We start from the raw sequence: 72,089 nt of genomic DNA on the forward strand, positions 1-72,089 counted from the left end.
TGATCACATAAGGAAATACGTAATATGAAGGAAAATGCGATTGCAATTAGGAAAAAGCTGCTTTAAGTAAAAAGCATAAATATATTTATATAATAGCAAAGGAAGCTGGTCTACATGTTATCGAATCAAACTCGAAATCATTTCGCGTTAGGGCACCGAAACAACGTCCTACCAACTGCAACATTAAAAGAGGCTATTTCTATTATCTCCAATTACTTTGTTAAAATTTACCAAGGCTATCTTTAAAAGAGATATTCTTTTTAAAATCACTGAATGAAAAATACAAATGTGTAATGAAATGAATGAATGAAATGTAAGTGATTGAGATTAGACGAAGTTACGGGATTGATTGAAGAAATAAACTTCGTAACAAAGTTTTCTTCAAGTGAGAAACTACTTTGTTTGATCCTCTTACGTCGATACAAGTTAGTTTTAGTTACTCACAAACTCATCACTATCCATTTACGTATTAGTTTACACTCACAATTTGCTTTACAGGCGAAGACAGCGAATGTACTTTTAAAGGTGGCAGTTACTGATTTGATTTTCACTTGAAATCCATATTTTTATTTATATAATATGTGCCTTTGTGATTGTTTTTAAGTATTATTCTTTTTTCGTTCAACCATAATTTTGTATAGTATTAACTGTGCATAGTAATACATGTAGCTCCATCTATTATCGCATATTCGTACTAAAAATAAATCTTAATCATCGTAATGTAGGTATCTAGCAATGACAACGTAACGAACTACAAAATAAATAATGAAAATAGATAAATATTACTATTCTATGATATGTTATAATATGCTTCATTCTTAAATAATGCATATGTATATGACCCTTTACCCCAAGGTTGTCTGGAAGAAATCACTTACCTAGCGAATAGCGATAAGACCGCCATTGTGCATATTTTTATTTTTTAACTTTTATTTTTAAATATACCTATGTATGTTAACTTGTATGCACAATAAAGTATATTTCTTCTTCTTCTTCTATGATTGCAGAAAAAATGCGTTATTAATTTATTATAAGTAACAGTTGGTTAGTAACCGTTGACCGTGCGTTTAAAGATTGTATTCGCATGCCTGCACTTATGCAAAATATCTTTTCACACGGATTTGACACGTAACAAAATATTTAAATACATACCATAAATACGCTTGGCTTGTTTCAAATAATTAATTAATTAAAAATAAAAAACCAAAGCATGCTAGCGTTTTTTCTTATTATCGAATCTTGTCGATTGATCCATTGATCCGTAATCGATTTGATTAAACTTGTTTGCCAAACATCTGTAAACTTGTTTGTCATTCAGATTTTAATTTTTAGGTCGTTGATCTCGTAGAACATTTGGGATTATCGTGTTGTGTCTAGCTGAATATTTAAGTTGTATTTTATACTGAATATCACAATTAAATAAACAAGTATTTACCTTGAATAAAGTAAATATGTCTAGCCAACACTCGTTGTGTTGTGATGATTGTTTACGAAATTATATTTCGAGTAAATAATAGCTTCTTAACAAACGAATGGATGAAGACTTAATAATATGCACGTATTTGTCATCATTAGGATTATAATTATTGCCATTTATTTATTATTAATAAATATAAAATAAAATAAAAAAGCCTTTTATTTCTTGCGTCATTTCATTACAGATTTTTTGACTAAAATTATTGCATTAAAATTGTTGATAAAATGTAATAACATTATCAGACTGAAAATAAATAAACTATAAGATAATGACAAATTAATAATAAACTATTGATATAAAAAAAAATGTTTTTTTTTATATTAATAAATATAATATTATTTTATATTTACTGTAAAAAAAACGTACCGCTTTATTTTGTATATAGCTGTCGTTACAAACTATACGTTTTTTTGATGAGTTTGAATTATATTATTAAAAAAAGATTCGAGTTTAATATCCTACATAGGTATTTTGCTCTTAATTGAAGATAAATACATACACAGGCACTATAGAAAAGTCAGCGTCCAGTGGTAAAGGTACAGACTTAAATCTGCCATTAACGTTTTCTTTTAATTTAGTGAGTCTCCATCTTAAAATTGAATTGAGACTAAATCAATTTCATTGTTTGTTTTTCGCAAATTACAAAAGTTAACTGATTAAATTATCTTATTAACATCAAGCGAAGTTTTTCTAATTATCGTATTGTTTTTATAATCAGAATTCAAACTATTCTAACTAATATTCTATAATTAAGATCTAAGTGTAATTGTGTAATCATCAAAACAGCGAAGTCTAACTACCGCCATCTATTAGCTAATATAGGAAATAAAAATAATAGGCAATTCTGTTATATCAGTGAAAACAAGAGACTAGTTAGTTAATGAATTTGTTATACTGGAAAATTTAAAAAAGAAACGTAAGCTATTACATCCATGTCTATGCTGTAGATTAATAATGGATTTAATTACATGGCTAGTCCTCTTTTCGAACAACGCTATTTGACTATTAAGTTGTTTGAAACTACGTTACGGCTAATATTCTGTATTTTCATAGTTAAAACTTTTACATAATTTTAACATTCAACATTTTAACTGACTTAAAATAACTAGAAAGTTCATTTTGTTTACAAGAAGGCGAATACAGCTGGTTCAATTTCAATGTTGTAGAGTTGGTGGCATTGTCACACGAATTTGACACATAACGACACGTACAAATACATTACAAAAATATGCAAGATTCGATTGCTTGTTATCATATCTTGTCAATTTCGAGGAAGGTTTTGTTTGACAAACACCGTAGTAATCTTTTAAATTATTAAATGTCATTCAAATTTAACTTTTTCGGAGCATTAAATTTATATACAAGAGTTTTTGTACCCATAACACTCTAACACACTTTTTAAAAAAATCTGAGGATTAAGATTAGTTTAATTCGCTACTGGATATTCAAATAAATATAACAGAACGTTTCCGTCTTCCTTGAGATTTTGTCTTAAATTTTTAGTTGACAGATATTAATATCATTAATATTATTATAATATTTTCTTGTGTTGTGTTTGTGTTTAATTGGTCGAGCCTTTTTCGACCTATACGCTTAGCAACATTCATTTTTATTTAGATGGATTACTGTTTCAGCGTCAATTTTATTAATAAAACAAGAATCACCATCTATTAGCGTAAATGGGTACTAAAATTAATTTACGTATAACATTTTTGTATCTAATTGGAGTAATGGAACAAGAGAATCCACCCTTATATCCAATTTACCAATAAAAATAAATATATTTTTGTGGGAATTCGTAGAAACAACCTAAATTAAAGTATATGTTGTGTGTATTCCAACCAATTTTCGGCCATGGCGACCACTTCGAACCCTTACAGGACTTGGCGTTGGTGCCCCCGAAGATGGCTTATATAACCGGTTTTTGCATTAAACTCCCTTGCACAAAGTGGGCAAGTGAGCTTACCACTCTCATAATTATAGTGAATGGCGGCGAGTGGACGGTCCCTGAGCTCATCGCGCTTGGCGTCGAGGTCAGCTAAACGCTGTTCCTCAAATTCGCGAATTCGCTTTTTCACAATCTCGCGCCAATCCAGTCGCTCTGCTGCCTAACTCTCCCAGCGAGAGGGCTCTATATTGTATCTTTTCATGTGACGCTTCAGAACATCTTTGTATCTGAGGAGTTATCCGCCATGCTTTCACTGGCCCTCCTCCAGATCAGAGTAAGAGATGCGCTTCGACACTCTCTCCTCCGCCATCCGTGATACATGACCGCACCACCGAAGTTGGCGACGCATCAAATATGCCTCAATGCCAACAACATTGGCCCGTCTTAGAACTTCAGTATTACGTACCCGATCGGACCATCTGAAAAAAAAAGTATATAATATTTACTTACTTAACTAAATTCAAGTTTAACAGATATGTCGTAAATTGTTAACTATTACAAATATCCATTAAACGCCACAGCTAAATAGTGGACTTAATTGCATATCTAGTAAATCTATTGAATTTTGTCACTGGTTTCGTAATTTATATATTATAACTGAGGTAGGGCACAGCAGGAATGTCCTGCTCAAAATATGGAGCAGCCCGACTGGGGAAGTATTGGGTCGGCAACGCGCTTGCGATGCTTCTGGTGTTGCAGGTGTCTATAAGCTACGGTAATCGCTTACCATCAGGTGAGCCGTGCGCTTGTTTGCCGACCTAGTGACATAAAAAAAAAATTATAAGAATAAATATCGGGGCTCATTTAAAATTTACCGAAACAAAAGTTTCGTTTTATTTACAAGACGGCATCTCATGGGTTTTTTTATTATTATTATTCATTGTGTTTTTATTATATTACAAATCCTGTGAAATACAGTATGATCATTATATTTTAATTCTAGAAACTTATATAAGTTTCATCAATAACCGAACTCCATTGAGGTTGACGTATCTTATTAAGTTTTTATTTGCCAAATCATATTTAATTAATTAATAAGTATTGATAATACTACTGTCAGATAATCAACGTGTTTAAATCAAATGGTAAAAAATTACAAAAAAAAATTCTAAATTTACGTTCAATCACTTAGCTATGAATTGTCAAACTTGTTGACTGTTTGTTTTATTTCAATCCACTAATCTACATTTAGAAGTGTATGTGACAGTTATTGTTGAATACTGTCATTTCAATAAAAAGCGTTAGACTACTGACTGACACACACACAATAGGCTAACGTGACTTGTTATCCTCAAGGGCACAGCAATCACTTTGATTAATTAATTTCTGAATAGTTGAATAGGATTGTTCTGTAATAGGACTAGCCGGTAAATTAGGCGGCTAATCTAAACAGTTGGCTGTGACATGTTATGTATGGATTAAAAGGGATTGGTGATATGACTTGTAATATGAATTTTGTCAAATGTGTGTTTCAATCTTAAGAATAATAAGTACTTCAAAATAATTTTTTTTTGCGATACAAATATACATATCATGCTACAAATCAAACTTATATGTTTAATGATTACAAAAAAAGGAGAAATTAATTTACAGAAATGTTTCCTTAATTCGTATTTTTAACCGACCTCCAAAAAAGGAGGAGGTTCTCAATTCGACTGTATTTTTTTTTTATGTATGTTACATCAGAACTTTTGACCGGGTAGACCGATTTAGGCAATTTTTTTTTAATCGAAAGGTGGTGTGTACCAATTGGTCCCATTTAAATTTATTTGAGATCTAACAACTACTTTTCGAGTTATATCTAATAATGCGTTTTTACTTGACGCTTTTTTCGTCGACCTACGTTGTTATACCTCATAACTTTCTACTGGATGTACAGATTTTGATAATTCTTTTTTTGTTGGAAAGGAGATATCTCTAGTTTAGTGCCATGATAAGGAAACCAGGATTTGATGATAGGATCCTAGAGAAATCGAGGGAAACTCTCGAAAACCCGCAATAACTTTTTACTGTGTGTACCGATTTTGATAATTTTTAATTTAATCAAAAGCTGATGTTTATGATGTGGTCACATATAAATTTTATCGAGATCTGATAACTACTTTTTGAGTAATCTTTGATAACGCGTAGTTACTTGACAATTTTTCGTCGATCTACGTTGTATTACTCGTCGATGTAATTGAAGTCGGTTTTTTTTTTCGTTTGCGAGAAAACACAATTATGTATTTACTTTTCTATAAGTATATATATGTATGTAGGTCTATATAGTTACGTGACGTGTCTCATGTTCATATTTTTTTAAATTATTATTCTACTTTTTCTTGTTGATTTTTGTATAAAATAAGAATATGTGTATATATATATGTTATATTGTAGACGTTATGCGACGTATTTCTCGACTGCAATGTCCATGTAATATCACACGGATCTGACCGCAACAACATTGCTGCAGTCTAACCGCCGAAAGAATGCGTTCCTGACACATTTCGTATAAAAGAGCCAAGTTACGGCCGTGGGTACAATAATTAGATTCTAGTGTGAGGTGTTGTAGGTACTGAAATCTATACATTGAAAAGTGAGTGTTTATTTTATTTCTTGGGCACGTCATAACTTGATAAAAGACATTACCAATTTCATTAATTTTGTTTTCTAATTATTTTTACTGTGTCACACTTAATACTTATAGCGTCAGATAGATTACACCATCTGTTAGCGAACACAGACACAGAAATTAGTCAGTTAGAAGTTTAATTAAATAAAACTTGAAAATCAGCAGAATTGAAAAAAAAATCGTATTCACAGTTTCCTATTCTCCTAATTCCTATCTGTGATATATCTTATATGATATCATCCATATAATTACTAAACCAACCATAAAACTTTACGAAGTAGTTAAAAACGGTACAATGACGACATGTTTATTGTAAATCCTTTAAGACTTGTTTTTATGTTGGGAATCAACGAGATAAGGGGACGAGCATAATGTAAGTTAATCTGCGCTTAGTCGCTGATTTGCGAATGGTACTGCTGTATTATCCTGCGCGTGTAGGCTTTATTTGTTTGTTATTCAACACAAATACTACGAAGACTATAAGACCTGTAACATAATAAGGTTCACTATTAAATTCATGATAAAGACATCAATTTAGTGGTAATGTATTTCGTGCAAGACTGTACTAAATTTATATAATGATCGACAATTTTTTTTCCAAAAATTAAGTACGGAGCTTATTGATTATTCTTCACTCCAAAATAAAGATTTGAAATCTTCTTGAATGTTCGTTTCATGCCTGCTTGAGTAAAGAAGTTTGATTTGATTTGATTCGTATGATTAGTAGTAAATTATGCTTTTTGAGATTTTAGTTGTTTTTATATAAATATTCACATAAATAACTATCAGTAGTAATATACTAGTGCTCTTTATAATTTATTTTAATTTTTATTAATGCTAAATTACATAACCAAACTTTATTATGTAGATTTTTAAAAGAAAAATAAACAAAACTAACGTCTATGAGAATACTAGTAACGCCATCTATTATCGAACTTCGGTACTAAAAATATGTGTGTTTTAAAAAATGACTGATATTATATTACACTGATTATTTCTTAAGATATTTATAGTAATACCCAATTCTGCACACCTATAAATATTCGCTCTTGTACGGCCTAAGGTTGGCTGGTAGAGAATGCTTTTAGCATTAAGCCCGCCTTTTGTACAATTCTTTTATGTATTAAGCAATAAAGTATTGCAATAAAGAATTAAATTTTATCACTTATACAGATATAACCTACTTATCAATATATCCAATAAAAGTACGATAAAAAAGTCGACATTTTTCTAATCCAAAACAAAACAAAAGCAATAAAAAGTGTATTTTACGAGACCATACTTCATGCTTTTGATCGGGACTGACCCTCGTTAAAGTTATCTGTTCATTTGACAGAAATATCCCGCTTTAAAATACAGATCGAACCTTTAATAAATAAAATATAAATAAATTTAATAAATAAATTAATAAATTGATGTGCAATAATTTTTGCACTCAATGTACAAGACTGTTTTCTTATTTATTTATTTATTTGTAATTACACACAATTTTGATAGATGTTTTTTTATGTTACTAGCTTTCCACCGCGGCGTCCTCCGCGTGGACTACAAAATTTGCAGCTGATATTCTAAACTAGTGATATTTGACAAAGTAGCATTCTCCAAGTCGAATAATTTTCAAAATCGCTCCTGTAGTGTCCTCCTGTGTTTTCATTTCAAACAAATAAAAATTTAATTGTTCTTGTTTATAATATTAGTGCAGAATTATAAATATGGTATATATTAGTCCATATAAATTAATAATTATTTAACAACGGACTACAATTACAAGATTTGAATAAAATTAAACAAAAATCAAGTTTATTTTCCTTTTTTTGTGTGTACAACGAATATTAAATATTTTTACTGTATTGGTATTAACCCATATGTGCTCAACTTTTTTTTTTCGTAAAAACTGATATTTTTTTGTTTTATTCTAAGTCCAATAAGCATAAAAATAAAGGTATTCTAAAAATTAAATAAAAAAAATATGCCGTTTTGGACATTTTCACCGCCCCAATTTTGGGGCGCTGAGCACGGCAGATCACGTCTATAACCACTCCTTAATTTTTTCAATTGCATTTATTTTAAAGGGTAATATTAATAAAATAACGGTTATAGAGGTTGTAAATAAATTTTTATTACATCTAAGAACATCTACATACATCCACACATCAGAATAATACCATTTTTTTTATTTATGCTATTGCGGTAGCAGCCTATATTTTGATCTAGGCGATCTACTCCGCCCATATATTGATTATACATTTGAACACAAAAGGGCTGTTGAATCGAAGGTTTTTTTTTCAGCACTTGACCATCGCTTGGATCCGCCAACTGGAGAAACACCTTCACAGGTCGAAGCTACGGTAACGACGTTACTGACGTTGTATCGTACTAGGGACACGCCTGATGTTTCATCAATGATTTGATGAAACATCAGGCGTGTTGATCATAGCTCCCACGCTGTTTTTTCTTTATGTCGTCGATTGACTCCAGCAGCGCATTTTCGACCCTTTGGCCCGTATTGTTCATGTCCCCTGGTGACCAAAATTCTTCAAAGCGATAAGCAATCAACAAGCAAACGATGTAAAGAAATTGTCTATGTAAACATGAACTCGAAAATCTGTAGGCAATTTAGCCGCCAAGTTCGTAATGACAGATCTTCCAACACCTAGATCGGGATTAGTGTTACCTGTGCTACCTCTTTTTGGCGCAGAAGTGGATGTATCTCCCGATAGGGATATCTTGTCGTCATCAATCGAGTCCACTTCTATAACTTATCTTTGTAAAAGTGAACCCGATTTGCGCACACATACAAGCAGCGCCTCGGCTCGTAGTTGATTGCCTGTCAGGTGCTTGATATTACCTACAAGCGCATTCGCACTTCGTCACTATCGCAGTCTCTCGTCAACATTTGGTTGCTGGGCTATGTGTAGATAGTGTCCTCATCTTCCGTCTCCAATAAGTCGATAATTTCTGCTAAACTCAACCTAAAACAACATAATAAATATAAAAGTATAACATATAAAGTACCAATATAACTGGAAGTTGCTATAAACAATGTAAATAAAATATAACACATATACCATGAAGTTTGAAATCAACATGCAAGTACGTGCCCAGCGCCCCAATAATGGGGCGCTATAAATAATGCCTCTAAAAAACTAAATCTTAACCGAAAGAATCGATTTTTATCACAAAAGTAATCAAATATAAAATAATACATATAAAAAAACTGCTTTACACGGTTTTACTTATAAATAAATAAAAAATAAACTTACTTTTTATTCTCGTCATCGTGAACACCACACTTGCACTTACTATTCTTCCAAAAAACAGAAAAAATGGCGCCAACAACTTTTCGTTTTTTTTTTTTTCATAATGTCAAAATGTAAACAAAGCGGACAGTACCATTCAATAATCAAACCACAGTTTTAGTTTGACACAGAAAATAAATAACCTGCCGTTTTAAAAATGGGGCGGTGAGCACATATGGGTTAAAAGTATACCATCCTTATTAAAATAATCTTTTATACCAACCTTTACTAAATCACTATTTACTAATCACCTTTTTTTTACGTGTCGCTGGGGAAGCGACCGGGGTATGTGGGACTCTTGCCGGCTCCCTGGCAGTCTACTCACTAAAACCACACAGCGTCCACATTCGTCGCTTGTGACGGGGTCGGAGGAATTCGGATTCTTCCGCAAACCCCGGCGGCGTGCCTCGACTCGGCGGCGGACACTCCACGGCAGATACGGTGGACGGCCGACTTCCCCGAGTCCCTCTGCCTGGCGTTGAAGGAGGAAGGCGACGATCGTGCTCCAACCTCCGACGCCCGGTCCTTTTGCGGCGAAGGGGGAGGTTGGTAGTATCCTCCCTCACCCGCTCCGCTGCCTCCTTCTGCGACACCACGCTTGTAAAAGGCGAGGACGGCATCCCAGCACCTTTCACTGCCGGCCATGGATGAATATCAAATGACCTAACTATTATACAGCCTTTTTTGTATCGTCCATGTAACATGACCTTACTCGTACTAACTATTGTTAGTTCTTACTTCTTTGACGCCGCTTTGTCACAGTGGTCACAGCTTTGGGTTTTGGAGGAGTAGTCACTTGTTCGGTTTCCACTTATGGCAAATTAATATTGTTATTTGCAGTACAGATGCTTAATGTTGTGTTTCCTAGTAGGGGTCGTTGGGTTTTTTTTTACTTTATTAATGCTACGATTAATTGCTTTATTTATTTTATTTATTTATTTTAATAAAATCTAGCAAATCAGAAAAAAAAATACTTTTAGTAATTCCGCCAGAAACGTCCCGCTTTGAAGAGTAAAGTAATCGGTCAAGTTAGTTTCCCGTGTATCACTGCATAGGTATAACGAAGCAGGTGCATCCGAACAAGTTGGGACCGATCAGAACTTGTTCCTGGTCAGTGAGTCGATTCAATTGTCAACCGTTACCGACGTATTTTGAATCGCTTTTTATTACATTACAAGTAAAGTTATTTTTATTTATTTTAATACGGATTCCCAGAGCACCGCTCTGATACGAAACGGGTCTTTTTGTGTTTTTATTTTTAATGTGGATTTGGGGAATTTCTGTGAGAATTTCTGAACAGTGTATATATTTATACTTTATACACAATTTAATATCTATTTACATAGATTTCAGCTTTATTACAAAAACGGAAATACATTATTCACGGTCTTATTAATAGTGTTGATGCTAAAATTTACTTCCTAATTAGAAATTACATAAGAATTTAATAAAAACTAATTACAGTGTCAATTTTTTTGTATTGTCCACTTGTACTCGTAAATTTAGAAAATTATGTACACAACCCTACAATGGAATAACGCAAATATTACACCTAATTTTTTTCCTTAACAGAACAGAAACAATTTTCGCAGTTAGTAAGCAACCTTTATGTTATAGCAAAGTTTTGGCGTCTGATAAATAAATTGTAGTTCATTTCTCGTTTATTTGGTGTAAATTTCCATTTCTAACCGTAATTATTAATTTATTATATAAGTATTATGATTACAGTACATAAAAATCTAAATTAGAACAACTAAAAATAATTAAATAAAATGAAAAAATGCTACTTCAATTCTTTATTGTTTTCGTTTTTCCTTAGGGTTTCCTTCAAGGTTTTTACTTGTTATTTCAATAAATACTTTTTACAGTTACAAGATTCTTGCTTCAATACATTTTAGTTCCTTATTACTAAATTTTACGTTCTATTTTTTTTTTACACTGGAGAAATATTCAAAAATTAATTTTGACTGATCTTATCCGGGAAAATTAATTTATCTTAGATAATAATTTCGAATACACTTAAAAAGTTTAATAGTTGTTTAAAATGTAAGTAGAGGTATATAAAAAGATATCACTATAATATGAAGAAAAGTATTTTATATCACTTTTAACCTACAGATTTAATTTTTTATTTAATTACTGCGGCTAGTTGAGACGGAAGCTTTTTTCCTACTTTCCTAAAATAGAAATAAAAATCCCAGCCTAAACATTTTTGAATATCATATTGACCGCTCCAGCGGGGTTCGAACTAGCGTCTCCGACTGACCGTGTCGGCGCTCTAGCCAATCCTAGCCTAGCTATCTGATGCAGATAATCCTGTAATTTTTTTTTTTAAATTTTACTCTCAACTTTCCCCAGTATGACGAAATTATTCTGAGAATCCGAAAATACACGCTACACAAACGTCCAGACCACAAAAAATATATGTATGGCTAGCAATTGAGAAAGTGTGAATCGTAAATTGTAAATATCCAAATTTAACTTTTCATATCCGTCGCATTTAGCCTGTAACATCCCATGTTGGGCATATGCCTCTTTCTGCATGCAGGAGTAGGATTAGTGCTTAATCCACCACGCTGCTTCACTACGGGTTGGCGGATATGGCGGTTTTCTACTATGAGTAACGATCGCTTTCAGATATTTATGATAACAACCGGGACCCATGGCTTAACGTGCTCACCGAGGCACGGTGGGAAGAACCACAAGGACAGACATCCAAACCGGAAAGAAATATTTGTACAAATACAAATATCCATCCCGAACGGGAATCGAACCCGCAAACCGTCTGTGATTTAGACGACTACTCGCATCACTAAACCAGAGCGGTTTTTTTTTTATCCATTGCCAACCATTGTTCGAAAAAAAATATTACGTATTAAATTGCCTTGAACTTTGATTTTTATGGAAAGGCAAATTCGTATATCGTGTCATTTAACAATCCTACGCTAAAGCATTTTATAAATACAGTTACAGCGCATTATACCGATCAATAAATGATAAATTGTTTGATATCACGCTACATAAATCATAGTTTTAATGATGATCCATCAATTAATTGGATCCCACTGCCATTCAATTAAAGATGTGTTATTTTATAACTTGTTTTGAATAATCTGTCATAATATAGTTAATAATGTCTTCCATGTTATTAAGAGTCAAAACATGTAATTAAAATGTCTATCATAACACCGTTTCTTTATTAAAGACTAGCTTTCCGCTCACGGCTTTGTCTGCGTAAAAGTATTACATCATTTTGGCTGTTTTCTATGGCTAAAAGGTCCAGTATCCATATAATTTAATTTTTACAAACATTCAACAATATACATCTTTCTTCTTTATAGTAGGTATAAATAAAATACCTTGCCTTATAAGTTAGTCTTATTTGATGATAATAAACGGTACAAATTACTTGATGGTAGAAAGAATTCTATTTAAGTTTCGTAATACAAAGGTTGCAAATATAATTTTCGTATATTTTTTCTGTAATGTTTAAGTTTTATCAAGTTTGTTGATAGGTACTTAATAATTTCTCTCGCTTTCCCCAAAAAATTATTTCATTAATTTTAATTAGACATTTGTTGTATATTTGCAAGACTTTAAACCGATCGAAGCTTTAGTCTCTGTATCGTCTTTGAGATATGAAAAATGACCAACAAATTCTTATTATGATTGGCAATTTCTAAAATATCAAGCTACATGCTACATCTCAATTTTATACGAATTCACAATTTTTCTTCACTTTTGTTGCACGCTTAGAAATACCGTATGAAAAATTATATAGCCCTCGGGTCATTATTACTGTCAAGAATGAAAATTACCACACATAAGCAGAAGGAATTCGTTATTCAAGCAGCGTCTCCCAATTTTAAGATAAGATCACACATGACGTCTCATTATCTGCTTCCTCTGTAACCTATATTAGGATAATGCTATGATTATCATACTCGTAACATAAACTTAAAGAACATCGGAGCTTTTGTGTGAAAATTCGTAATACATTATTAATATATTAAGATTTAAAATTCCCATAATAAAACTGTAGCAAAATGGTAACTACAGTATTAACAGAGGTTGAAATGCTTGATAATTTCAAAGATAATAAACCTAACTACATATATTAGTCGAAGACAGCGGGGTTGTCTAAGGGGTCATCTATTAATTACGTGAGCTATTTTTCGATCAGTTTAGACTCTCCCGCCTAGGTGAGATTTAGAGATATTTTCCTGGATTCCCCCCCTACGTGAGATTGACGCTAAAAATATTTTAAACTAAATTTATTTTTATTATTCGGTAAAATAATAAACTGTTCCGGTATAATATAGTAAATTTATTTACATTAAGTAAAATTCAAAGCAAAAGCTAAATGATTTTAACAGCCATTAGATTTATTTTACGAACAAAATGAACATCCATTTTTTTATGTCTGTAATATTTTATATTTTTGAAGTTGAGGTGAGTTTTTCGACCCTTCCCCCATTCTGAGCTCACGTAACTAATAGATGACCTCTAACTAATAATAATAATAAGAATACTGAGATAATCGAGCAAATAAACTACATCCTAACCGTCATGATCGTGCGATATGTCGCCTCAGTCTCCGGACACCGCTTGAAACCTCCTTTTGACTGTCTCTGATATATAGGAATTTGTGTTACAGTTGTTGTTGTTCTACGAAACGGATTTACCGAATCGAAAGACATTTTTTGTGTATATTTGGCAGATCGAAGAATAAGTAAGCTATTTTTATAATCCTAGGTGAAAAATGTGTATATCCGTATAGTAAGACAAGACCCTGTCAACAACTTTGATCATCTTGATATATACCTGTGTAATTTTTTTTAATTAAAAAAAAATATATAAATGGAGTTTTAATTACGTTTTCGTATAAAATAAATTGTAGAGTTGATGTATGTTGTACGCCAAAACCATAATCTTTCACCCCATTAATTAAGTTCTAAGGATAACCATCAAATTCATAGCGAAACCGCAGACTTATTGTTCAATAAAATAATCATTAAAACCACGTGTAGCAGCACTCAAATTGTATTCTTATACCGAAATTGTATTTTAATGGTGTTTCAAAAGAAACGCATAAATTTATGGGACATTATTCACCGCGATGTCAACGCTACACCATAAAATATGGTAATTAAAAGTTTTTTGATGGCTTAATCATTAATTTTATTGAGGTTAATGGTTGCTCTAAAAATTCTATTTGTTTCTTAATTGTATTCGTATAATTGTATAGTATTATTTTTATAACAATGTATTTGTGTGGGTTTGGCTTCAATCGAAAAATTTATAACGTAAGAAGTAATATTGCGTGCGTCGAAGACCAAATTTCTTATATTATGATTTTTTATGTACGAGTATTTATGCATTAACCGCTCCCTTTTAAGAAATGTGTTACCAACTTTTATATAGGCAATTAAAAAATCAACTGTGTGGATACGGCAGTAAGAATATAGCCACTCCCTCTGTTCTCGTCGGTGTCGTAAGAGTCGACTAAGGGATAACACAGTTCCACTATCACCTTGGAACTTAAAAAGCAGACTGACCTAAAAAGCCGACCGACCGTTCACGCCATTTTTGGCGCGAACTTATGGATGCCTATGTCCAGCAGTGGACTGTATTAGGCTGAAATGATGATGATGATGATGAATAAAAAAATCGGTAATCTTTCTACTGAGAATTTCTAATTCGAATTAATTAATTAAAAAAAAAAATAGAAATATTTTGACGACGCGTTATCGCAACGATATTAGCACTGGCTTGTTTGTGGCTGTTACGCTAGCGATTGCGGTTTCGATTTGCGCACATAGCGTACATTTGTATAGGCTATACAGATGTTTGCCGTAGTCTGGTCGTTTGTGCATGTGTGTTGTGTATGTTTTCGGAGCCCCGAGACAGAAGTAAATTCTACTGGAGGCTGTTGAGAGTTAGGCGTTTATTTATTTGTTTCCCAACATTAAATTCTATTGTTTTTTCTGATATTTTTAATACACATTCCATAATAACATCAAGATAATTTCACTATTTATACCAAAGACCAGGTACCTACCGCACAATTTACTTATAATATTTAAAATTGAGTCTTGTGATTGACCGATAGATTATATGACGATAATTCACGACATAAAGAAAATAAATTAATCTTAAACCAGCAAGAATCAACAGCTACCTTCAACTTAAATGGTTAAATGAGAAGAATTTGTTAGCGTAAAGTCGAATAGATAAAAGGCTTAGAAACTTCAAGTTATGTATAGGTGGCGTAGAATTCCTTCGAAGTTTGTCTTAACTTGTTGAACAAATACAAATGAAAGGGTTCTGAACAGTAATATCTGACAGTAATATCTCCACACCGCTTCAACACGCGGAAAACGCCCTTATCGAGTTCCTGGCCATAATTAAGGCAAACCGCGAGGTAAGCTTGGCCACCTGCAAAAAGATCATGCAGGCCTACCAGTACGATCACCAAAGATTACTGGAGGTGGATCTCGAAGAACCCGAAGCAGCCATATACAACAGTGATACCCGACAAATACTCAAGGGCAAGATGTCGGGTAGGTATATGGCCGCATATAACATCACAGCAGGCTTCGTGAGCGCGGTCGAGTCTAAGGGTAATGACGAGGAGTCACAAACCTTTGAAACACCCGAAGGGGACCCGGTGGTGGTAGTGGCGAGATGCACGAAAGTAATGCTGGGTGACCGGATGCTACGGATGGCAAAAACCATCACGGGCGACCGGGCCGAAGCCGGCTTACCGTACGTGACCTGGGAACTACCATCACTGGAGTGGATAAACGGGGTACCAGGATGCGGCAAGACAACCCGAATAGTCAGGGACTTCGATGGGGACACGGAAGTCGTGATTACGACCACAGTCGAGGCGGCTAAAGATCTAAAAGAAAAACTGGTGCACCGCTATGGCAACAAGGTCAAGCAAAGGGTGCGTACTATGGCCTCCGTTCTGGTAAATGGTTTCCGTGAGGGCTCAAAAATCAACCGCCTAACGGTGGACGAAGCCCTCATGAACCATTTTGGAGCCATAGTAATGGCCGCCCGACTATCGGGAGCTGAGAAGGTAGTCCTCATCGGAGACATAAACCAACTGCCGTACATCGGATCGGATCGGATCGTACAGGGATAACCTGTTCGAAATGCGGTATTGTAGACCAACCCTTATAACGACTATTTCGTGCGAGTTGTCGTGCACGCATCGTAACCCCAAAGACGTCGCCTTTGCCATCAGTGAGGTTTACAAGTCCGTGTACAGCTCAAGCACAAAGATCCGATCTTTGCGAGTGGAGAGTCTCACAGGCGCGCGCATTCCTGTAGGAAGGGACCGAACCCTGTACCTGGTATTTACGCAAGAGGAGAAGAGATTGCTGACTGACCAGGGATACGGGTCCGGTGAGGGATCGCGCGTCTTAACCATTCATGAGGCGCAGGGCCAGACCTATGAGGACGTCATCGTCCTCCAGACAAATACAAGGAGGCTCAAGATCCACGACAGCGTTTCGCACGCTGTAGTCGCGGTGACTAGACACACCAACACCTGTGTCTATTACACCGACGACCGTGACGACGCAATTGGTCGCTTTGTGGCGAGGGCTGCGGAGATGACGGACAAGAAAATCCTTGAGCATAGTCTCAAGATGGCCATTCACCATAGAGATGCTGCCGTCATTGAGAATGTGCTCAAAATGTTGAAAAATGTAGAGGTGTGAAGACATCATTGTATTGTAAGTATAAATTATGCGTAGATAAAAGTGTAAAGTAAGTAATATAAATAATAAAATTGAATGTATAGGAATAGGATAATGTAATTGTAATGATAAGGCTTTATATATTTACTTAATAAGATAGGATTAGTCATATAATATATTAATAAAAATTAAAAAAAAAAATGAAATTTAAATGGATAAAACGATTCCTAAGCACAAAAAAAAGTACCTAACTACTAACAATAACATAGGTTAAGTGTACATTGTAAGTAGCAAATAAGTGTACATATATTGTAGTTAGCAAATAAGTGTACATATATTTTAGTTAGCAAATAAGTGTAAATATAATAAAAATAATTAGTATATAAGAATATAAAATAAGCAATATGTAGAATAGTCTTGGTCAGTGGACTCGCGTCGACTTTTAGAAATTTGAAATTTTAAGACTAGTTATTAAGGCTTCTAGATTCTAAGTTGCGGTGAAGTACCGATGCATGTTAAAAAATAATAATAACAATATATGGAATAACAAAAGCACGGGCATAATAAGCCTGTGGATATATCACATAATTAAAAAAAAAAAAACAGTAATATCTGACATACGGGAGCGTCTGTTTTATTGGTTGGATATTTTGGGTCGTCTGCCAAACTGTCCCAAATATGAATTTAGTGTATGTGAGTGAATTTTGGTCAAGACAACAAGCAAAGAAAGTATGTACCTTTTAGTGCACTTCCCCATTCGAAAACCATATAATATGTCCAGCAATTTATAATCAAGCGGACCATTTGGCGCCCTTTTGTGAGTAGCGCCAGGGGCGTGATGACCCCCCCCACCCACCCCCCTCCTCACTAGCCACTGAGTATGTGACCTAATTATATATGTATAGGTATACACGAGCTTAACAAAAATAATAAGTAAGTATTTCAAATATAATATTAATTTAACCCAGAATGTGTCTACATAAATAACTTAATATTTCCAAACAAACACATAATTAAGATAAAGATGAAATAGAATACGGTGAACACTCAGGGATATGTCGATACTAATGACTGTCTTTGATACGTTGTGCTAAGAAAGCAGTCAGTAATCCTCCTATGGATATCCCCTTTGAATCCTTTGATACAGGAAACTTCCTAATACCTTGCAAATAAACATTTTTATTGTAAATGCTTTTAATCAAACTGTTTTAACGTTCACGTTTGTTTGTGTAACATATTTTGGTTTGTAAATTTTTTCCAATAATTTCAAAAAAAAAAAATTCAAGGTCTAGCTAAGTTGCAAGTTTTATTTACAAAAGAAAGCGCCAAACATTATGGCGCGAACACGCGTGTTAGGTACGTTTATCTCATTTTTTTTTAATTATTTTATCGACGTCCTTTTTAATTTTAAATTCGTTCAACTGTGGAAGTGATACAGAAAAGGCTTTTCAAATCTTTTTAATTGTTCAAAGCTATTTATCATTTATTTACCTAATTTTTGTTTTTCCGTTTGACAAAATAACTAATATTTGAAATCCTTATTACAATCGAAGCTAAATACGAAGAGAATTTCAATATTGAATACCAGTTGCGACAGTATAGGGAATCGAACTGGAATCTAATAAGTCATACAATAGTCTAACATACATTTGAAATGTATATAGGACTGCTATTGCTCTGGTTTTCTCGAGATTTGTCCTAGTTTGAAAAGCGTCCAGATTCCGTCTGGAGATTTTAAAGTTTATGTGTAGACACATATCTTTTTGTGTCAGTCGAAGACATGTAAAGATGAAAAAAAATACAAGAAAATTCATTTTTTTCTAGTATCCTTTGAAGAAACTTGACTTCGCTGAATTATTGGTTGTTTTAAAAGGTTTGTTCGTCTTCGGAAAATTCGATATTCATGATGGTAACCCTAAGCGTATAGAATTATATTTTAATAATGTTTCAAGCTATTAGGAGTACAATGTACATTTACCAAAATACATATTTCATGCCTCTTGAGAAATTGCTTGTGTTTTGTTTTGATACCCGTCAAATTGATTGACATTAAAAAACAATACACTGCCTATGTGAGTATTACATATATATATACTAACTGTACCCAAGTTTGCATACTATTTCTCTGTGTAACCTGTTTCGAGTGTATAATAAAGTACACTTGTGTTTATTTTTGTATAATTCTTTAGCAATAGGCTAATACCTACAACTTTATGTGTGTGTAGTAAATTTAATTGCCTTTTTTCATAGTGAATCATTTGAGAAATGACACGAGCTTGAAAATCACCTTTCCTTACAAATTATACTGAAACAACTTTTTCAGGTTTTATCACCCAGTGACCATAACACCAGTGCTCCCGCGACCATGGTTGCTATAAAGTATCCGAAAAGTCGGGCATGTAAAAAAAAATTAATAAACCACAATAATATCCGAAAAAGTTGTTTCATTATAACGAGTGAAATTTCCTTACAAAATCAAGTCCAATTTAAAGTTTTATATTTGTTAATATTATTTTACAGTTGTAATTTCATTCTAAGTAGTTAGCATATAAGAATCAATCACTTTCATATACATTTTTATTATTAATATAAGTCTTTTTTTGTCCATTATGCTTCAGCCTGTAATATCCCACTGCTGGGCATAGGCCTCTTTCCCCATGTAGGAGAAGGATCAGAGCTTAATTCACCACGCTGTCCAATGAGGGTTGGCGGATATATCCCTACTATGAGTAACGATTGCTACCAAGTGCACATGATAACACCGGGGCCGACGGCTTAACGTGCTCTCCGAAGCACAGTGGGGAGACCTACAAGGACAGCACTAACATCCAGACCACGGTAAACATCTATATGGCCAATACGAATGTTTGTCGTGTGCGGGGATCGAACCCGCAAACGCCAGCGCAATAGCCACAAACCAGTGCTATGACCGTTGTGCCAACGCGGCGTCATTTTTTTTACATTAATGATATCTTTTTTTAAATGTAATATTTATTTATTTTTCTTTTTTCTATGTTATTTTTCTTGTTCTTAATTAAATATCTCTTGCACTGTTTGCCTCGTTATATACAGCACTTACTCATGACCATGGGTTGACTGGAAGAAATCTCTTTTAGAGATAAGTCCACCTTTGCCACACCCCTTATTATTATGTTGTTTTTACATGTATGTTTTGAGTGCAATAAAGTATATATATATATTATAGTCAACACTTCACGAGTTATTTGTTCTGTTGACCTAGTTGCGTCATGTTATCAACATTTTATCCATTGGCAGGGGTTATCTGTATTAGATCGCTATAACTGCATTTGCACAAGCAGTATGTGCATTAAGGTATTAAATAAGTAAATACTACTATACTATCGTAGTTGAATTTTTTTTCGTAATATTTAACGAATATTAAAAATCGTAAAACGTGTGTAGGCACATACATATATTGCGTAATCTAACACCCAGAATGAATGAAAATTTTATTTTAAATTCGTAAGAGTTATTATTATGACTGAAATTCTTAATATAGGGGACATTATTATCATAATGGACGGACATTATCCTTTCAAGTTGCTGCTGGCAATGTTTTGAGTTTTGTTGTATTCATAAATGTAAATTTTATTTAAAATTTATGGCTTACTTATCCCTTAAATGTTTGAGTTATGGCTTTGATATATTGTGCATATATTAAAATATGAAGAAGCATGGTGATTGTAAAATAAAACGGGATTTTTAACATTATCTAGTAAAACACCTGTTATTTGAGGAATTGTATAATCTTATTTCGAGATATTTTTCGTCAGGTAATAAAAATATGATGCATTATTTCAGTTTGAATTAAGGAGGTATATTATTGTTATACAAAATATAATTTCTTGTAAGAAATAGTTATTTCGAGGTTACTTTCGAAATATACTAATATAAAATATGACGAATTAATTCTAACAATAGCTTTGTTGTTGTTTTAACAGGATTTCAAATGCAACAACTTTTACCAGATAGGTGTATACTTTCTGAAATAACATAACACGTATAAAAGTTAAAGTTCTTATTCAGAAAGGACAGTTTCGTCACGAAGCATCGTAGTAGCGTGTATAGTAGTAGTTATATGAATACATATGTATATAGGTACCCTTTAGGTTGCGTCCTAATAAAGCGTTCAACGAGTGATAGCTTCGGGTCTTATGCGTTTCACGGTTCAGCCTATAATATCCCACTACTGGGCATAGGCCTCTTTCCCCATGTAGGAGAAGGATCAGAGGTTAATGCATCACGCTGCTCCAATGCGGGTTAGCGGATATATTACCTACTAAGAGTAACGATCGCTATCAGTGTACATGATAACAACCGGGACTGACGGCTTAACCTGCTCTCCGAGGCACGGTGGGGAGACCCACAAAGACTGCACAAACACCCAGACCATGGCAAACACCTGTATGGCCAAAACAAATGTTTGTCATGTGCGGGGATCGAACCCGGAACCGCCAGCACAACAGGCACAATCCATGGCTGTGATCGTTACGCCACACGGCTTATTCGTCTATTCGTTTTTAAATATGTAGGTTAGGTATGCTCTTCAATCACTAATCAAAACACAATGAGATTGAACAAGGTCAATCAAATTAATTTAAAGGCGTAGTAATCTATCAATCTGTATTATATCTTGCAAATTAGTCAATACGTTTCGTGTCCTTAAATGAGTAATATTTATCACACATCATCTGTTTCTAGCTCCAGTATAAATAAAACTTCTGCTAATTGATATAAACACATTTATTTCACTTTATTAAGGAAAAAAAAGTATTACAAAAGTCATATTAATTTCAATTAATCAATGACAAAACCTCACAATTCAAACAAACTAAATAATCACAAATCAAATGTTATTCCTAAGTGTATTGTTATTTTAACAGCTTGTACAATTTAATGATTTATACTCGCGCGTACATTTACAACAATCAAGATATTAGTAACAAAATTATGTTTTTCAAACATACATATACATGAAATAAAGAATACACATTATTAATAAAATGTACTCATTATTATTAGTGAAGTTAGTTTTTAATTTAATAAAGACAATTATTAACTTAAAACATTATTCCGGAAAATATTGATAGTACATCTATTAAAATGATTTTTTTTTTACTTCCTTTACAGAAGCTCGTGATTCCATACGATAAAAATCTAATAATATCTTACCTAATATGGCAACACATTCTAATATATTATCTGTACAGTAGATACATAGACTATTTACAATAATTAATTATTTACATTTTTTAACAATAAACGTTAAATTTTAAATTCTCAAATATCATATCGCCCGTGAAACATTAAATGAACATTCAGATCATTTAAAATATCAGTCTCAAAATTTTAGAAAAATTCGAATAACGTTTATAAATTTGAAAATATTATTAAGCGAAATTGACAATTATTTTCGTTATATTAAAAATTTATATTTAAATATTTGAAGGTTAAAAAATAATTTACAAAAGAACTTAAATTATATTACATATATACTTTATCTGTTACATTATTTTGATAACGTAATCTTATTTCGAAATAAAGATGGCGTTATTTTATCACCTTTTATTTTTCACTAATTGTAAGTCACATCACATTTTAGTTTCTGATATATCTTCAGCACTGTCTCACCTGGTTTCTTGTCTATTCTCACTTTGTTGATTGTTGGTTTCAAGTGATTTGGTTAAAGACTCAACCTCTGATCTTGGCGGAGTTGCTGTAAATTAAATGTCTGATTAACAAAGCATTTACGCTTCAGCCTGTAATATCCCACTACTAGGCATAGGCTTCTTTTCCCATGTACGAGAAGGATCAGAGCTTAATCCACCACGCTGCTCCAATGCGGGTTGGCGGATACATAACAAAGCATTTACTGAAGAATAAAAAAAAAGCCCTAACTCGATGCTCTTTTGTAAATTTTTCAGTTTAATATCTAAGATTTTATTTTTGTGTTACCCACATTAGGAATTCTAAACATTTTGAATATCATATCAAAAATTGACCGCTCCAGCGGGGTTCGAACCCGCGTCTCCGACGTACCGTGTCGGCGCTCTAGCCAATTAAGCTATGGAACGATACACCCGCTCGAGCGAAATTTTCGATATGATACTTTTTAATTTCGGTTTAAGCGAACCGTGGCGCCGTCTATAGTGAGCTCTTTATAGAAACCCGTAACTATTCAAAGTTTCATATTGCAATGAAAATCTTTGACAGGAGACGACACCGTGCTATTTTTAATATCTAAGATTTTATTTTTGTGTTACCCACATTAGGAATTCTAAACATTTTGAATATCATATCAATTCTCAAAATCATATCTGGAGCGGTCAATTTTTGATATGATATTCAAAATGTTTAAATTTTTCAGTTTTTTTTTTTTTTTTTTATGTATTCCCTTGATATTCTTAAATTTTAAACCTTCCTATTATGTATTGAGGTACAAAGAAAACAAAATACTTCGCATCATAATCAAAAAGGTATTAAATTATTTTTTTTTCTTTTATATCCAACAAAAATATAATAATAAAAATTTATATTTTAGTTCCAACTCACCAAGAGCTGATCTTTGCAGAAGATTCTTGCTGAAATAAGCACTGCTACTATCTGTATTGACCCGAACAGGGGGCGAAGCCCTATAGTCTTGGGTAAGTGACCGAGGCTCTGAAAAGGCCTCCAGTTCCGGCATCTGGGCCAAGTTGAGAGGATTCCTATTCACCGTACTGTATACTGTGGGTGCGTATAGTTCTGGTGGCATACATTGCTCCATTGGCAGCTAGAATAAATTATTTTGTTACAAAAACTAGAAAAAAAGTTTAGTTACTGCATTTGTTAGTAGAGCATTCAAAAATTTGTAGATAACACAAAACACAATATTTCTGATGGCCAGGATAGCCAAACTGTGCAATTAGATATTATTTTAAAATTTTAAAATACTTTTAAAATGCTTACCAATCCACTCGTATTTAATGGTAAAGAATTCTTATATTTCAACCAATTTTCGTAGACTTTGTCGTAAGGCGCTTGACAATCATTTGGACCAATGTTTGGTACGTGGCCTAAGTTTGGCCCAAGGCTCAAACTTGGTCCAATGTTGGGCATATGTAAGCTATGTTGATATTGATGTACTCGGAAGTCCAATGGTCTTACTTGGACGTATTGGCTTTGTGGTTCATTATGTTCACAATGTCGATCGCAATTGGAACCATATTTATCAGAATCAGACTTCGATAGTAGTGGCCTTATTGAACTATAATCGGTCGTTGAGGATTTGTTCGAACAATTGTCGCTTATTTTGCCCTCAATTGGTATTATATCAGGGTTTTTATCTGGAAATATAGTGAAGTATTAAATGGATATCCTTTTATAAGGTTTTCTATTCAATAGAACAAAGGCTCGCTCACCTAAACTGTCGGCGCTCTCACATTCATTTGTAGCGGTGAGTGGTGTGTTCGATATTTCATCCTGTTTGCGTTTCGATTTTTCATTTTTTTCTGGAATAATAATTTACATCAACAACGACATGAATTTCCGTTAACTACGACTGTTTTTTTTTTTTATTTCTAGTACGTACCTTCTTCTTTCTGGCAATATTTCCAACAAAAGACAAATGCTAATATTGTTGTGATTGCGGCGATGCCAGCTACCGTGCACAGTACTGTTACTAGTATAGTCGTCAATTCTACCCGTACTGGCACGTTTGCTAAAAATATGAGAAAAAGTTATAGATATCTTTAGATTTTAAAAGATATTATTCCAAAATAGTAAGAGTATTTATTAACCCGTCTGTCGCTGTGGATGTTTTAGCAGACTGGAAGATAACGTAAAGGGCTCACTTGACCCTTTACTATTGTACGCACGTACGGACATACCAACTGCTCCAGTTAGGCCCCATACCGCGAAAATAGGCTCATCACTGCTCATGTTTCGCAACATCGTGCCTGTTACCATGTCAAATACCTAATTAAAAGAAAACGTATGTTAGCATCGTATATAAACTAAAATAATAAAGCTAGATTGTCTTTGGAACACTCAAATTTCATGGATCTAATAACTTAATTTTAAAAGTTATTTTGCTATAAAAATATATTTAGAAAATATTGTTATTCTCGTTCAATATTAAACTGAATGTATTTATTTTAAATATTTTGATCGATTTAAAAATAAAACGAATGCGTTTTCTAGTAAAATTATAAGCAATACTACAAACTACGTTCGTAAGACGTTCTGTAATCATAAACTCAGTTATGTAAAATATATTGATGAATATGCGGGGTTATCCATTAATTACCGGACACTGTATACAAAACTTGATAGAGGTACATAATAGTACTAACCTGCAAGAGAAATGTCTGTCGCAATCCACCGTCATGACCAGGCACACAAGCTAATGACACAGACTCGTGAGTCACGTTTGTGATGGAACAGCTCTTCACAGGAGATGGCTTTTCTAAGGCAATAATATTTACTTCAATAAACTCTTATGAGATTAATATAAATTCTTTATATTTTTTTCATTATTATATTTAACTGAGGTAGTATCTCAGCGTTGCGTTTCTGTGATGAGCAAGGTGACCAGAGCTCCTGGGGAGGATTGGGGGTTGGGTCGGCAACGCGCTTGCGATGCTTCTGGTGTTGCAGGCGTCTATGAGCTACGGTGAATGATTACCATCACGCTTGCCTGCTGACTTAGTTGTATTAATTTTTTTTAAATATATTTTAGTCGGTTCGGAGAAATAAAATCGTAAACACCATTATTTGTTACGGTAATAAAATGCTAGTTGGGGTACAATAGTTTTATTTGCGAAAAACTAGGAAAATGTTACATAACTTCCATAACAACCAGCGTTCGGTAAAGTTTGGTTAAAATTTTAATCTTCTGGCTTACCTGCGGGTAAAATATGGAACAAGCAAGCTACATCCTGACGACCGACTGAGTTAGTACCAGCACATTGTACCCAGCCGTAATCAGCTGAAGTGTTAACCATGTACAGGTATCTACCTAAACAACGAGAAATTTCATATACCTTAAAGCAAAAGTGTGAAAAATAAATAAATAAAACGATTTATATCTAGTGTATGATAAATCATATTTAAAATATCGTAATCAACTGTAAATATCCTCCTGCTAGACGCTTTTAGTCTGAGGATGTTGGGTCCTAATTCACTAAAGTTCTCCGGATTAGTAGTACGTGTCACAAAATTTCTTAGATTATTTCGCAATATTTTGTTCATAGCGCAGAGTGCACTATGTATTTTGAAACAAATAAGGAGCATAAAATTTATTCTAATCAAGATATATCATTAACCTGGTAATTTTATAGAAGGAGAAAAAAAACATAAACAACTTATAGGTCAAAAACATTTTACAAAGGCAATTTCTCACCAAGATTATTTTGAGCTTGCATTGCCATCGTATTTAGTTCCAGCTTGGAGTGCGCCGTGCTGTTTAGCCACCATTGGTATGTCATGGGCTTCTGGTAAGAAGACAGAAATTTCAGACGACGAAAAATTAAAGGCAATTTGGACCACAATATTAAAGTTGGCTAAACTTTGTTCTTATTTATTTACTCGTTACTGTTCATAAAAATATACATACAGTTTATGTATAGTTACAATAACTATGTACAACAGTCGTTCTTATCGCTAAACAGCGATCTCTTCAAGACAAAAATCGTTAGGGATGTGAAAAATAGAAGAAAATGTACGGGTAATTTTATTCTCGATTTTCATGGTCAGCTACTATTTACTAATTAATATTCTTGCTTAAACCCTGCCTTGGACAAACGATGTGCGAATTATAGGGGTGTCAAAGCATGACTAACGTTAATTGCGATAAAATATTGTTTTATTCTACTCTACTGGAACAAAACCTGTCACGTCGAACCTTTGCACTAGAAATGTTTAACGTTCCCACGTATTTGGGAAACTACACAGGACAAAGTTTAGATTTTCTATCGCATAAATTCATACAACCATTTAAAATTATGTTGAAACATTTTGCTTTTGTTTAATAAGTTTTTTTTGCCCTCTTTACATTATTTTACTATTCCAAGAAAATAAGCATGAAACGGCAACTTAATGTACGTCTATCAATTCAGTTAACTAACTCGAGTTCACTAGCAATGCCTTCGATAGCTCTTTAATATGACAATAAAGCCAATTGCCAATCAAGTATTGAGGATTGAGGAAGTTTGAAATATATACAAAAGTCACGATGTCAGCGCAACACCAATAAAATACCGTGTTAGTTAAGGACAGAAGACGACACCTATTGTACTTACTTTAGATAATTTGTTTTTTATTGATCAGGCCATTTTATTTCACACTACCATCCCGCCTCGGCTTCGCACGGGTATTTAACAAAAATGTCAAAGTATTTTTTCCCCATTTTTTTTTTTTTTTGAAAATGTAATATAGCCTATGTCACCCGCGGATAGTGTAGCTTCCCCACAGTGAAAGAATTGTTCAAATCGGTTTAGTAGTTTCGGAGCCTATTCAATGCAAACAAACAATCAAATCTTTCCTCTTTATAATATTAGTATAGATTACTATTTAGGGTCAACCATTTTAAAAACCTTTTTGGTAAAAATCTTTGAATAATGATTGTTTTTTAACCGAGTTCAAAAAATGTTGAAAATCTTTTCTGGTACTTATTTTGTAGTCCAACTTTGATTGAGATCTCACAAATTATTTTAAGTTACCTTTACACAGACTTATTTAATCAATTTCGATTACCTACGTTATATTATTTTTCAATTCAAGTTGACATAAGATTTTTTTTTGTTTTAGAGCAAACACAATTATTTCATACAAACCTGAGGATTGGCTTCTAAGTCGCAATCTATTTCAACTGTCTCTCCTCGCGCTGCACGTATTGGCACCGGCTGAGAGTTTTTGCATGTTGGACTATCTGTTGACAAAATAACATCTAGCATAGCAATATAGGTCATAATACCTCATTACACTTACACGTGATTTCACCTGCATGGTGATTTATCTGGTAATACAAAGGCTCTGGCTACACACAGAAGAAAATATCTTGTTCAATATCTGGATCAGGTCAACTGGTGAAGTACCCCAACCTTAATGAAGATGACAGCTTAATACCGCCCTCAAGTTATGTTGCATTCCAGTGTCGAGTAAGGTGACCAGAGGAGGGCAGGGATTGGGGATAGGTCAGCAACGCGCTTGTGATGCTTCTGGTATTGCAGGCGTCCATATTTTAATGCATTCGCTTACCATCAGGCGACCGTATGCTTGCTTGTCACCATTATAGTACCTAAATTATTTTTGCACCGCGGTTTCAACGGCGTTAATTTCTGGAGACATAATAAAATATTATATATTCTATAGCCTCGTTCGGTAAATAGACTATCGGTTCCGGATTGTTCGAACAAAAAAAAACAAACAAGCTCGTCAGCTTTGTAATATTAATATAGATAGCAAAACCACAAAGTGGTGACGGTTAAACTTACTTCACAACATACTTACATTTAACGTCCAACATGAGTGGCTCGCTGTACCCCTCCCCCAGTGCATTACGAGCAACGCATACATACGCTCCCGCAGCTCGACGCGATACGTGCTGTAAGACAAGGCTTTGATTTGCGACAACCACACCATTGCCACCGCGTACCGTCGCACCCTGATCACATAAAAATACAATTTGAATCAATAAATAATACTGCTTTCAAGAAATGTTGTGTTCCTTTGGTGAGTAAGGTAGAGAGCCCTTGGAAAAGTCGGCGGTAAGATTGGCAACGCGCTTGTGATGCTTCTAGCGTTGCAGACCCGTGCTATATAAGCTTCAACTGAGGTAAGGCACAGCAGGAAATCTCCTGCTCAAAATATGGAGCAGCCCGACTGGGAAAGTACCTCGACCTTACAGAAGATCACAGCTAAATAATACTGTTTTCAAGCAGTATTGTGTTCTTGTTGGTGAGTAAGGTGACCAGAGCTCCTGGCGGGGATTGGGGATTGGGTCGGCAACGCGCTTGCGATGCTTCTGGTGTTGCATGTGTCTATAGGCTACAGTAATCTCTTACCATCTGTTGAGCCGTACGCATGTTTATCGACCTAGTTATATAAGAAATAAAAAACAATAATATAGCTATTTTTCTGCTTTCTGCTCCAGAGGCTGTGTGGTTCGATTAACCCTAAACCGGTTTGTAATTTATACAATTTTATTTATATATGTGTTATTTATACATAACATATAATATACATGTATCTATATCAACTAGCTGTTATCTAATACATTAAGTTGTTATTTTTATTTATTTTTATAAACAGTAATTAGTCCTCCACTAACAACAAAAACAACAGCCAGTATTGTGACCACTGCGCCAATGCGTCATCAAAATTAATATAATGATTATTACACATCATTTTATTATAATTATTTAAAGTCATTAAATATGCAGTGACATTCAATAAATTTTAACAATTCTCTCACTCGAATCACAAAATTAATAAATTAAATGATAATGCGATAATCAGGGATAAATGGGATTAATTGTGTTTGCAGTCTATCAAAAGCGTTAATATCGTAAATTGGGCATTTAAAATAACTTACATTGTGTGTGAAATACACGTGTGTGTGCCAGGGGTTGGCGCGTACCATACAGTCAAGATACACGTCTGTTCCTTCTATCACTTTTGAAGCGTCCAAATTCGCACCAAGGTCTAATTTCACCACTGGCAAATCTAAAACAACCAGACCTTTATAAATTACTAGCTGACCCCGCAAACGTTTCTTTGCCATATATGTTATTAACCCGCTTAATCCCCCTCCCTTATAACTTAGGGGTATGAAAAATAGATGTTGGCCGATTCTCAGACCTACCCGATATGCCCACAAAATTTTATTAAAATCGGTCGAGTCGTTTCGGAGGAGTTCAATGTTTAACACCATGACACGAGAATTTTATATATTAATAATTGTGTTTGCTCGCAAACGAAAAAAAAACCGACTTCAATTACATCGACAAGTAATATACAACGTAGATCGACGAAAAAATAGTCAAGCAACTACGCGTTATCAAAGATTACTCAAAAAGTAGTTACCAGATCTCGATAAAATTTATATGTGATCACATGATAAACATCAGCTTTCGATTAAATTAAAAATTATCAAAATCGGTACACCCAGTAAAAAGTTATTACGAATTTTCGAGAGTTTCCCTCGATTTCCTCCTGGTTTCCTTATCACGGTACCAAACTAGGGATATCTCCTTTACAACAAAAAAAGAATTATCAAAATCGGTACATCCAGTAGAAAGTTATGCGGTATAATACAACGTAGGTCGACGAAAAAAGCGTCAAGTAAAAACACATTATTAGATATAACTCGAAAAGTAATTGTTAGATCTCAAATAAATTTAAATGGGACCAATTGGCACACACCACCTTTCGATTAAAACAAAATTTGTCGAAATCGGTCTACCCGGTCAAAAGTTCTGATGTAACATACATAAAAAAAATACAGTCGAATTGAGAACCTCCTCCTTTTTTGGAAGTCGGTTAAGAAGATTTATTTAATCATTAACTGCTAATTATTAAGCTGCAACTTAGGGAAAACTTTTTGCACAAAATTTCCGAAGGAATAAATAAGTGATGTAGCAGTTTTACCAAGTTTTTTGTTACCAAAGTAAAAGAAGAGCTATTGATGTCAAAGTATTCTTCACGATGTTTGACTCGGCGTTATTACTAAAGACATTTCGTTCAACATTGCAATTTCGTTTTATAAATATCTATCGCCAAATTCTAAGCGTCATCTCTTTTACAGATATACGAATACGTAAAGAATTAGAAGTGACAAAATGAAGTAAGAACATCCTTTTCAAGAATATTTACGTTTGAAATTCATCAATTGTTCAATGATAATGGAAAAATCGTAGAGCAACCTGCGTTCCTTTTTGAGGCCTTTCCTTATTGTTCCTTTTTGTGGCCACTGTTGTGCAGACACTTTTTATTTTACTAACTATAACTCTAAATGGCAAAAAGTAAACGGTTAACTTACGTTGTATTTCAAGCTTAAAGCCGTCTTCTCTTACAGCGCGTGGTAAAGCTGGCTGTGTAGCTCTACAGGAGAGTACTCGTCCAGCATCCTCAATGGTCGGCTCAAAGCTCAATGTGCTACTCGTGACGTTACCATCAGAAGACGTCTAAACATAAACAAATGTTAACATTATTTTTATCGATTCTTACGAGAAAAAGGTTCGTGTTTAGCAACAGTCTTACTTATATTACAAGAAAAAAATAAAATATTTAAAAACCCTAGTGTTGTATACAACTATAAACATTTTTTCCGCAGATTAGATCTTTCTCAAGTAGTTTTTTGACGAGAGAGGCGACAACGTTGACGTTACGACGTAAAAAGAGCCCTTCTTTAAAAATCCTTTCATGTAATAATCGTAAAATAATAACAGTTATTGATTTCTAACATAAACAACAGTTATTGTAAGGTTACTTAATAATCGTAACTACGATTGATAATAATGTCAATATCTATAAAAATAAAGAAGACAATTACGGTAAAGCTACAATACTATCGGAAATGTTACGTAATTATGTCACATTTGTATTTTTCCTCGTGTCCTTTATTTGTCTTCCTTACGAGTCGATTGTTATAAAAATAACTTTGTTTGATAGCAAACGAAAAGAAACCGAGTTCAATTACATCGACAATAATACAACGTATGGAGACGAAAAAATACGCGATATCAAAGATTACTCAAAAAGTAATAATGACATCTATTAAATTTAAATGAGACTACATGACAAGCAACACCTTTGATTTAAAAACCCAGTCAAAAGTTCTGAGGTAACATAAAGAACTTCTCTTTGTTGGAAGTCGGTTAATAACAGATATTGAATAATCACGTATAATGATGGGAATCTGATTCTTGCTTTTGTTTTCCTTATCGAAAATATTCCTTAGTAATCAATAGTTATAAAGTCATACAAATATTATTTGTATATCTTCGTATACTATATTAGATACAACATATTATTATTATTATTATTATTATATTAAATACAATTAATTCCCGCTTTCTGCTCTGGGATTTGTGGGTTCGATGCCCGCGTCGAGTTTGGGCGTGATGTGTGTATTTATTCATGAGTATTATTTATATGTTTTTACGAAAAAAAATATGTAGCTATACCAGTCGACTGTTACCGATAACACAATCATTAAGTTGCTTACCGTAGGAACAGACGACCGTGGGTGTATTTTATACGATATTTCATTATTCATTTATACATTTTTGTTAAACAGCTATCTTTTGAAATCCGAAAAAAAAAACTTAAGTTAGAATTACTTAAAACTATTTTCAGACCAACAATCATCAAATAATGTAGCTATAAAAAATATTTAAAATAATTTAAAACTAAAGATACTCACAGTTTCTCTGACTGACGTAAGTTTCGTACCGCCCTTCCACCAAGAAATGTTTGGCGAAGGTCGCGCTCCTACAGATTGACACACCAGCTCTGCGCGCCTCCCCGCTACCAGGGGTCGTTTACCCCCTAACAACCGCACCCATAAGGGGCGAACTGAGGACAAAATCTTCCATAATTAGTATTGACGTGTAGGGAATTTTCCTAAATGAAATTCGGAATTCTGGCTTATAATGACAGTGAGGGTCGGTCTTCGTCATTTTGCAGAAGCTAAAAGATTAATGCCTAGGACCTGATAAGAAATACCTAAAAGTAAAATACCTAGTACCTAGGGCTAGACAAATATTTAGATGGACCGTGGGTGCGAGCGCGAAGCAATTTTTTACGCCTTTGATAGTATCTGCCGCAGCCACTAAGAGTTTAACTTCATATTAGGGCACTTTTTCTACCGGTGTTGGAAGCATGCGCCAATATATTTTCAGCTTTTATGAAATGATGAAGGTTTAGCTATCCCGGTTTTTAGATCTGTTGTAGTTGACGCCCTAATATTGTAGATTTAAACTCAGATAATTGCCGTGCTTAGGTAAAAGATAAACTGTATGTAGAAGGTCGATCTTGGACGGATATAAAACACTTGTGGTGAGGATATATTTATTGAGGATAGATGGAAGCTTTACAAAGGACTTAATTAAAACGCGCCGATCGCAGCGACGGTTACTGGACGACTACCACAACGACTTATAAAATACCTTACACTATTATTTATAATATTACCAACATACATATTTGTAACACATTACAGATTATATTGTACATGGGTCACAGATAATATTGCGTCGCTTACACTGTATTTGACTATTTTTGTAACATTTTGCTATTACAAACCATTTTCTCAGATTTTGATATTTATACTTTACTACCTAAGCAAAGCAGGATATCATATCTATTTTCATATGGTTTTATATAAAACGTAACTTGAAATAATATTCCGATATAATTTCTGGGATCATAAATACGCCTCGTTTCTTACGTTTGATATAACATTGGGATAAAAAAGTTCTATTGTATTTACACAAGCATTTATCAGAACAAACCATCCATTAATATATTTAGGTACTCGTGTTCCTTATTAAGGGAACAGAAGTCGCTGCCTTCATTTCCTTTTGTTATTTTTATTTATTGGTTATTCATGAATAAAATTCAAAAAGTTTCCTGCTAGGGGTTTGATATTGAAATAGTATATTTAAGTGAATGAAAGTTATTCTATTTCTTGTTACAATATTTTCAACGGTGAAATTCGAGTTGTATATTATATTTTTGGATATGTTACCAAAAATAGCAGCATTTTATTTAAAAAAATAAGAGTCAAGTTTCATCAGTCACAATAGTAACACAATTAAATTATTATTTAAATTTGGAACAATATTTATTTCAACCAAAAAGAATCACGTTATGTTCTATCTTTTCGAATGTTGATGTATTCCATCTTATCTAATGCTTTTGTAATCAACTTAGCTAACGCATTGGGTTCCCCGTAATGTTAGATATAAGTTTTTTTATGCATTAAATAAATAAATTAATCTTTACGTCCAATTTTACAAACACTTGTATCCACTATCTAAATACTACAACGAAAATTATACCTTAGTATAATAACAAAAAGAAAATGTGTTAAATTGGCCGAGGACTATTTTACTTTTTAATAAAACATTTCGTAATTTGTAAATAGTTCTTCCATTAGTGAATAAAATTGTGCCTTAAAAAATATAATACGAGAAGCGACCTATTGTTTTCTTTCACCTTTCACGTTGTATAAAAAAATACTGGTCCTCGTACTAAAGCGACGTTATTCTTATTTTAAATACACAATAAGAACAAAATGGCGATGGTTGTTTGCAGTTTACAGTATAACTAATAACGTGATTATAAAAAATAATAATAATATTAATTGCCGAGTCGTGACTTCAGCATTATTACAGTAATATTTAGGACCGATCCGAATTTGCATTTTGATCTCGATTTGATCCAGGTTCGGTATCACTTTAGATCGAGATCCGGTCCCTTAGGATTCGTATAGGTTGGTAAAATTTGTACGTCATGCTCTATACGAATTCATTAGCTATACAATAACGTAGCCACGGTATCAGTCACCAGCACAATCCCCGCAAATGAGAAATATTTGTATTGATCGTACAGATGTTTGTTATAGTCTGGCCGTTTGTGCTTCTGTATTGCGCGTTACCAGACCATTAACGGTATATATCCTTTTGGTAAGCCGTTTATTTATTTAAATTTACTATTTTTTTTTTTGTTAATGTTTTAGATGGAAATAGGCGCAACGGTCACAGCAGAGGTCTGTGGCTGTTGCGTTGGAGATTGTAGGTGCGATCCCCGCACATGATAAACATTTGTATATATACAGATATTTACCATTGTCTGGGTGTTTGTGCAGTCCTTGTGGGTCTCCCCACCGTGCCTCGGAGAGCACGTTAAGCCGTCCGTTCCGGTTGTTATCACGTACAACTGATAGCGATTGTTACTCGAGCAGCGTGGCGGATTAAGCTCTTATACTTTTTCTACATGGGAAAAGAGGCCTATGGCCAGCAGTGGGATATTACAGGCTGAAGCGAGGTTTTAGATGAGATGAGAGGTAACAAGCGTCAATTTAAAGAAAAATACACTATTTTAAACTATAAACGTAACTTGCCCAAGATTTTATTTTGAAAAATAGTCTGAACCCTTCCTTACACGAGAATATTTTACCATTGCAAGACCAGACCAAAACTGAATACTAATAGACTTTCAGTTGTAGTAGTGTCAAAGTGTAGTTCTTATTACATTACACTTCAAGGAGTATAATTACATACTAAAGAAACAACTAATGAAAACGTTATCTTCTATAATAGACTTTCAGTTATAGTAGTATCAAAGTGTAGTTCTTATTACATTACACTTCAAGGAGTATAATTACATACTAAAGAAACAACTAATGAAAACGTTATCTTCTATAATAGACTTTCAGTTATAGTAGTATCAAAGTGTAGTTCTTATTACATTACACTTCAAGGAGTATAATTACATACTAAAGAAACAACTAATGAAAACGTTATCTTCTATTTATTAATACGCGAAGCAAAAACTTTTTACCCCTTTTTACGAAAATTGCGCGGACGGAGGAGTATGCAATTTTAGTACACTTATACCTAGTTTATATAGAGAAGGAGTATAGAATACTATTTTTTTTTAAATAATGTATTAAAAAATATTACACACACTAACATGTATCTGATAGACACGCATATGTATATAATCCTATGTTTATTGTTAAACTTTGCAGTCGAATTTCAAAATTTAAAAAAGGTTCTTTATTTTAATTATTTCTTGTTTTTTTTTTTTTTTTTTTAATTTAAATTTTTAATCATGGTCGAATTTCGAACACTGATGACCATTAGTAATATTAACTATACCAACATTGTTAAGTATGTATTAAATTGAGGAAATAACACACCTGTGGTATTTGAATGGAACAGACTTCCCGCTATTAAATCTTAACCTGTCTGAATGTGGTTAATGTTTCCTAAACAAGATTTGATTAAGAGTATTAAAATTCTGAGTTCTTAGTAAACTCGTTGAAGATACTGTAATTAGAACCAACGCAACTGTAAATAAACGCAACAATCATTTCAGTCTAATACAGTCCACTGCTGGACATAGGCTTCCACGAGTGCGCGCCAAAAATGGCGTGAACTTGTGTTTTGCCCATAGTCACGTAAACGCAAAAAATGTGTTTATTTACGACATTAGAAACCTCTAAAACTATCAGTGTTCCTCTACTATATTATGCATACAAATAAATCTTCCTTTGGAATCACTCTAATTACTAAAGAAACCGCCATCAAAATCCATTGCGTAGTTTTAAGCTCGAAGCATACAGACAGCGGGAAGCGACTTTGTTTTATACTATGTAAAGATACAAATCCATGAATTCATCTTATCGCAGTAGGCGCTACTGAAGATAGCCCTAGTCGAGTTTTGCTATAAATCCCGATACACGGAAATCACTAATCTCCAACGACAATCTTGTACAAATTGCCATAATTTTTTTTGCATGTGCCTATTCATTAGATATTATCTAGAATACCACACAAGAATCGCAAAATATATACTAAGGATATAAATAACTTTCTCGACTATACTTCAACATAATATAAAACGGCCTTTTGAAATCTGCGCACAACTTTATCAAGCTGTCAATTAAGCCACCGAGATCAACATCTCGTCGAAACAAACGGATTGGGTCGACCGCGGGAGATCTGTCGGAAGGACGAATTTATTAACTTATTTAATTTCTAACAGAACCATTAAGGGAATATTTAGAAGTCACTTAAAAGCGGTTTAGTTGTATTTAGCGATACGGTTTATAAGCTTAAAGTAACTAGTGAGGTAATGAGGATTTTTGCTCTTTAAATCCTTGTGATGGGGTTATAACTGTAACTGTTAACAACCTAACTAAATTTGGTTGTAAATGGTCGAAATTCGACCATAATTAAAAATTTAAATTAAAGAAAACAAAACAATTATGAAAATAAAGAAACTTTTAAAAAAAAAAAATCAATTTGACTACAGACTGACAATCAACAAGAGTATAAATATGCATGTGTGTGTCAAATACATGGTAGTGTGTAATTTTTTTTTTTTTTTTTATATTAATTTAATCTATATTTTATGTATAATTTTAAAAATATATTAGCATTCTGCATTCCTTTACCATATAAACTATAAGTGTGCGAAATTTCATACTCCTCCGTCTGCGCAATTTTCGTAAAAAGGGGTAAAAGGTTTTTGCTTCGCGTATTAATGTATAGATTTAATTAAAGGCCGGGCCGGTCGAGTACCAGAAACACACACAATACACAAACACAAACGCCCAAACACCTGTATGGCGACCGCCAGTGCAACAGTATATCTTTACCACAAACAACGATTCTCATATAGTATTTATTTAGTGTTTTGATGACAAAAACAATATTGGAAACGACGGCTTTGACATGCTATCCAAGACAAAAGCATAAAAATACAGACTAGGAAGGGATATTTTTTTCAATATAAATTCTAGGAGAAGAAGTCGAGACCACGGCATCTACAGCAGTGTACATACGAGTATTCAGATTCTTTTCAGATAGTTTCTCTAAGCAATGTTTTCGAATATTAATTATTTGTTTGTTATTAAATAATAAGAATAATAATAGAAGTTAGGTAGTCAAAGCAATGGTCTGTTGCTCTTAAGGTCGTGAGTTTGAACATCGCTAAAGACAATGTTTGTTTATGCCAATCACATGTTTATCTTGTGCTTATGTTTGTAATGTGCATGTTTCTTGACTATCACTACATTTACTAAATTTTATTAATTTTACACTGCAAATATATTATTAAATATACCTACCGAAAATGTTGTGTAAATAGTGACTTAAAACTACATAAGATATGAAAACCGATTTATTGCCGATACGGCTTCCGACTAAGATATTGACATAAGTTAGAACGATAGAGATAGAGCTATATATTCATGAGTTAGAGAAGGACGGATATATTTTATAGTAGTCATAAACATCGATCAGTATGATTGATAAGCTCAGATCATATTATTGCGAGGGGACTTACAAATTCGTATATGTATTTTGATGGAATTTGATAAATACGTTTTGGTTAAATAAACTTAAGTAAGGTCAATGTACTTCGGAAATGGCAGTTATTTGTAACTAGATCAACTGTGCGATTTTTCCTGCTTTCATTAATTTGTCCGTCCGCCTTGAATGAATGGTTTCATTTTTCGTGTCTTTGAACCTGTTTATAACTATATAATTAAATTTACTAATTATTTTCGAGAGTTTACAATAATATACATATTCACAACTCACAACTTATGGCCTAAATATTTACAAATATTTGCAGTATAAATCATGTCCGCGTGGAATGTTGCCAAAAAAGCTGGCAGCATTTCCCCGTTGAATCGCTTTGCCGATTATCTGGCCAAAGAAAGCATCAGCACTCTTGTCAATAGTGGAGACAATAGGACGAAGCGTTACATTTTTTAAAAATTTCTCAGCACTGCTACCCCGCGGTCTAAGTCACAGAAATAGTAATAATACCCCAATATTATTACTATTTCTGTTGTCTAAGTGTTATCATTAACTATAAACATAGACATACTTATAAAACAGATATTTAAAATGGACAAGTCTATCCTCGTCGTAAGTGTATTGCTAAATTCTAAGTTTTATTACATTTTTATAAACCCAGAAGCAATAAAAATAAGATAAAAACGAGTGTACTTTAGACCACATGACTGAGGTAAAACTTCTTTAGTACCCACGGTAATATACGAAACGTAACTCTCGCTCTTTCTATCTTCACTAACTTATATCTCCCTCTCAATTTCCGTTCGCCTCACCCGATCACAGTTTTCGTAACGCTCTCGTCACGCATTCACCAACTTATTCCCCAAGCCAAGTGTGCAACAAGAAGTTTAATTTCAATAAAACAAAATATCTGTCTGTCTGTCTGTGTGCAACTAGAGCAACCGAAAAATGTACTCTTAGTTTATTGATTAACCTATTTTATATATAGTCCATCGTTAACATAAATGCAACATAAAGCTTTTTAAGCCATCAAAATCGGTACTGAATAAAAATAGTAATAAAAAAATTCACATTACTGTTTTAATCACAATTATCATAATTATATAAATTACGGTACGTATAACGTATACAATTTCTATGCATTATATTTCCTTTTGAAATAAAACATGAATAGAATTTATGTTAGAAAAGGCCATATTTAAATAGTATAAAAAAAAACTTACGGTTGACGTCAATAGTCAGTGTTTCAGAGAGAGGCGCTATTGAGGGATCCGTAACAGCCTTTTGAAATAAAAATAAAAAATATTTTAGTATTTCAAACAAAAAGAAAATAGTTTTATACTAAATAAACTGAGGGTATGTTTATATTCGATGTTTTTTTTTACTACTTTATTTTTTGTATTTATATGTACTTATATTTGAAGTTTTTATTTGTGATTAAATTAAAACATGTGGTTTACTATTCTTTTAATAATAAAAATTTAAAAAATATATATTCATACCCACTAAGTTTGTATAACGCAAAACATAATCTAAGGGCTTATCATTATATTTGTATAACGTAAAAATAATTTTAAGTTCACCGATGGGTGATAATAAGTTTATCGCTGATAAGTTACTGATGCGTTTCTCAAATTCCACATCTTATTGTTTATTAACTAATAAATTGTAACTTTTGGATTCACAGATAATTGAATGACTAAAAACAAAAGTATTTCATAAATTTTATCTATTCGATACTGTCATGAACTAGACAGATTTACCAGCAATCGATGAAATAAGATCATAGCTTTTGTAACTTTTTGTCTTAATTAAAATATTTACCTGGCAAGTAATTTCAGATGAATAGTCTGTGCGTTGTAGCGTGAAGGAGACCGTCGCCCGCGCTTCCGAGTTGGCGAGCAGAGCATGCGATTTCCACCAAGACACTCGGGCTGCTGGCCGACCTATATAGCAAATAATGTTTAAACTTATTAAATCTACTTAAATTTTTAAATAAACCTAGAATTGACAACAACGAATATAAGAAAAAACCGTCCAGTGCGTGTCGGACTCTTGCACTGAGGGTTTCCGTACAAACAAAATTATAAAAAATATTTTTTATTATATGTTATAACTAAAAATGTATGCTTTTCGTAATTTCCTGTGCTATAAGATGTTGCTTCGTACCAAATTTCAAGATTCCGAGTTCACGGGAAGTACCCTATAGGTTTTGATTCCCTTACGAATGTCAAAAATTTACACACACATTATAAAAGGCTGTATCTTTTGATTGCGTTGATTTAAAAATTTGATTTTTTCACAGCTTCAAAGGGCAGTAGACCTGAGTATTTGATATGAATTACAACTTGATTTCCACGCGTTCCTGATTAAAAGGGTCAGTCATTTAAAGGTGACAGACATACGGACAACAAAGTCATCCTATAAGAGTTCCGTTTTTCCTTTTGAGGTACGGAACCCTAAAAAGAATTATCCAACATGGTATAGTCATTCGGAAGTTATGCGTGTACATACATGTTGGAGATATTCATTTTCGTATACATAGGTTGTATTTGTTTAAAACAAAAACTGATTTCAATTTACATAGACAAGTGATAAAATGATAACATCACGTAGATAGTCGAAAAAATTGTCAATTAGAGTTGCATTAATAGGAATAACTCAAAAAGTACTCATCAAATCTCGCTTAAATTCCTTTCCATCCTTAACACAGATTATACTTATAATCCATATAGAATGATTAGTCTGAACTCAAACTCAATATTTTTTTTGTGTAATTACACCCTTTGCATAAGTAAATTTTTGTAATAAATGTTTATTTGAAATCATCATCATCAGCTTATTATTATTATTATTATTATAAATTTAAATTTGACCACACGACAAGCATCTGCTTTCAAATATTAAAAGAACAATATAAATCGCTACACCCAGTGACTATAAAGGTGTGCAGTAAATGTCACACATAAAGGAATGTAGTCGAATTGAGAACCTCTTCCTTTTTTGAAGCCAGTCAAAACCAAAATTATATTAAACGTACACATTTAGCATAAATCTTTATCCAAAAATTTATACCTTCAAGTTAACCTTAATTTGAGTTTAAAAAAATTGTAATAAAGACACAATAAAAAAAGTTCACACGAAAATAAACAAACTACGTGAGAAAATAGGTAAAAATCTCTATAAAGACCCCGTACACTAAATTAAAGAGAAGAGGGGAAATTTTAAAACAATAAAGGAAACAGGAAATGAGCTATGAAAGGGGAACTCTTAAAGTACCTAAACAAAAGTGCCAACGTTGAGTGTCGACAAAAGTATTGACATGAAAATCGTTGCAAAGTACAAAGGTTGATTCGGGGAATGACACTTTATATTAAAAATGGCTTGAAAGGATTTCATTCTTTGATGCCGTCCGATCTATTGAAATAAAAATTTACAATGAAAGAATTTTTCTAGATAAAAAATTGATGGACGACAATCATTATCGGTATTTATATGTTCTATTAGTAGCTATTGTTTGCTACTTACTTACAAAAATTGCGTAACTTTTATATTACCCTTTATTATGCTATATAATCGCATACATTTTTTCTATTTTTTGCAATATTTTTTTATAACTTTCAGCTCCTATTGAACGTAGCATGATGCTATAGAGAGTTAGCCTTCCTTAATAGATAATCTATCCAACTATACAGGACTATTTCAATTAAAGTTAGTAGTTCCTGATTAATGCTATCAGCGAAACAAAACTCTTCAGCTTTAATGAGATTGGTGCAGAAATTTTTTTATATTTAATGTTTAAAACTCCACTTTAAGTTCGTGTACAAAAAAGTTTGTTTCCAAAGGTTGGGTCTGGAAGAGAATCGCTCTCTAGCCAGCCAAGATGCCTTTGCACATTTTTCTTTGCACATGAATATTTTATTTTTCATTTTCTTGATCGGTGTACAATTGAGAATATTTATAGTATCATTATTAAGACTTATAACAATCCTATGAATCGGTCCATGATATGTATAAATCAGCAAATACGCTCAATTATCACAAAATTCGTTAATTTTGTAAATAAAATTTTGTATAAATATGTACTCGTTATATTATGTTAATAAATAATTATAAAAATGTTAACTAGAAGGATGTCACTAAATCGATAGAAATCCGTAGAGCGCAACAAATAACTGTTGACATCGAGTAAGCCAATTCGCACACACGCAACTATGTCCGACATTATCGTTAAAACAACCCTTTAGATTTAGCAGTTACAACAAAAGTGCTTGTGATTTCAAACAAAAGACGGATCGGGGTCCTGCCGGTTAGACAATGGTACTTGGGTTCAATTCATATGGATGATTGTTTTACCTTAACGAGGGGAAGGCTTTGTACTTACCGAATTTTACATGATTCGGTTCTTAATTACACGGTTTTTGGGGATTTATTATTATTACGCCAGATGTTGATCGAGGTAAAGTGAAATTCCGTTTAACGGAAAGGTTTTATTTGTTAAAAACCTCCATTTATGAATTCATTGTGTGGCATTTTCGATTAATTTTTATAAACGAAAATGGCAGGGTAAATAGCTGATTATTACAACTAGTGGTCACCTAGTGGTCGAAATTGGACCATAAATAATTTAAATTTTAAGTTTGAACATTATTTAGGTTCTGTTGTCAAAGACTTCTACAATAATAAACAATATAGTATTTATGTGTGTGTGTCAAAGACATGTTATTATATGTTATGTTTTTTTAATTGATTTTATGTATTTTTTATGCATAATTAAAAAAATATTAGCATTCTGCACTCCTCTATATAAACTACAAGTGTGTGAAATTTCATTCTCCTCCGTCCGCGAAATTTTCGTAAAAAGGGGTGCAAAGCTTTTGCTTCACGTATTAATATTAGGTCTTACCTAACCTATGAAAACCTAATGAACCTATGAACTTGCCGTTTCGTCGTACTGGCTATTTTAAAACTTCCATCCAGCTGAGTTTTTCAAGAAAGGCATCAATAAGTTACCGATACGTTGGCAAAAATGTATTGATTCCATGGGTAATTACTTTGAATAATAAAAATAAAAAATATAGAAATAAAGTGCGTTAACTTATTTCATCAAAAACGGCAATTTCATAAATAAAGACCTATTTTATAGATAAAGAATTAATCTTTGAGGAATTTTAGTCGTAAAAAATTAGGTTATACCATAAAAATGTATTTAATTTCTTTTGTATTGTATTTCTGTTGTTCTGTAATTGTCCAATTACAGAAACTTAACGACATCAAACTTTATTATACATAATGGTCCTTTGAAATACACATTACTTATATAATATTTGTCACGCGAAAATTAAATTAAAAAAAAAAATCTTAAAGCATTTTTAGAAATACGGTAAAAAGAAATCTGACAACTCACAGCATTATATTTATAATACCACTTAAAACTAATCAGTATGAAAGATCAAAGGACTCGCCTCCGACAGCGACGCAGGTGAGGTTGACTTCAGTGCCATCGTCGTAGGGACCGAGCACTCCGCCTTTGATCTCGTCGCCCTCGTGGTCCAAGATCAGCAGGCGCTCGGGAGGTACTGTAATAATATATTTCTATAAGCAACGATATAAAGTTTTATTAACTTATTTCATATAAGATTAAAAGGAATAATAAGACGTTGAAAACCGTATCAAAAGTTAATTTAGTAACGATTGAGATAACTTAGAATCTAATCTAAGCTTTAATATGATATTAGCTACGACCCGTGATTTTACCCGTATCGATTATGTTACCATAGAAACGTCGGAATAAAAAGTAGCCTATGTGTTCTTATTTATGTAGCGAGTTTTACTTAATTCGGGTCATTAGTATTTGCGTGATAAAGTAATTTGTTATTTTCTGCATCCATCCATCCATCCATCCATCCATCCATCAATCCTCACAAACTTTCAGATTTATAATATAAGTGGGAAAACGATTTCTCTGAATCTGTATACCTATTTCAATTACCTACTCCTTATATATATGGCATTCTATGTAAACTAAATTTATAATATACGATTTGATATGATATCATAGATATGCATTTGTTTTCCTAAATTCATACTCAGTTAAATTCTTGATATAAATTGAGCTCGTGGCATATTTTGGTATGTTTTGAGCTTAAACTATCATAAACACTTATAAATTTTTGGAGTATTGGAGTCGCAGTACTAAGACACTCATAAGTACATGTACGGACTTGTAAATATACATATACAAATATAATAATTTATTTTTAAAGTTTGAATTTGTAAAATGACGATTCGAAAGTGCTCTTGGAGCCTATTTGAATAATGTTGTTTTTGATTTTGTTTTTATACTTACTACATCACGTAAGATTTTTTTGTAATAGTCATTTATGATTTAAAGTGCTCGAACAAGGTTACGTTAAATAATTTTAATACTATAAATTCAGATATTTTTCGCTGTGTACTACGGTACTAAAGAATATAGCCACCCCCGCTCTTCCCGTGGGTGTCGTAAGAGGCGACTGAAGGATAACACGGTTACGCTACCACCTTGGAACTTAAAAAGCCGACCGATGGCGGGATAACCATCCAACTGCTGGGTTTGAAATACACAAGCCGAAGACGGGCAGCTTCGGTACGACAAAGTCAGTCCTGCGGTCACCAATCCGCCTGCCCAGCGTGGTGACTATGGGCAAAACACATGAGTTGTTTTTTTGTTGAGAGAACTTGTGGAGACTTATATCCAGCAGTGGACTGTAATAAACTGAAGTGATGATGAATGATGAAATTCAGATATACGTAATTATTTTATTTGTATTTTGATTTTACATCAAACCAATTCTCAACTGATCCTAATATAGAGCATAGGCTTTTTTTAATACTAATTTTGAAATGTAACAATATATGTATATTAAATGAAAAATCTTTAATTTGTTTTCGTTAAATTAAAATGTCTTTTAAATAAAATTAAGTTTTCTCTTTGCGTCTATCGCTTTTGATTACGTAGACACGTTATCAACGCCACTTCTGCCTTCTTAATGTAAATTGGACTTTTGACAAAGAGGAAAAACAAATTGCAGCAATAAAAAATACAAAGGAGAGTCAAATTAAATTGCCTGTAAACCATCAAACTCGGTATTAATTGCTTTAAAAACTCCACTTGAATTTCAAGAACTCATTTTGTTTAAACGTTTTGTACAAAAGAAATGACATTCAACTTTTATTTTATTTAAGTGGCTAATAATACTTATAAAGTTACTATTAAACGAAGTATAATTGACTTCATAGTTGACAGTTGTGCTAACGATTGCAAGATCGATTCCCGCTTATGATATATATTTCAACAGGCCATACAGATGTTTATCGCATCTCATATATTGCATTATTTGGTCTCAATAAATCGATGGCTCCTAAGTATACTGAGTCAACTCTACTTCTAATAACTTTATTTTTTTGTTACATAGGTAGATAGGAAACGAAGTAAATGTTATTAATATCTTAAAAAAATTAAATAGTCAAAAGTTGTCAGTTGACTCAGTATACTTAGGAGCCATCGAAATAGCTGTATTCAGACGGTAATCTATATCTTAATTATCTGTTAGTAACATTAACTTATAATAAGTTTTGTAACATTTAAATGAATTTAAAATTAGTGGCTTCCGATCAGATTCCTGTGCTGAAAACGGGGAGTCAAATCAGTCGGCCAACTCGCTCAGGATGGTGCATTGAGTGGAAGCAGTATGTATGCGCCTCGGCGAACATAGATGGCGGACCGAATAAAATTCATATATATATATATATATATATATATATATGTATATATATATATATATATATATATATATATATATATATATATATATATATATATATATATATATATATATATATATATATATATATAGCGACATCTATTTGCGACACACAAACTAGAGAAAACTGACGTATCCTACATCGCGATATCAAAGTTATCAGAGCGATTGAGTATATATACAAGATCCCGATAACAACCGTTGGGAGCGGTAGCCCACCAGATTCAACTCCCGTCTGGTCGGAGGTACATCTTGTTCCTCACATCCCCCCAAAGATGTGTTACAGCGTACAGAAAACCGTCAATCACGATTGCTATCATTGATACCTGATAGCGATTGTTACTCATGGTAGGGCAATTATTCCCCCGTAGCTGAACAAAGCGGTTAATTAAGTCCCCAACTCCTAACCCCGTATGAAAGAGAGACTCGCAAATTAGTGAAACAGATTCATCTTATTCCATTTAGAAAAGAAATACTAATTAATTTACCCCCCAAAAAACCATTCAAACATCAACCACCCCAGATGAAATTGCTACTTTGACATCGATCTCAGCGTATCACTTACTAGATGATTACATTTTTAATAACGTATTTAGGACTTCAAAGAATGACAATTTATTGAAATTAAAAAAGAAAAACAGATGCCTGTCTGATTCACGAATGTAGTAAATGTACTGTAATGTATACTCTAAGAGTAAATGCCTTTTTATATTCAAATGAGTACCTGCTTCCAACGTTTCTTCGGCTTATTAACTAGTTTTTGGTATTTATGGCAACATTTTTAGACACCTTTTCTATAGTTTAGTTTATTTTAAAATGTTTATTGTTTAATTAAAGTAATATGAAAATGAAAATAAAAAAATTATTATTCGTTTTTAGTTACGGCATTTCATAATAAGCATAACTAGTTAGACCCATAAAAGTCATTTTTTCTTTAAAGACAAGACTATTTCTTACAACTATTATGGACGTCAATCTAAATGAATGATTGATTCTACAAAAAAAAAGTTAACCCAATTTTCCACATAACGAAGCACTCATTGATGTCCCAACAGACTACCCTTTTCAATCTACCTGACTTTACTGAACTAATTTCCGCCGCGGTACGGTATTTCAGGTCCCTCTTTATTATATTGATCGTTCCTTTATATTTCCTTACGTGTACTTCGGGCACTTAAGTTCAAAATGTACGATATATAGAGTATGAGAAGACGGTGTTATGTTAATAGCTTCTAATTAATCGTTGAGTTACGTTGTACGAAATGTGTGTAATTAGATGAAATCTGCTCTCATGTTACTCGACTTATAATCAGGTAAATAACTTAATTAGATAATAAAGGGTAACTATACGCTGAGATCGATGTCAAAGTAGCAATTTCATCTGGGGTGGTTGATGTTTGAATGGTTTTTTGGGGGGTAAATTAATTAGTATTTCTTTTAACTAAATGGAATAAGATGAAACTGTTTCACTAATTTGCGTAGTTGGGAACATAATTAACCGCTTTGTTCAGCTACCGGGGGAATAATTGCCCTACCATGAGTAACAATCGCTATCAGGTATCAATGATAGCAATCGTGATTGACGGTTTTCTGAACGCTGTAACACACCTTTGGGGATATGAGGAACAGGATGTACCTCTGACCAGACGGGAGTTGAATCTGGTGGGTTACCGCTCCCAACGGTTTTTATCGGGATCTTGTATATATACTCAATAGCTCTGATAACTTTGATATCGCGATGTAGGATACGTCAGTTTTCTCTAGTTTGTAATGTCGCAGATAGTTCGCTACACACCTATAAGGATATAAATGCAGACCAAATCTAACCAAAAACTAATAAGTTAATATAAAAAGAAAAATAAGTATTTTATTATTTAGTTACGGCATAGGGTAGTAGGCAATAGCGCCGAGCAGGAATTGAAATTCTAACCATCGGTGTTAAGTGACTGCTACCACAATTACACCATAATAGATGTATATATATACAAAATACGATAAAAATGTTATTTCATAAGTAATGTGGGTCATTACGGCCGTTTATTATTAAAGCAAATATGTCTATCCACTGTTATCGACTATTAGCACGAGTATATTGGTCATTACTGAACGATTTCATTAATATATTGTACCTTTGATGTCGCTCGTTAGAGACAATATGCCATAAACTTCAGACAAATTGTATCAAAATTATACATGTTATAATCATAATCAAAAATAAATTTTAATTACGCTTACACTTCAGCCTGTAATATCCCACTGCTGGGCATATGCCTCCTTTCCCATGTAGGAGAAGGATCAGACTTTAATCCACCACGCTGCTCCAATGCGGATTGGCGGATATATTACCTACTATAAGTAACAATCGCTATCAAGTGTACATGATAACAACCGGGATCAACGGCTTAATGTGCTCTTCGAGGCACGGTGGGGAGACCCAGAAGGACTGCACAATCACCCAGACTAGACTGTGCCAATGCGGCGTCAATTATTATTCACTGACTGATTAATAGAAATTAAAGTAAGATTACTTAATATTATTATTCAGCTCGTAAAGAAATTGTATTAACCAAAATATTTTCTTATTCAACATTTCTACAAATAAAGAAAAAAAATATTTTATTAATAGATTAAACAGTCAATTAACAAAAAAAATATAAGTTTAAAAACAAAAGGATTTTAATATTTTTTATTAAACTAGATTATTATTTTACAATTATCCCTATGAGATCTAAGATCTAAATCTGTCAAAAAAGTGACAACTTATTTATGTGCAGTGGTCGTAACATACGTATGAAGTTTATAACATCGATAGTTCATAAAAATAATCGTTATTTTTACTACCCTTACCTTCGACCTTCTTGTTAGATACGGTCAGACAGCTATTACTGCGGTAAAATCAATACGCAGATCCTTATAAGGTTACATACATAATATATAGATATTTTTTAGACCAGTAACGTGGCAAACAAGCGTACCGTACGCGTACATTATGGTAAGCGGTTACCGTAGCCTATAGAGGCCTGCGACACCAGAAGCATCGCAAGCGTTTCGCCACCCTAACCCCTTACCCCCCAAAAGCTCTGGCAAGCCTACTTACCTCTTCTGTACGATACATAATTATTAAAGGTACTTACTAAGTACAGTGAGATTAAGTCTTGTGTTTTTAGTAGGCGACCGTATGAAATCCACTCTGCATCGATACTGGCCACTATCTTCAGCTCTGTAACAAAATATACATATTATATTAGACGTAAATTTAGTTTTTATATCAAATCGAACAAAAAATAAACATAATGAACAAACTTTATATTTTTTTACTTTTTTTGTTGTTTTTACATGTCTACAATTCTACATAATATTACACGATACAATAATTGGACAGTGAGTGCTAATTATAGTATTCCGTACTCAACATTTTTGCACGGAAATTAAAAATTTTCGCCCGAAAATAAAAAAATAAAAGTACCAACGCATGATTGCGCAGAAGCTGTTACAACCGTTATTTTAAACGTTACCAATTTCGATAAAACGACTCTTACTTAACTTTGTCATCTCGTAACGATAAAAAGGCGTTCGAAATTCAAACCCGAGGTATCATATGTCGTGGCCTACTTCCCACATCTTCAGACGCTTTTTTTTTTTCTTTTGTATGGAGAAGCTTATTATAAAAGGCGGTGTGCACAAAGTCAACGCTCGATTTCAAATATTTATTTACGTTCTTATTAAGAGTTCTATATATATATTGTGTTTTATTTTGAAATATGAGAGTTGTGAAATGAGATTTTTGTTTCTAATTTAAGGAAGTATTACACGTATATTAGGTAGTTGCTGATTTGTTAATATGAACTTAGAACAGAATTTACGGGACTGGCATAAATAATTATCATTTTATTAGTTTTAATTGAGGAATTAGCAACTGATTGAATGTCATGAGCTGGTGAATGCGTGACGAAAGTGTTACGAAAAATATGATCGGGCGAGGCGAACGGAGCAAGAGAGAGGGGTGTAAGCATACGTTTTCTTTCTCTCTTTCCCATATAGCCAGTTACGTTTCGTATATCTAAGACAGAGTGCAGGCCTATTGCTAAATAAGTTTTACTTCAGTCGTGTGATCTAAAGCACACTTTTTTATTCTTGTAGGACCCATTGTGTAATACCGTAATTGATTTACGTGGTTTCACCAGTTTATTTGGTCACCATTCCACTACAAAACCTCGAAATAGGCTTTCAATCTTAATAGAATTTATAAAATATAATGAGGATGGATTCCAGTTTTAATGGTATAGTTACCTTAGTTTGGTGAGCAGTAACACAGCTGGCTCAGTGTTGGTGCGGAAGGTGGCGCGTGTGGAGAGCGTTGATGGATCCGACCAGTGTGACGTCACTCCCTCCCGTTTGTCGTATCTGGGTAAAGGTATTTATCTATTTTAAACATTTGAACAGCTAAAAATTTGAACACAAATATGACAGTAGATCTTGAAACGTTCAAATTGAATCAGTCGCAGTAGACGGTCTTGTTGCCAACACCGCGGTCACTTCCAAGTAAACTTTGGGCAACGGACGAATGAAGTGTGGAAGTATAAGTACCTTTACGGCTGCCCAATTTCAAAATACGGTAAGGGAAAAAATTTTCGAAATCGATATTTTAGCATTTTTCGTTCTAATCGAGTTGTGTGAGCATGATTCGATTGATATATTCCAATTATTTGATTTTTGTCACTTGCTGTGTTTTGAAATTTAGCAGCCGTATCATGGAAAAGGGGAAATTGTTTTTACAGTTAATGAGAAAGTCATGTGGTAGGTTCCAACGAGTTACTGTCGAAATTATTTCCAACGACTTGATGGGGAATTATTGCTATTTCAATCGCTATTAAAAATATTGTATAATATAATCATATTTCATAACCAATATTTTGATTTTAATTACAGAACTAACTTTAATAAATTCTTATCCGAATTTGATATTTTATTTATATCAAACGTTTTAATTTACAATATTGATCGTTAATTTTAACCAGTATTTGCTGAATATATTTGAAAACGATTAAGTTACACGCCCATCTATATAAATAAAAATGAATGTTGCTAAGCGCATAGCTCGAGAAGGGCTCGACCAATTCGGCTAATTTTTTTTTGTATGATCCTTGAAGCCCACGCTAGGTTTTAATACTAAAAAAAAAAAAAAAAAATGAAAAAAAAACTTAAAAAAAAACATTTTTTTTTTACTATTAATAACTTCTGACGGAACGAAGTCTGTCCGAGCAGCTTTTAGAAAAATATACGAAAGGCCAAAAGAAGTTAAAAATGTTATTTCTAGAACTTTTACCTGTCTGTCTATATGTATGTTTATCCACAGATTAAGGAAATTACTAAATAAAAAAGGCGATTTTCTTAGTTCTTTTGATTTAGTTAATTTAAAAACTTGTGCATTTTTTTTTGCTTAGAGCCTGAGATATTGAAATTTATTCGTGAACAAAGTTGCAAGAGACAGTTAGTATATATATTCTAATCGTAGCCCGCATTTTTACCCACATCAATTTAAGAAAAAACGGACTAAAATATTATATAGCCTATATAGCCTTCTTCGGTAAATGGACTATCCAGCACTAAAAGCATTTTTCAATAATCTAACAAACTCTTCAACTTATAATAATATTAGTGTAGACTAGCTGTGCCCGCGACTTCATTCGCATGGAATTTAACAAAGCAGTTATTGTTCAGTTCGCAGTTATAAAATTAATAAAAAAAAAAAAAAAAACAAAAATAAAAGTAGCTTAAGTTACTCCTTATTACCAGGGTTCGCCAAACCGATTCATAAAGGTAACCGTTTGAAACGGTTACCGTATGAATCGGTTACCGATTGAAAAGGTTACCGTTTTATTTCGGTTCCAAAACCGTAATAAAACGGTTACCGATTAAACTGTAATACCGAAATATAACGTTATGTATTTCGGTTTTAAATGATTCGGAGAAGTAACAGAGGGTGACAAAATCTGTGAGCCATCGTTTGAAATGAAGAATCTGTAATGTTCCTTTGCTTTTATTGATAATGCTTGGTTTTTCATAAGACTGGCTTCTTTAACTATGAAAGTAATTAAGTTTTTTGTTTTGAATTATTCGTTATATGCAATGTAAACATTAACGCGAAAAAGAGATGAAAACTTGCTCGCGCCACGCCCGGGGCCTGTCGTCTATCACAAATAAATAAGTTTTAAGTAAAACCGAAGTAAGGAGCGAATGAGATAGAGATATGGTGTACGTTCGGACCGCAATCCGAGCTAGCGCAGCGCAGCTACAAGAACGGGAATTGCCCGCTTAAACTTAAGACGCGAACGTTATGCCTACTACCGGTTTATTTCGATACTGTATTACCGATATGATTCGGTTACCGAATGATTCTCTTACCGTTATTTTGATTCGATAAGTACCGTTTTATAAAGGTAAATAACCCATACCGGAATATCCCTGCTTATTACATCAGCTATTTGCCTGTGAAAGTTTCATCAAAATCAGTCATGCCATTCAAAGATTAGCCGTAACAAACAAACAGACAGACAGACAAACAGACAAAAATTGTAAAAAATGTTATTTTTGTATATGTACCGTGCATACATCCATGTGCATTTATTTAGTAAACAGCGGTTATTTTTAATATTATAAACAGACACTCCAATTTTATTTATTTGTATAGATAAAACGACTCTTTACAAGTACGTCAGTGTGTTCTAAGCTCAACGCGGTGCCGTTCTTTGATCAGCTCGCTCGAGACGTCACTCAATGTCAGCGGTTAATGTATTAATCGAGCCTTTAAAGGCACCCGTGATTTGAGGATTCTGTGTGACTTGTAAATATTCATCTATTTTATATTTGATGCGGTGAGAGAATTATAGTGTTTATTCTAGATCAGGGCTGTCGAGAATATTATTTTAATTATTATATTTTAAATTAAGATGGTTATTTATATTAGTAATGTTTTAAATAAAACGGAATATTTACCATGTTTTTTATTTTTATTTTACAGAGCTCGATATTTCGTTGTTATCCACGAACGTCTTGTTCACGTGATTGAAGTTTGCGGGTAGATATTGACGGCAACAGAAGTGTCCATACCGGACTACCTCCTTTCTCGTAAGTTTGCTGCGTAAACACTGGTACTACTATTGTCACTTTCACCCCTACTAGTTTCCCTCGTTTTACGTACACTCGACACTCGATCCCGTGTTAAACTAGATATTCGTAGATAATGTCGAGATATCGAGCTACGCTAAATAAATAAAAAACATGGTAAATATCCGGTTTTAAATAATGTTAGTATTATCGAAAATTCTCGAATGTCGCTTATACAGTAAATTTTAAGCCTTAAGTAGATTCTGCTATTGCGAAATCTTTGGTACCTACCACAACGGACTTAGCGTTTTTTTTTTTTTGTAAACAATTTTGAGCTATTTATTTGTTACTGCAGCTTCTAAAACATGTAGGTAAGTATTTTATATCAAGGTAGGGTAACCCTGTTCAAAATACTACCTAAATAGCTCGTTAATAACTGAGCATTTTTCTTTTAGAATTTATGTACGTAATATTTTGAATATTGATGAAGCTTTTTTGTCAGAGTAAAGATAAATAAATAATATTATAACTTACACGACCGTATGGTCATCTTTTCCTATAGTAAGAAACTTAATACTCGTGTTTTAGGTAACAGCTTACTGCTATGGTCAAAGATATTTTTGATAAATATACATGAAAACGATATATATATATAATTATATAAATAGGAATATTACATTAAGACTCAGGCGGGAATCGAACATACAACCCGCAGAGCAGAAGTAAGGCCACTACAAACTGCGCCAACGGACTAGTAGTTATTGAACTAAAATAATTATTAATAAAAAGAATTACAAGTTAATTCCTTACGTGTATATTGGTGTTTCATGTCCTTGCTTGTACCAGATGACGAGGCCCATGCTGTCGTTTGGGAGGGCGGGTGTGACGTCACAGGGCAACTCTACCGTGCCGCCCACGCCAGAGTGAAACGATTCTATTGTAGCTGTAACAAAAATAACAAAAACATTAGGATTTTTGCAAAAAGAAATTTTCTAAATATCAATAAAAGTAAAACTTATTGCGCGAACATTTGCGTATCCAATAATAAAAATTTACAGCGAAAGATAATTAGTTAGTTAGAGGCCATTCATAAATTACGTTACACATTCAGAGGGTAGGGTACAAAATTTTGATAGCACATTTCAAAATATAATATATAATTGGTTAATGTTAAAAAGAAATAAAAATAACGTCGAAACTGATGTTTTGATTTAATAAATAACAATTTATAGGTGTAATATTGCGAAATATGTGCCGTCATACTGTATAGGGGGGGGGGGGGGGGGGGGCTAACAAATGTGATCACCTGTGACAAGGACGGGGGAGGGGTCCAAAAATAATTCATAAAGGTCATAAATTTTGTGTGTGACGTAATTTATGGCCTCTTACATTGTATCCATTTTAACGAATTTAAAAAAAAGGATACATCAACGATACTTTTGTTTATTATCTTTATACACCGAAGTTACAAAAATGAAAATATGAAACGAGTAATCTAAATAAATCAAGTGTAATCAATATTTCGAAATTAATAGAAACCATGATTAAAAATCTTATGTCAACAGTTATGGCTTTCTAATGTGTGTCTAATGAAGACCGTTAAAAAAGTACTAAAATATTTTTTGTTACAAACAAATCTCTTCTGTATAATATTAATGTGTATTTACATTAAAATCTGTTTAAGAGCTTAGGCGTCGTAAGAAGACAGTTACTTCCGCGTTTTGAAAATCAATTTGGATTTTGATTTTATAATTAAAGAAGTTGGTTTGAGAATCACATGACGAAAATAGATCTCATTTGAAATGTGTAATCAATGTAAATTATTTATTTTAACCGTCGTGTATGTTGAAATAACAGAAAGTTTTATTTGATCAATGTTAATTTGAAAAATTTATAGACGAAAAATTACTATTGAATAAAAAAAATATATTCTGAAACAGTCGTTTATTTGTGAGAGGCGACATAATGACAGTCGGTATCTTGGGTTCACTCACTACATCCTATCGCAGTCCACTGCTGGACGCAGGCATTCACAAGTTTGTGCCAAAAATGGCGTGAACTCAAGTGTGTTGCCCATAATCAACACGCAGGGTAGCGAGCTAGTGACCGCTGGGCTGGCTTTGTCACAACGAAGACATTGCTGCCCATCTGTCTACGGCCTGTGTATTTTAAAGCCAGTAGTTGGATGGTTATCCCGCCATCGGTCGGCTTTTTAAGTTCCAAGGTGGTAGTGGAACTGTGTTATTCCTTAGTCGCCTCTTACGACACCCAAGGGGGTGGTTATATTCTTTACTGCCGTAACCACAGCAAATCTCGGGTTACAGGCAGCTAATAAGTATATTTAGTTTTTACTATAAATGTTCATATTAAAAAAAAATATGAACCTCTTATATCTTACAGCTAGACTTATTATAAACCAGCCTTATTCGTAAAATAAAATATTTTTATTTCATTCGATTCACAAATGTTGCTATAAATCACAAAATAATAGAATCTTCAAGCCCTTTATCGTTTTCCTTAATCTATCTAAGTGCTTTACATTCAATTTATAGATTTAGGACTTATTTGCAAAAAAAAAACCAGTCCAGTTATTTATGAAATTAATTAATTACTGTTTGAAAGCGTTATTTTCAATTATTTTTATTTTTATTTTTATGAAAAAAGAACAATACACTTGCATCACCTTGGACTAAATAAGTATAAATATAAACGCGGGGCTGTGTTTGTTTATTGAATAAAACACAATTCGCCATAAACATACAAATAAATTACGTTAAAAATTTATTTACTTTTAACGTCGGTTAAGAAGTACTCTTTAAATACAACAGCGCTCATTGTATAGTCCCTGATTTGTTACCTATATTTTTTTTAAAAGTAGAACTTTGAAAAGGTATTCATACCGACCACACATTTCTCAAGTGGTAATAAAAATCTCGGTAATATTTACGCGTGATTTTTTTGAAGGACTATTGTGCGCAGGCGTGAAAAATCGCCTTTGGATGGATTTCTATTGTATTGAGGTCATTTTGAGGGTTCGGTTCCCTTGGAATTGCCCACTATTGTGGTTTAAACTTCTTGAAGGAATAAAGAGGTTTCGTGGGGGATTTTATTAGTTTAAACTAATGAATTGGGTGTTTTGGACCAAGCGTTGTAGTACTTATTAAAATACATAACACTTATATTGTGTAGAAACTCAAAAGAAATTGATGTAATTTTTTTTTTCTGTAGTAGTAAACTTTGCTTGTAACCTTTTTTGTGGTCATCGCACAGGAAGATGCGTGTTGGTAACGATCAAAAGAAAAGCATTAGGTCCATGTTTTTTTGATTCCATTTTTTTTTATTTCCATTGGTCCATTTTTTTTATAATTCAGTACAAACAAATTTTTGTCATTTATTTTTATTTTCTTTAAATATTTAAGTATTTTTATAAAGAAGCATCATCTGTTTTTTTTATAATAATAATAATAATAATAATAGTTTATTCACACTCACCTACATACATACATCGATACACAGACAACTTAAAAACTAGATAAAAAAATTGGTTGTCTGTAATGTTGGCTTACGGACGATAGTTTAACGTGACAACGATATAATAAAACACCTCCTCGGACGTATAGGCCAATCGAGTGATAGTATATGTAATATAGGCCACATCTAACTTTATTCCATATACTGTCACTGAGCGTAACGGAACAATAAGCGTAACGCAATGAGTCATCCGTTTTCGTGCATGCCGCCGGCGTCCATGGATTTATTAGACGTTGTCAAGTCAAAAATCAAAATTACAACATAACAACTCCATTAAAATATAACTATGTAGATGTTAAAAATAATAACATTGGCATCAATGAATTTTTAATATAAATACAACACAAGTAAAATCTAAATTACAACACAATTTAAAACGTTATAATTATCAATATAGAAGAATCTATATACATATAATAAAATGGTAGGAAAGTCAAAACTGTACATTAAATATTTTTTTAAAAGAGTATTTGGGGTGTGATCTACAATCGATACCGAAGCCAAAAATATAGTTTTTAGAATTTTTGTCTGTTTGTCTGTATGTATGTCCGGGATAAATTAAAAAAGTACTGCATGGATTTACTTCAAATTTGGCACGAATATTATTAAGAAGTCGGGTCAACATATAGGCTACATAATATCACGCTATCACCTACGGGGAACGAGAAGTGAACCTTTTTTTCTTCAACGCATTCTGTAACAACGTGTAACCTAACGACACATATTTGAATGTTGTTATTATGTTAATAACCATGCTATAACCTAACTTCACCCTATAAATAAAGACATTCTGTAGTATATGTAGTATCAGCATTGCACCCGTGCGAAGCCGGGCGGGTCGCTAGTAAATATATAAAATTAATTTAAATAAAAAAATTCAAACGTTACACGGCATAAACAAATTTGGTCTATTGTTGTACATCACAGAAAGGCGAAATCATATTTCGTATCCGGCATACAATATTCCATAGCATACTAACATTCAATAAAATGTCGGACCCTTTAATATTAATAATTCTGCATATCTTATACTATTGTTAGTCCTTTTTTTTGCCTTGAAAAATATGTATTAGGATTGTGGAAGAAGTTTCGGTCAGAGAACTTTGTGGGCCTGAAATTAGATTCAGGAAATATGTATGTTATTTATTTTTATATATACACGAACAAGTATTATAAAATAATTAGATTTTTTTAAATACAAACAAAAGTTATTTTTGGATGATTTAACCTGAGGTAGGGTACAGCAGGAAAGGGGTGGCCTTGTTAAGACCGATGGATGTTCCCCACGTAAAAAAAAGGTACAGCAAGAAATATCCTGCTCAAAATCTAGAGCAGCCAGACTGGGGAAGTACCTCGATCTTACAAACGGTCACAGCTAAATAATACTGCTTTCAAGCAGTGTTGTATTCTATGATGAGTAAGGTGACCAGAGCTCCTGGCGGTAGGATATCATATATATTATTCGTAGTGTTGCAGGTGTCTATAAACTACGTTAATCGCTTACCATCAGATGAGCCGTACGCTTGATTGCCGATCTAGTTATATAAAAATAAAAAATAAATTGTCTTACTGTTGCAGTGGATCTAGCCTGAATTAAGAAATCAGACTTAAGAAAAATATTTTTTTCAAGTCAAAGGACCTAGGTATTATGTACCTATACTTTGCGCTGAATTAATTAAAAGTAAGTTAGCAGCCATTTCGTGGAATTGCAATACCGATTCTCAGTTACAAAAACTCGAACTAGCTATGTCACCAGTGGAGGCTATGAGTCGTGAAATTAAATCTCTAAATTTTGCACTGCTATTTTATGTGTTTCGACTGGTACGGACACAAAAATGTTATTTGACTTAAATTTCTTGAACTATATTATAAGTATAACTATATATTTGAAGTTGTGGTTTTTAGAATCAATATTTAACTTAACACGTATTTTATTAGAAAGAATAATCAATACAAGAAATGTACATTAAGTAATGTATGTAGGTCTAATTTTTGTCATCCTTTTCAGATAATCAAATTCAACTGACCTTTAGAATTAAAGGGTTCATCATGAAAATCTACATGTTATTAAAATTCATATTATACCAATACCATAATCCAGTAATTATGTTTGCTCGCAAACGGAAAAAACCGGCTTCATTTACATCGAAAAGTAATACAACGTAGGTAGACGAAAAATAATCATTTAAATACGCATTATTAGGAATAATCAAAAAATACTCATCAAATATCGATCAAATTTAAATGGGACCACAAGACAAGCATACACTTTCGATTAAAACAAGAATCATCAAAATCGTTACACCCAGTAAAAAGTTATGATGTAGCATATATAATAATTGTATTTGCTCGCAAACGAAAAAAAAACCGACATCAATTATGTACATCGACAAGTAATACAACGTAGGTAGACGAAGAAAAAGTCAAGTAAATACGCGTTATCAAAGATTACTCAAAAAGTTGTTATCAGATCTCGTTGAAATTTAAATGTGACTACATGATAAGCATCAGCTTTTGATTAAATTAAAAATCATCAAAATCGGTACACCCAGTAAAAAGTTATGCGGTATAATACAGCGTAGGTCGACGAAAAAATAGTTAAGTTTAAACGCATTATTAGATATAACCCGAAAAGTAGTTGTTAGATCTCTAATAAATTTAAATTGGACCAAATGACACACACTACCTTTCGATTAAAAAAATTCGTCGAAATCGTCCCACACAGTCAAAAGTTCTGAAGTAACTAACATAAATTTTAAAAAAAATACAGTCGAATTGATAACCTCCTTCTTTTTAACCGACTTCCAAAAAAGGAGGAGGTTCTCAATTCGACTTTTTTTTTTTCTTTTTTTTTTTATGTATGTTACATCAGAACTTTTGACCGGGTAGACCGATTTCGACAAATTTTGTTTTAATCGAAAGGTTTTGTGTGCCAATTGGTCCCATTTAAATTTATTTGAAATCTAACAACTACTTTTCGAGTTATATCTAATAATGCGTTTTTACTTGACGCTTTTTTCGTCGACCTACGTTGTATTATACCACATAACTTTCTACTGGATGTACCGATTTTGATAATTCTTTTTTTGTTGGAAAGGGGATATCCTTAGTTTGGTACCATGATAAGGAAACCAGGATCTGATGATGGGATTCTAGACAAATCAAGAGAAACTCTCGAAAATCCGCAATACCTTTTTACTGGGTGTACCGATTTTGATAATTTTTAATTTAATCGAAAGCTGATGTTTATCATGTGGTTACATATAAATTTTATCGAGATCTAATAACTACTTTTTGAGTAATCTTTGATAACGCGTAGTTGCTTGACTATTTTTTCGTCGATCTACGTTGTATTACTTGTCGATGTAATTGAAGTCGGTTTTTTTTTCGTTTGCGAGCAAACACAATTATTTTGGAAGTCCGTTACAAAGTACAGTCGACTTGAGAACCTCCTCCTTTTTCGGAAGTCGGTTTAAAGGCTTCATAACATAAATGAGAGCAGACTTTTTGACTACTGTTGACTCAAGAAAATTAAATAATCTTGTTTATATTTAAATTTATATTTTTTCGGGTGCTTACCACGTTGATTTTTTTTCTTGACTGGTCTCTCGTGATCATGGCGATTGAAACATTGCTGAAATATAGGGAACTCAACAAAACAATAAACGTGTTAACACCCAAACAAATATAAATTTAAATATAAGAAATATATATCAGAAAAAAGGCAGCACCGCAGACCTGTGTTTGAAAACATTTTTCATAATATTTTTAAACCTCACTTTGTCCGTCCATAATCATATTCAGGTCAGATAGACACAACTTTTTTCGAATATCATTATAACAAAATCTATTTTTTTATAGTACTAGCTCTAGCAATTCAATCACAATCACAGCAGCCTTTTGCAGTCCAGTACTGGACATAGGCCTCCACAAGTACTCATGTGTTTGGCTCATAGTCACCACGCTGGGCAGGCGGGTTAGTGACCGCAGGGCTGGTTTTGTCACACCGAAGACGCTGCTGTCCGTCTTCGGCCTGTGTATTTCAAAGCCAGCAGTTGGTTGGTTATCCCGCCATCGGTCGTCATGGTCGGCTTTTTAGTAATTATCAGAGATTAAATAAGAAACCTACCCTAATTTAGTTCATTAAATGTCTTCTCTTCTCTTCTATCTTCTTCTTCTGGTTAAAGTGGCTTTCAATAGTGCCAAATTTATTAAATGTCGTTAACCTATCTAATATCTAAAACTTATATATAACAGAATAAAATGTCAATTACCTAACACTCAGAAAAATGTATAAGAAAATTAGCTACGTCAATAATACCGGCAATCACTCTGTAGAGCAGTTAAATGGGATTTAAGTTTTCAATCCATTGAGCCATCTTAACGACTCAGTAGAAGCAAATAAACATAAAGACAAACAGTAAAGCGCATGATTGTTTGGTAAAAATGACGATAAATCATCTCCAATTGCCTGACACTTCGCAACAGACGAGAGTGCAGACATTTAAATTGATATAATGACAATTTATTACACGCGTGCTCATTGGTTGCAATAAGCTTGTCCTGTATTGCTTTGATCTTTCAGTACATTCAGTTGCTAATTGTTATTTTAATTATTAGTTGTTATTTGTATTAATTGAAGATAAAATTAATACGTATGTATTTTTTTTTTATTTCTTCATTTTTCTAAGGGTTTTTACATCGAAATGCATGTCTGAACTGCGCTTTTTTTCGTAAGCGTAGATTGTATGTTTTTATTGATTACGTTAATACGTTTAATATATTTTGTAAGAAATTACAGAAACGGTAACCTACACATTTTACAAAAAATTGTTAAATATTTGCAATTTTTTATACAGAGCCTTTAATAAGTAACTACGAAGTTCGGAATTTGCCGTATTTAAGGATGCGAAGAGTGATCCCCTTAAACTTAAAGACACAGTTGTAATTATGGTTTCAATAAGTTAAAGTTTAACTTATTTATTTATTTTAACTGTTAAACAGTGGCAAACGTTGTAATAATATAAATGAAAATTATATCATTACTGCTATTGTGTAGTGTACTAATTAATACATTGTACTGACTTTGTTTTATTATTTAATACGAGAAGTTATAAGATGTAATTTACACTTATTTATTTACATTACATGTATTTATTTATTTAATAAGGTTTGCTAGCAGTTGTTAAATTTATGATACATTACAATATTGATTTTATCATAGACTACATTTATAATGTACAACCATATTAAAGCAAACACAACATGTAAAGTTATCTCGTTAATGTAACAATAGAAGAGAACATGATGTAAAAGGAAAAGAAAAAACAATTTAGACGTTATGTTATTAATTATTAATAAATTAATTATATGAAATAAATTAATTACATTAAATAAATTAATTATATTAAATAAATTAATTATTAAAATAACGCATTTCGTTTTTATTAATTTTCTTTTGTTGTTTGAAGCTTTATTTATAAGTTCCTAAGTGCTGACGTGTGCAAATAAAAGGTTTTAAGCATGTTGATGCATAAAGTAATTAATTTTTAATGTAAATACGAAAAATAGTCATCTTACGTTATGTTTTACGCCATCTTTACGGGTCTAGCTTCAATAATGATCAAAACATTTTATCTCCCATTTTATGACCCCACTTTATGAGGTGAACAAATTATATGAAGCTGTTTAGCTATCAAAAGTTTACGTTCGATAGTGAAAAATCGGTCAGTTATTTTATAAAATAAGAAAGAAAGTTACTATTAAAAAAACTTGAATTGTGTTTTAATTACGCCTCGCACACAGACACAATACAACAAAACAAGTTCTAGACCAAAACAAACATCGGTATGACCAATACAAATGTTTGTTATGAATAGGGCTCGACCCGAAACGCAACAGTAGGTCCTGGAAGTCAGTGTCTGGAAGAGATCGCGAGCTTACTTAGCGATAAAACCGCCTTCTTACGTACATTACTACCTCTATATCAACTTTGCTCTAAGCCGAGGTGCGATCTCGCTAGCAGACATCCTTAGGACGAAAGGAAATCCTGAGCCCTCTTTTTCCTTCACGGCTGGGTCTCAGTACCCAGCCACCCCACCCGGTGACTGAGCCTTGCGCCTTGAGGCCGATGGGGCCAACGGTTACATACAATAGTATCCGCTTACCATCAATCGAATCTAAAGCTTGTTGGACGTTTTAATATTACATATTCTATTCTATCCTATTTTGTAGTAGTTTTTAACCAACCTAGAATAAATATTTTACTTAGATTTTATACACACACTTCAGCCTATCGCAGTCCACTGCTGGACATAGGCCTCGCCAAGTTCGCGCCAGACATCCCGGTCTTCCGCAATCCTCATCCAGCCTACACCGGCAATCTTACGTATATCGTCGGTCCAACGGGCCGGAGGACTATAGATTTTATACAGCGTAGTTGTAATTTAATTAGACACGGACATATCGAAATCGATGCGCCCCGAGCCATTTATAGATTACATCACGTTATTACCAGGCGAATAAGCATTTATGATATGTGACAACTGTTGCGGAGTTATCCGCAAACGCATCATCATACATGAGAGGGCGTGTGTCACAACATCTCAGTGTTCAACACGATCCTTTTTCAGGGTTGAAGATTACTTATTGCAACTTGTGTTTGCTTGAATTTAGTTATTTTGACGAAATCGTCGTTTTTTCTTTCTCATAATCCTAACCCTGAGGTTGCCTGGAAGAAATCGCTACCGAACGATAAAGCCGCCTTATTGTGCATTATACTTTTTACTTTACAATTCTCTATTAAATTACTCTGTGTGTGGTATATTATAAAGATTAAAATAAATATGTCTATTTTAGTAGTTGAATTTTTTTATTTGAGTAAATTTAATGTGCATTATGTACAGTTAAGCTTGATAATTTACTTGTTTTTATGATATCAAAAAGAGCGATTTATCGAGGAAAATTCTAGATTGAATTAAACGAATAGATTGAAAAATTAAAAATTACACATCTAATAGTATACACGCAAAGATATACATGATTACAAAAACGAAAAAAAAATTGAACCGTTGATTTACCATTTTTGAAAATTTAATTCAGCCAACCAGCATTCAGCAAATAAATTTATAGTACCTACTGGTAAATTTATTAAGCGGTTTGTATATATGTGTGATTTATCGCCCCCGAAATCCCCTGCATACTAAATTTCATGAAAATCGTTGGAGTCGTTTCTGAGATTCAGATTATATATATAATCTGAATACAAGAATTGCTCGTTTAATAATATTAGATTTTTCCGTATAATATACAATTCCATCTTCTGCAAAAGTTCATAAAACTTAACGAAAGAAAATTTTATTAAAAAAAAACATAAGTGTGATATAAACTGTGTTTTCATTCTTTTGTATGAACCGACTCTATACTATAAATTAAGCAACCATTAACTCCCTATATCATATATAGGCCTATATAATAAAGACAGGAACAACCCTATCAAGTTCACTGAGCCCCGCAACGAGATATCCACAAGCTAAGTGTAACTAAAAGCATATCTTTCTAGAACATAATACAATGAATTAATATTACGTTCGAAGACTTATATTCGTTTTTAGAATAAGTAAGTTATAAGATAAATATGACATAGTGTTACTACGTGATACATGATCTATAATTGTCAAAGGTTTTAGTATGTAATAATATTAATTATAATACTTACAGAATAATATCATAAAATGTAAGATATCCAAAGGCGGTCTAATCGCTGGAAGAGCGAGCGTATGTTTGCAGTGCTTTTTTATGAGTTTAATAATAATAATAATATTCTTTATTGTCGACAAATAAAGATGTAAGCAAAAGTGTCACATTACATAGTGTACAATTATATAATAGCCCACTAAAAATGTAAACAAAAGTAGTAGAATTAGAGGAAGATGTACAAGGGTCTCGGTCGTCGGTCTTATCGCTAAAAAAACGATTTCTTCCAGACAACCTTTTGGTATAGGACAGGGTATAGAAAAGTGGTTACGGAGTATATAAATAATTGTTATATAAATTAGAATAAATTATAATAGAATATAAAATTATATATTTATTATGCGTTTGTTGACACTAGACACGTGATTTCATCATACTTGGGCCTTTCAGTGTGAATTGAAAAAAAAAATGGCGCGTTGAAAATAATAACTATGAAATTTAATAATATTAATTATTATTAGAAAATTTAATAGACATTGTACATTAGGTACGTACTGATTAATTTAATTTATGTCTGACATACAAAACAGATATATGGATATAAAATTTTCCATTCTGTATTTAAAAAAAAAAAGGTTTTCGTTATTTTTAGGGTAAAGTTAAATTTCGAACGCAACTTGTTCGTATTTCAAATTTCGTGAGCGAATCGAACCGGTTTTTTGAATATAGGAACCGGGCTTTACACTGCACTTTAAGAAAGGCAATATTTTGTAATACATAAAACAGTACTCTTAATAAGATTAGAACAGTATACATAACACAGGGTGAGGTTACTAAAATTACTAACTTTGATAGATTTATACATATTAAATGGTAGGCATCTGTCTAGAACACTCGTGTTAGACTGGCGGGAAAAGGACTACTACCCTTTTTGCTTAAACCGTTTCAGCACCTGCTGCCACGGGACTAGCAATAAGTTACATAACGATATATGCATTACACGAATGAAATATTAAATTTATATTTATTATTATATGTATATCCCGCACATTCTCGCACCATTAAAAGGCTTTAATGCGAATGTATGAATGAACCAATGTATAAATGAATTCGTAAATAATACATTGATCGCTTCATCAAGGTTTTGAAGTAGGTATCTACCTATATAACCGTGTTTGCTTACAAATAAAAAAAATATCTTCAATTTACATCGACAAGCAATAAAAAGAGAATGACTCAAAAACTATTCGTCAGAACTCGATCAAGTCTGGATTTAAATGGGACAAAAAAGCAACAGCTTTCATTTAAAAAAAGAATTCTTAAAATCGGTACCGATAACAAAATACATAATAAAATACAGTCGAATTGAGAACCTCCTCTTTCTTCGAAGTCTGTTAAAAAGGTAAAATTATTTAATATTAAAATTAATTATCTTATTTAATTATCATTCAGATCATTTAATATTTTGCTTATCCTAGCTCATGTAGGCTCGGAAAAGTTTATTATTAATACGCAATGTGCTTATTCTTTTTATACAATCAATATTCACTCAATATACAAAAAGTGATTTAAAAAACTACAATATCTTTTATCTCGGTAACGTTTACTGAACGAATAAAATAACCAAACAGATTAACGCGTAAATAACTGCTTTACTATCACTACCAATTTAAAATCCCATTTCGTACTTATTGCTATAAAAATAAGGGTTAATTTCCAAAAACACTACAGACAATATGTGAAATGAAACAACGCTTAAATGTTTCTCCCTATTTGGTATTTTTATTGCAAGTAAAATAAGCACGAGTAATATATTTAAACATGTTTAACGAACCGCGTAATAAAATGGATTTTAAAATAAAAAGTATTTGAATGTTTTTATTGACGACCTAATTACTAACTGTTTTTAACAGAGTCGTTGCTCCTTCATTATCATCATCATCATTTCAGCCTATTTCAGTCCACTGCTGGACATAGTCCTCCACAAGTTCGCGCCAAAAATGATTTATACTATATTTGCTCCTTAGTGATCTTTATCGTTTTGTATTGTCTATATTATGTATATGTATATACTATAGTGGTGATCCTCTTAATTGTTTTCTAATGTTTACGCGAATTTTATCTAATAAAACAACTTTTTCGGATCTTATCGCAGTTTATTAAGTTTTTTAGACCCCCGACGTTTCGGATACTTTACCATGGTCACAGAAGGATTCTCTCCTCCTCCTCTTAGATCTCTTGATTAATATAGTTGTAATTATGGTATACCGTACGATATGTATACCCATGTTATACATAATAATATATAAAAACGTCTCACACTCAACAGCCCCAACTAAAATTCACTCTTGTTCGGATACAAATATCTCTCTTAAACAGTTGATTGGAATTAGAATTTTTTTATGCGGATGTCTGACGCAAGCTTGGGGAAGCCTATGTCCAGCAGTGGACAGCGATAGGCTGAAGTGTGTGTGTATGACAAGTTCGTATGAAGTAAGCTTCAGTCACGTATCGGAACTGACATACACTCTTTTTTAGTCAGATCAAAATACTTGGCATTATTTCATTATAGGTAATTTTTGTATCCGTATAATACTTTCATATATATATATATATATATATATATATATATATATATATATATATATATATATATATATAAAATCTCCTCGTAATATGATATTAACGATTTTAATTACAATTCCACAAATACAACGAAGCGCGAACAAAAGCTTTAATTCCGAAGTCTAATAATTATAACGTTGCGGGCGGTCGACTCCACATCGTGTGATAACTCCGGTTTATGATAAAAAACACTAGGGACAATATGCTTTGTATACCCTTTAAGGGACGAATTATTACGTACGATGTGGGAGGCTGTTTATTTTGTTTTTTACTCCATGGGAAAGCTATAGGAAAGATAGAGTAAATTATGGCAAAGTCAAGGGTTTGAATTATGTCATATACATATGTACTACTGTTTGTAGGAGCTCGTAGGAGTCTTTTGTATTTGACCTTTTGAAATTTAATTATAATAGCTAAATATATATAAAAATTAGGTAATTTTTGATAGAACAAAATAACAGATTTCAATATAAAGTATGGAAAATGAAGAAGAAATTAACAAATTACACTTTTACAAATTAAGTAGAAAAAAGCAATGTTTTTTAAACCGAGGCGAACCTGTCATCTGAATTAGTAAGAAACTTTATTAGGTTGTAAGGGGAACGCAAATACTGATCCGATCATAAAAATTCTTTCACTATCACAAAGCTACACTATTCAGGAGTGATATAGGCTATATATTATTGTTATTGGACAACAAAATTCAGTAAAAAATAATAGTATATGAAAATCATGTCGGAAAAATGCGAGCGAGATAAAATTTTTTACTATATATTTGCATCACCTAAATAATAATTAACGCCCAATGAAGTGGGTACCGGTCGGGTAGTGTACAATAATATTTATGTATACATACACGATATCTATATAATATAAAAATGAGTCGCTGAATGTGTTGCTAAGCGCAAAACTCGAGAACGGTTGGACCGATTTCGCTAATTCTTTTTTTAAAATATTCCTTGAAGTACGAGGATGGTTCTTACGGAGAGAAAAATTCTAAAAAAATTAATAAAATTAAAGAATCGACTGTTAGGCGATACGAAGTTCGCCGGGTCAGCTAGTTTTAAATAAAAATGTATATATGCATTTGTTTTTTTTTCTCATTTAATGAAATAAAAATCAAAGAAAAGTTATCAATCTAAATATAAGACGAGTTAGAAATTAAATGTGTAGCTAGGTGATGGACATTCTAGATAAAGCAAGTACCTATAAAGGACTGTCCTAAGTAAAGCGTTGACAAAGGCAAGGCGTTATTCTAAGTAAGTTACAGATTCAAAGCCGCGATCTATCTCTACAGATTTCTACATATATCTTAAACATTAACTGACATATAAATCAAAACTCCATATAAGATTACAAGTTCTACTCATGTCAATACCACTGTCACATAACTCTTTTATTCATCGAAACTATTTCATTATAACAATAGAAATGACGTTAGAATAGACCCCAATACGTCTTTGTAAAGACGACAGTCACGCAACAACGGAATACTATTGTTGAATGTTTTGGATATCATTTTCGTTATCATTTATGGAATTAAATAGTTGACAAACATCTGCGCAACGGAGATATCTCCTCGGTGTACTGATATATCAATTTGTATTAAATTATTACTAGCAAAATTTGATTTAATGATGACTCGGAAAGATAGTTTTGAGACTCGTTTAAGCTTTGTATTCTGATGATGATAAGGTTCCATAATGAAATAAATTACTTGAAATTATTTTGATACTAAGGGCCTATATCACCGGTTAATGAATAACTATTTGATAGATGACGCTATCAAAAGTTTTTGACATATTAATCTTTTTTATTATCGAACTTCACTACTTTTTTGAGATATTTCTACTACTATTATTTATATTATTTATTCTATTTGCAGATATACATCAAAAAGGTTATATTTTATTAATTGAGAGATTATAATTTTTAATCTGGGCTCAATTTTTTTAATATACTCGTAATTTAACCCTTAGCACTAAATTTTGTAATTAATACCACTTATTAAATTATGTTTATTGAAATAAAGCCTTATTATTATTATATTAAGTAAAATTTATAAATTTTTGGTATTATTTGCAGTTGTTTTACTTAATATTACATTTCATGTTGTTATTTGGTACAAATGTCACTTTATTGTTCCCGTACAGTTTACCAGCCTGCGTAAATATCCTCCGGGTTTCGCTTTTGTTTTCTCTTGAAAACACAAAGGAATACTTTTCCAGTTACCCTCTATTTTATGTACTACTTACAGAAAATCTAGAACCTATTTCAATCTGGTGAATTGCTAGTTACGTAACTTTTCGTCTTTGCACTGGCAAAAGTTGAAAATTTTCCACTTGAGTTATGGCGACTTGCGTATTATGTGAAAGTTTTTGAACATAAAATATACGTTTCAGCCTGTAATATCCCACTACTGGGCATAGGCCTCTTTCCCCATGTAGGAGAAGGATCAGAGCTTAATCCACCACGCTGCTCTAATGCGGGTTGGCGGATATATTCCCTACTATGAGTAACGATCGCTATCAGGTGTACACGATAACAACCGGGACCGACGGCTTAACGTGCTCTCCGAGGCACGGTGAGGAGACCCACAAGGACTGCACAAACACCCAGACCACGGCAAACACCTGTATGGCCAATACAAATGTTTGTCATGTGCGAGGATCGAACCCGCAACCGCCAGCGCAACAGATACAATCCATGGCTGTAACCGTCGCGCCAACGCGGCGTCATGACATAAAATATGTTATTAAGTAACTTTATTGCGCATAATGTAGCTTATAAGTCTTATTGAATTCCGCGCAGTCACTTCGAATAAAAAAAATAAAAAAAAAACGAATGAAAATTTTAAGATTTAGCACCTTCTTTATTGCTTGCTAATGATATTTATCTAACAAATAAGTTACTGATAGGCTTTATCAATAAGGTTAAATAGACCTTTAGAGCCTGACACTTAACAAATTACAACTCTAGATTCACAGATTAACAAAAATATCAGACAGATAACATGGATTTGGATATTTTTATTTGGGGAAAAGTATTTGATAAATTAAAAGAATGTGAACTACTCTTAAACATTAAGAAATGTAATTTTTTCCAGAATTCAGTTACCTACCTAGGACATACAATAATAAAAGAGGACTACACCCTACAGAAGATAAAGTAAACGATATAAAGATAAAGAAAAATATAACCGATAAATCTCTTTCGTGCCTTGTCCATTGTATGTGGCATTGGAGAAATCAGTTGGTAATATTGGCTCTATTGGATTAATCTAAAATCTAAATGTATGAATGAAAGAAAAGTATGTCACATGCTTTTATCTATTAGATATTCTCATATGCCTGACAGGTTTACAACTGAGGTAGGGCACAGCAGGAAATTTCCTGCTCAACACATGCAGACACCCGACTGGGGTAGTACCTCGACCTTACAGAAGATCACAGCTAAATAATACTGTTTTCAAGCAGTTTTGTGTTCCTGTTGGTGAGTAAGGTGACCAGAGCTCCTGGAGGGAATTAAGGATAGGGTGAACAACTCGCTTGCGATGCTTCTGGTGTTGCAAACGTAAATAAGCTACGGTAATCGCTTATCATCAGGTGAGCTGTACGCTTGTTTGCTGATCTAGTTATATTTAAAAAAAGATGTATCAGATACCGATATACCGATATAATAGGTCCCCAAATATTACTGTTAATTAAAAGAGTGAACTTCAATTAAAAAGTGTAATAATTAAGTAGTATGAAGTTAATTTCTTCTTTGTCGATCGTAGTTGAAGAATTCCAATTTAAATTTCAACGATTAATTGGTCGATGATTGCGCTCGTTGCAATTAAAAATGAATTTGGTAAAGTGACTGTTTATTCATTAATTAAGGTTGTTTGTAAATTTTAATGGAATTTTAAAGCTTTATTTACAAGATGAAATATAATTGTTTTTTTTTAATAGTATTTAAAACAATGGGAAGATGCGATAATGGGAAGAAATTCTAACTTTGACCTTTGTGTTCTTATAATTCATTTATTTACATTATTTTATTTATTGTTCTCTATTTCCAATGTCATCTATTATTTATAAAAAAGATTCGAGTGTCTGTTTGTAATATTAAATTAACCGCTTTTTACTAAGTACTGTACTGAAGTAGGGCACAGCAAAAAATTCCTGCTCAAAATATGGAGCAGCTCGACTGGGGTAGTACCTCGACCTTACAGAAGATCACAGCTAAATAATACTGTTTTCAAGGAGATTGTGTTCATGTTGGTGAGTAAGGTGACCAGAGCTCCTGGGGCTCCAGGATTGGGCATTTGGTCGGCAACGCGCTTGCGATGCTTCTGGTGGTGCAGGCGTCTATAAGCTACGGTAATCTCTTACCATCAGGTGAGCCGTGCGCTTGTTTGCCGAACTAGTGATATAAAAAAAAGTACATGTGGATGTATACACAATAAATATACGAAAATAAAATTTTTTACGATTTTTGTCTGCCTGTCTATCTGTTTGTCTGTCTGTTTTTTCCACCTAATCACTAATACGGCTGGACCGATTTTGACGGGACTTTCACTGGCTGATAGCTATAAAAGTAAGAAATAACTTAGGCTACTTTTATTTTAGAAATTTATTAATTGTATAACTCTGCGAACAGAAAAATATTTTTTTGTTAAATTCCACGCGGACGAAGTCACGGACACAGCTAGTATATAATACCATTATAAAAATACAAAAATAAACACCTTTTGAAAGAATAAGTTTTCTTAGCTTCCCTCTTTTTAACCGACTTCAAAAGGTTCTCAATTCGACTGTATTTTTTTAATGTTATTTTTATGTTTTTTTTTATATATATATCTCCGAACTTGTGACTGCGTGGACCGATTTTTTTTTAATCGAAAACGTGGTCCTATTTAAATTTGATCTGCCGAGTACTTTTGAGCTATCTCTAATAATGCGTATTTACTTGACTATCATTTCGTCTACCTTCGTTGGTTCTATGTAAATTAAGTCGGTTTTTTTTTTTTCGTTTGCAAGCGAACAAAATTATTTACCAAGGTTTTTTATGTCGTATTTTTAATTATGTTTTCTTTAAATTAAAATGTGGTATCAAGAGGAAAATCTTTGATGCGACAAAGCCAGCCCTGCAGTCACAAACCCGGCAGCCCAGCGTGGTGACTATGGGCAACACACATGAGTTCACGCCATTTTAGCGCAAACTTGTGGAGCC

At 32.9% G+C, this 72,089-nt stretch overlaps 1 protein-coding gene across 1 annotated transcript; it reads right to left on the reverse strand.

Annotated features, from left to right (window-relative positions):
- Positions 1-8,944: 8,944 nt before the first annotated feature.
- On the reverse strand, positions 8,945-55,856 carry LOC123667423. The gene is made up of 23 exons (XM_045601325.1): positions 55,811-55,856; positions 53,832-53,964; positions 50,205-50,318; positions 49,049-49,134; positions 43,575-43,688; positions 39,934-40,055; positions 39,333-39,390; positions 32,475-32,626; positions 31,089-31,233; positions 29,643-29,773; positions 28,559-28,712; positions 27,883-27,977; positions 26,451-26,541; positions 25,953-26,066; positions 25,402-25,514; positions 24,847-25,024; positions 24,639-24,767; positions 24,469-24,558; positions 24,017-24,393; positions 23,621-23,840; positions 22,700-22,784; positions 9,670-9,969; positions 8,945-9,008 (listed from the first exon to the last, which is right to left on the reverse strand). Exons 1-23 carry the CDS (start codon positions 55,854-55,856, stop codon positions 8,945-8,947), a joined length of 3,111 nt encoding a protein of 1,036 aa, XP_045457281.1.
- Positions 55,857-72,089: the final 16,233 nt, after the last annotated feature.

The sequence above is a fragment of the Melitaea cinxia genome, chromosome 28 (assembly GCF_905220565.1).
Source record: "Melitaea cinxia chromosome 28, ilMelCinx1.1, whole genome shotgun sequence".
Lineage (NCBI taxonomy): Eukaryota > Metazoa > Arthropoda > Insecta > Lepidoptera > Nymphalidae > Melitaea > Melitaea cinxia.

Excerpts from the sequence above, each read along its gene's own strand:
- LOC123667423 (XM_045601325.1), bottom strand. The coding sequence starts at position 55,856 with ATGAGCGCTGTTGTATTTAAAGAGTACTTCTTAACCGACGTTAAAA. Across the intron at positions 39,391-39,933 it reads CATCTGAAATTACTTGCCAG|GCTGTTACGGATCCCTCAAT; the intron begins GTAAATATTTTA and ends TTATTTCAAAAG. Across the intron at positions 27,978-28,558 it reads ACTCATGTTGGACGTTAAAT|ATAGTCCAACATGCAAAAAC; the intron begins GTAAGTATGTTG and ends TTTTGTCAACAG.